This window comes from Trichosurus vulpecula, chromosome 4, assembly GCF_011100635.1.
Source record: "Trichosurus vulpecula isolate mTriVul1 chromosome 4, mTriVul1.pri, whole genome shotgun sequence".
Taxonomy (NCBI): domain Eukaryota; kingdom Metazoa; phylum Chordata; class Mammalia; order Diprotodontia; family Phalangeridae; genus Trichosurus; species Trichosurus vulpecula.
In genome coordinates this window covers 236,238,494-236,310,582 of record NC_050576.1, presented here as the reverse complement: position 1 = coordinate 236,310,582, position 72,089 = coordinate 236,238,494, and positions in this window count along the sequence as shown.

The window sequence follows — 72,089 nt, the reverse complement described above, 5'->3', positions numbered from 1 at the left end:
ATCCATTTTGCATTTTGTAGTCCTCTCTATTTCTTGTTGTGTCATGAATTCTTTGCTTTTCCATAAATCTGATAGGTAAACTATTCCTTGCTTTCCCAAATTGCTTATAGTATCAGTCTTTATTCCTAAATCATGAGCCCATTTTGACTTTATTTTGGTATATGGTATAAGATATCGGTCTATGCCCAGTTTCTGTCCTACCATTTTCCAATTTTCCCAGCAGTTTTTGTGAAATAGTGAATTCTTAGCCCAGAAGGTGGATTCTTTGGGTTTATCATAGATTGCTATAGTTGTTGACTTCTCCATCTTGTATACTTATCCTATTCCACTGATCCACGACTCTGTTTCTTAGCCAGTACCAGGTAGTTTTGATGACTGCTTCTTTATAGTACAGTTTAATATCTGGAATGGCTAGGCCATCTTCCCTAGCATTTCTTTTCATTAATTCCCCAGATATTCTAGACCTCTTGTCCTTTCAGATGAATTTTGTTATTATTTTATCCAGCTCTGTAAAATAATTTTTGGTAGTTTGATTAGTATGGCACTGGTATGGTTACTTTCAATAAGTAACCAGAATCAAATCATCATAAACATTTTACTTTCATTGTGACTTGTAACATGCCTGTCAATCTGTTCCTCTATGGGTCCAGTCTAAATTTTTATGACTTCCTGATATGTAATAGCCATCCCTGGCCTACACACACACACACACACACACACACACACACACACACACACGTTTCCTCGAGGGCCAACCATCTTCACTTTTGTTCTCATTTAGTCACTGTTTAACACATAGGGATGGGAATAAAATTTTGATTTCACTGTTCTGGGGAAATCCAAGATAGGTCAACTTTCAGTACCATTGGAGTTAGGCACTTTTTCTGCAATTTGTAGTGCTATGGAGCAAGGGCACTGGCCTCAGGTCATATGGCCTCTTCATTGTATGTCAGAGTCAGGACTTTACGTAAAGTCTGACGGACCTCAAGGCCAGCTTTCTATCACCTATACCACGGTGTTTCTCTTGACATCTTATGAGGAATTCATAAGTCCTTTTTTTTCATTCTTTCATTCCTTCCTTCCTTCTTTCCTTCATTCATCCAAGATATTCCCAGTAGTCAGTGCTCTTTCCCCCAATAATATAGCCTCATATTACTGATCTCCAGTGGAATGGAAGATCCTTGAGGGTATAAAGTTTGTGCCTAACAAAAGCCTGTTCAATTGAGCTGAATTCCATTTCTGACTCTGTTTGGCAGACATGCACAGTTGGTCATTATAATAAGAAGTCACACAATTAACTTCTCCTATGTATATGTCAATAGCGGGAGGCAGTCTTTTCTACATTAACAGCTGTGCATATACAAATATATATATACAAGTTATTCCAAAAGTCTTAGTGACATTTTAAATTACTGAAGCTAAAAATGACACTAAAACTTTTGGGATACTCTGTATTACACATACACACACAAGTATATTCATATATGTATGTATGTACACATTCATACATGCAGGTGTATTGATAATCATTTAATATCATTTGAACCTCAATAAGGGCCAGAACCTGAACTAATTAACCAGAAGCACCTTGGCCTAACAGAGATCCCTTTGTTCTCTGAATAAACTCAAATAATAACTCTTCCTGTATCAACAAGGCCTTATAGAGCTGACCAACAGCATTTTTTCTTCTGCTTATGGCCACTAAGGATGAGGACCCTAACCCAAAACACTATCTTGAATGATGGGACTTATCTTATGGCATGTTAAACACAGATATCCTGGATTGTATATTTGATTGATACTTTGTCAACTCTCATACCTTGTTGTGTTTGCAAACTTATTCAACTAAGAAACTTCCTTTCTCATGGTACAGTTAAACATATATAGAGAGACCATAAATCTGAGGGATACAGACACATAAAACATATAAACATATAAAAAGCTTGTCATTCTTTTATCAGAGAGTCAGAACTTAACGTTTTGGTTATGTGCATGCACATATCTGCTAGCTTTAAGAGAACAAACAATATTAATTTATATATCACCTAGCCTGTTTTTCTCTTTTAACCAAACTTTCAGGTAGACAGTATACAGTTTACTACATTGGGCATAGTGGGGTGTGTGTGTGTGTGTGTGTGTGTGTGTGTGTGTGTGTGTGTGTATGTGTGTGCTGTGAAATGGAATTATCTATGTCAGGTGTATACTTAAAGAATTTAACTTGGTCTCCTCTGTGGAGGATAGAGACAAGGAAGAGAGATTTGCATCAGGGAGACCACCTAGGAATTAGGAAGCTATTATAATTGTCTAAGTGAAAGGTGACAAGAGCTTGAAAAATGGTGATAGAATGTGAGTAGAAATGTGAGTAGAAACGTGAGTAGTAAAAATGTGAGTAGAAAAAATGGCATGGATTCAAGAGATTGTTTCAAGGCAGAATCAACAGGCTAAATAACTAATTGGCCATGTGGAGCAAGGGAAGGTGAGGAATGTAGAATGACTACAAGGTTGCAAACCTGGCTTATTGGAAGGATGGCTGTGCCTTCAAGGGATATCAGGAAGATTAGAAGAGGGTCAGATGGGGTACAGAAGATAATGAGTTATTCTTTGTGGTGATTGTGAGTATGGGTCATTAAGTGTGACATATTTGATAGGCAGTTGGTGAGATAGCCTTCATGCTCAGGATATTAGACTGTGCTTCAGGGGTGAGGACCCTGAGGCCTCAAGGCCACATGTGGCACTCTAGGTCCTCAAGTGTGACCCTTTGACTGAATCCAAACTTCACAGAACAAATCCCCTTAATCAAAGGATTTGTTCTCAAAATTTGGACTCAGTCAAAATGCTGCACCCAAGGACCTAGAAGGCCACATGTGGCCCAAGGCTGCGAGTTCCCCATCCCTGGCCTGGACATATAGATCTAGGTCATTTGTATAGAAATGAAAGAGGAGGTAAAGCTGTTGGAGAACCAGGATGTGGTACTATGATAGCCAGGGAGAAAAGAATATTAAGAATGATATTGTCAATAAGGTTCAATTCTTCACATGTCAAAACTCAAGAAGACTAAGAAAAGATTATTGAGTTTTGTGTTAGATAATGTCTTTGGGTAACCTTGGAAAGAGTAGTTCCATTACAATATTCTTATTCCAATGCTTAAATAATTTTATGAATAATTGTTAGAATTCAATGTTATTTATGATGAATCAAAGGAAAGGGATAAATGAAAATAAGTTATATATAAAAATTTTATCTCAAATTTAAGAAACCAAATACTGAAAATAATTATAAAGTATTCATCATTCAATCATTCAAAAATAATAATGAAAGCATGTCAGCCAATTATTAAGGAATAATACACCATTTATTCATTCAATGATAACACTGAATAAATGAAAGGATAAAAAGTACTTTTTAAAGTATTTAGATGTTTAAAATTGAAATAAAGTTTATCATATTGGCCACTGTCAAATGAAACAATTTTGCCTCTGTTCATTTGCTTACATTCTGCTTGAGTCTTAACAAGATGCTTATCACTGAGATGTCTTTTGAGTATTATTTGAAATACATGGCTACTGAAGTCACTTCTAATTATGAAAGTTCAGTAATTCAGAAATACAGCAAATCAAGCAGACCAAAAAGACACAGAAGAGATAATATAATAACAAAGTATGTGATATAGCTTTACTCTCTGTTGTTCTTCTATTCACATCCATGGTAATAACATGGTGTGCATTCTGCCATAAGTTAGCAGACACTTTGTATATGTGTGTGTGATTGATCGTCACTGATTCTATTTGTGTACAGCTGTGTGACTGACTATATGGATTATCTGCCTCACTGCTCTTTCGTCCATCAGTGGGAATAATCCAGAACATATTGTAATTACAATAAAATATCTACCTCCCAGAGCTGCTGAGAAGCTAATTAAGTAATCTCTGTAAATTACTTTTAGATTTTTAGATGAAAGGTACTTTATGAATATCAATTATCATTTTGAGATATTTGCTCCCGATTATGTTCTTTAAAAAAAATGAGTGCATATGTATTACTTTTGTAATGTGCTGATTATATCCTTAGTTGTGTTGGTTTATCTTCATGTCAAGAGATAGTAGAGCATAATTTGTTTAAGAGAAAAGCACACTTAGAAATTCTCAAACAATAAATGAATGTACAACCAATGATAAGATTGAAGATCTTCAAGCAGCAAAATAATAGGATTGTCATAATTGGAAAGAAATAAAAGGATCCTTACTGAGGAAGGTCAGATATTTGACTAGGTGGGATGTGGCTTTCACAAATAATGATTCTTTGATGGTACTAATATACATTTTTTAAATAGGAGTAACAAAATGAATTAAAATATAGGGTTTTCCCTTAAGGAAACTGACAGCTATTTGTTGCATATTTACTAATCTTTAACTCTTAGCTCAGTAGATAGAATGCTGGGTCTGGAGTCAGGAAGTCCTAAGTACAAATGGGACCTCAGACATACACGAGCTGTGTGACTCTGGGCATCCTTATTTGTGTCACTTCCCTCATCTGTAAAATGAGCTAGAGAAGAGAATGGAAAACCACTCCAGTATCTTTGCCAAGGAAACTCCAAATGGGGTCATAGAGACTCAGACATGACTGAAAAAACATTGGACAACAATCCCACACTCATACAAAATATTATTATGCATCAGCTTTCTTTTAAAGTTTGTTTTGCACTTACTAGCAATTCATAATATTTTATATAATATTAACAAAATGATTTCCCTAGAGGAAGCTAGGTGGAGCAATCAGTGGACAGAGCACTGGGCCTGTTGGAATTAAGAAGATAAGTTCAAATTCTGCCTTTGACACTATTAGCTGTATCACTTAACTTCTGTCTTCCTCAGTTTCCACAATTGTAAAATGGGTATCATAAAAGCATCTGCCTCCCAGGATTTTTATGATGATCAAATAGGATAATTGCAGAACATAGTAGGTGTTTGTATATCATTTGTTTTAACTTAACTTATTTTTTGAAAGCTACATCTCACCAAATTATGTATCTTTTTCTCCTTAATAAAACTGAAACCTAATTTCAAAACTACTCTAGAAATTAATGGGTTCTGTTATCATGAAAGAGTGAGCTGCTTCAGATAACACTTTTTAAGATAGCAGTAATTCCTTTTGTCAAATTGTGATATATGAGGGGAAAAAATACACTAATTTATTATTTAATATGACTAGCCTAACAATATACTTATTCAGCAAAATTTGTTTTTGCTTTCCTTGTAGGTGTTAAAAAACCCAATATTCCATTGTATTCATATTATAATTTTATTCCTCATAGCAATTCACAATACTGTGGGTCCTAAGTGATCAATTAGGGTTTAAACTCTGGTAATTCCCGTATTGTGACTTCAGGTCTTTACTGAGTATCTAATTCATTCAAGGCACTGTGGGCAATGCTTTGGATATGAAAGGTTCATAAAGCAAGGTCTAAGCCTTCAAGGAGTCTGAAATTTATTAAAAATAAATGCAATTTTGTTTTGCTTAGCAAGGACAATCCAATATATATTGTTTTGATTTTAGGCTCTGTTTCTACCAAACGTGTTGTACAAAGCATGACCTTTGACTATTTACATCATTTTCAAATATATGTACCTTTTTTTCCCCTTTCTTTCAATGAGGCATCATTTTTTTTGGATAGTCGCCTGTCTTTGAGGATCTGTGTAAAGTAGTTCACAAGAAACAGCAGTCAATTCTAAGTGCCAAACAAATTATCCAGTTATTCAAAGGATAGAGGAATAACTCTTAATGATTTAAATCCTAAATTCTGTCATTCAATAGCAGACTTGTATGTGTGAAATGCTATGCTAAAGCCAAGTAGCTTAGTTTCAATCAGTCAGTCAATAATCATTTATTAAGTACCTACTATGTGCTAGGCACTGTGCTAAGTAAGCCCTGGGGATAAAAAGGAAGGCAAAAGGCAGTCCCTGCCCTTGGGGAACTCACAATTCAATGGGGAAGACAATGAGCAAACACAAATGTACAAATAAGCTTTATGAAGAATATATATGAAATAATTAAAAGAGAGAAGGTAGGAAAATTGAGAGGGATTGGGAAAGGCATGCTGTAGAAGGTAGGATTTTAGGTGGGATTTAATTTAAAGAAGCCAGAAGTTGGAGACGAGGAGGGAGTGGATTTCAGGAATCAGAGACAAAGGAAGTGAGTGGAACTGAGAAATGAAATAGATTGAGAGCTAGAAGGGGCCCAACACATCATCTAGGTCAATGCTTCCATTTTATGGATGATGAAACTGAGACCCAGGGAGGTTCAGTACTTTGCACAAGATCACCAAGTGAACTCTGAAAGATTGGAAGATATGGACTTCCAACTGGTGTCCCTGGAACAGCTTGGGCTGACCAGCATCGTCTACATCTGGAGCCGACAACCTACCAGAAAGCCTTAGGATGGTCAGTCTCAAGATTCTATGAGCTTAGGAGCCCTTGAAGTACAAAAGAGAAGAGATCTATGCAGACCAGAGGGGAGCTTCATGAGGACTTCCTAGAGTAAGAAATGAAATTTTTAGTCACACATTTGCCACGTGTTCTTTCTAAGCTTGAGAACTCTCTCCCCAAGAACATTGCTATTGTCAAAGAAAGTGTGCAGCAGACTTTTGGGGGGATGTATTTGTACCAACTGTTTTTTTTTTTTTACAACAGAATAGCTAAAAATATTCCTTTTTTAAAAGAAAATTGGCTGGCTGGCTGCCTAGTATTCAATGGTATAACATTCCAGATAGGGGCTTGTGAGCAATAGAAATTACTTTAGAACACCATGAAGAGTATTCGATTGCCCTCTGGAGACTGTAAATATTATTTGGGGAGGTAGCCCCAAAGTGAATATTACAAATATATAAAATTGAGCGTTTTGAGTGTGTGTACGTATGTGTGTGTGTGTGTGTGTGTGTGTGTGTGTGTGTGTGTGTGTGTGTGTGTGTGAGAGAGAGAGAGAGAGAGAGAGAGAGACAGAGGGAGGGAAGGAGGGAGGGAGGGAGGTGGAGGGGGGGAGAGAGAGAGAGAGAGAGAGAGAGAGAGAGAGAGAGAGAGAGCGAGCTCTGTGTTGTTGAAAATTTGTCATGAGAATAATGTATAATGGTTACAGGTTTACTAAATTCATGCAGCAGAATAAAACTAATATATTTAATTTGTTAGAAAAGATATACTTAATCGATTAAATACAGTGAAGTTGTTTAAAAGCTGGAACAGTTTAAGCAGAGAGATGGTATAATTTCTTAATTGAAAATTTTAAAGTATAAGTCATATGAGGGGGTGGTTCAGGAAGTGTGAATTATCATTTGAAAGGGAACATATAAAAGAACAAAATTGATCTTGATGCAGTCAGGGCAATTTGTGAGGATATTTTAGAAATTCAAATTTGAGGATTTATGATTCATACTTTAGAATCTAGTCAGGGAGTGTGCTCTCACCTCTGCTAGAAGTATAGGCCAGGAGGAGACAAACATATATTAAGGACCTACTATTTCCCAGGGACCACGCTAAAAACTTTACAAATAATATCTCACTTGATTTTCACAACAACCTTAGAAGGTAGGTTCTATTCTTCTCTTGAAATATTTTTACATCTCTTACGTTGCTTTGCCACATTTTCTGTAATGCTCTATTCTACCCAAGTTCTAGTTACTCTGCAAGTTTGGCTTACTCTGCTGAGTTATCCCTTCTCTTTCTCTTTTTCCCAAACACACAAAGATTTAAAAGTCCTGACAGTCTCGCTTGTAACATTTTTTAATGTTTTGGAATGCTAAATTGATTAAGTGTCTTTGATTGAGTCTTACTAGGTGCAGAGCCCCAGGCCCCAACCCCTAATTACTAGGTGCTAAGCCAATGGGCATGAAGCCCCTAGGGTCCTAAAGGGAGTTGCTAAGACCAGAGCCAATAGCTGGCACCTAAGTTCTGATTTCTCAGATGACATTTGATGACATCCAAAGACTGTATAAAAAGAGAGAACAGAGTTGTCTGCTTGAGGCTCTCACTCCTAGAGGAGTGTTGGCATGGGGCTTTGGGCAGCCACTCTAAGAGCGTCCCAGCTTGTCAACCCAGATGTTGATGGTTTCTTGGTAACTATGAATTGTGATTTGGCCTGTTTATATTATGTATGTTTGTAACTTGTCTGTATTTGCTCTGAAGTTCAGGTTGCTGGCTTTTCCTCCTTGAACTAAGTGAATGATACTTGTATGTTGGCTCAGAGTAAAATTGTTAACCCCTTAACATTGCTTTTCTTAGTAAAGCAGATCAAAAGAACCTGTGCTGGCAGCATTCTTGTTGTTGGGTTTGTGTTGGTCTTTCACCCCCACAACAGCTGGTAGCCAAATTGTTGCAACATCACTTCTCCTTACAGCCTTGTTTAGTCAAAGTAACACGGCAATGGCGTGTAATGGAAATGTAAAACTCAGTATATTATATTCTATATTTTCCTAGTACACTATGGTATAATGGAAAGTACAATGCATTTATAATTAAGAGAGACACAGGTACAAATCTTGCCTCTGGGGTATTACCAACTGATTAACTTCTCTGACTGTGGTGCTCAAGAAGGACTAGCACAAAGGTGGGGTACCGGTGGCTTCCAGGCCACATGTGGCCCTGTAGGTCCTCAAGCGCAGCCCTTTGACCAAATCTAAACTTCACAGAACAAATCCCCTTAATAAAAACAATTTGTCCTGTAAAACTTGGACTCAGTCGACCTAGAAGGCCACATGTGGCCTTGAGAGCACAGGTTTCCCACCCCTGGCACTATCACTTCTGGTGGAGGGCTCACTGAGGCACTCAACTCTCCCCTTTGGCTCCAAGAAGCTGTAGCACGCACAGTGGCCATAGAAGTTTCTTGGTAGATAGGTGAAACCAGGTTGAGGGTAACTTCTGGGCTTCTAAGCAGTCAGTTAGAGAGGTATCTACCCCAAGCACATGAAGACTTCCCCTGGAAGAATGGGTGTGTGAGAACAATTTGTTTCAATGGCCATGAAGGCAGCTGAAGCTGGTGCTGGGGAACACTTAAAAAGTGGTCAGGGGGCAGCTAGGTGGCACAGTCAGTAGAGCACCGGCCCTGGAGTCAGGAGGACCTGAGTTCAAATCCGGCCTCAGACACTTGACACAAGTACTAGCTGTGTGACCTTGGGCAAGTCACTTAACCCCAACTGCCCTGCCAAAAAGAAAAAAAAAAGTGGTCAGTCATAAAAGATGACAAGGTTGTCCACTGCATCCTGCGCCATGACTAGTCTTCCTGACTTTTGTCCTGCCCCTGGACTCTGATGAGTGTGGTAGGAAAAGTGAGGCTGATGATTTTGGGCAACTCTGCCTCACTTAAATGCAATTCACATGCAAGTAGAGACATCATTCATCATGTCGCTGGTCCTCTTTGAAAATGAAGGACAAACAACAACTTCTCTGACCTGTAGTTTCTGTATGTATAAACTGGGCATAAAAATGAGAGTAAGTAATTTATAAGAGTGTTGTAAGGATTTTGCAGACCTTATAACATTGGTTAGCTATAATTATAATACAATTATCAGTTTACTAGGGTAGTGTCTGCCAACAAATAAACACAACTGTGTCACATGTGGAAAATTATCAGTGGCAAGGAGCAATGTTCACAGTGGGGGTCTCCTTCAAAACAAAATGACACTGGGTTCATCCCCAAATTCCAAACATCAGATAGGGTGCTGGCGTGAAAACCAGGTTAAACAGGTCAAATTGGAAGTGCTTTCTATGAGCCAAAATCTATTTCCATACTAAGGGTTTCAGGCTTCTGTATGACTTTAGTCTGTTTTCCTTCTTTGCCCTTTGCAACCTGATTTCATATTGCTAATCTGTTCCTTCAGATTTCTGACATGTTCCCTCTCTCTGGCTCATTTTTGGTTATTTGCTTGTTGTTTCTTTGTTATGTGTGATGTCTCTGCTGATAAGTAACTTTTTTTTTGGTCCAAAATGGTCTGTCTCATTCTTCTGGCCCATCAAAATCTAAGAAGTTACAGCTGCTAACAATCCCACTCACATCATGACATATTGCCAGCCTAAGCTTTGAAAGGCATCATGATCTAGAGATATAAATTTCCTTGCCAAATACTGGCTGAGTGACCCTGGGCAAATCACTTTACCTTTCAGTGGCCCAGATGGATCTTAAGGATTATAAAATTTCAGAAAAGGTGTCAATCTGAATTGTTAGAGGAAATGTACATAGTGAACTCCCTATATCAATAAAATAATGTGAAAAAATGTTAATGATTTGAAAATTGTTATTAATAGTTCTGCTTTTCATATCAACCATTCTCTGATATGAAAGGCTGGAAATTATTGGGGTGATGTATTTGGGGAGCTCTCATTCCTAAAATGTTACAAACACAACTGAAAGTTATAATACAAAAGTGATCTAACCAGGATTCTAGTAGAAGGGAGGCATTCTTTGACACCTCTGCCCTTTAAAGTAAATTGAAGGAAGATGCATTTTCTATAGCTTTCTGATAATGCACATTCTCCATCTATTATGCAAGGGGAGCAAGGCAGGGAGACTGGGCTCCCTGTCTAATGATAAAGAGATGTCTATGTGTAACAGAGAAGGTTAGAATACATCTTTGTTCAAATATGAGAAAAAAACACAATTAAAAGTTAGAAAGAATGTGATGCCTGGAAAACCAATGAGTCTCATCCTCACAGTGGCAGTTTCCAAAGGAGGCATGTGCTTTGAATGCACATTGATTTCCTTACCGCCTTTCCACAGCATAGAAGTCTCTTTCAGTTTAACTTGGAAAGTGAGAATGCATTTTAAATTGTCACCAGGAAAGGAAACTCAGAATCCAATAAATGGACTCTCACGGGATCCTAGATTTGGAGCAGGAAGGAAACTTGAGGAACGTCTATCTAAATCTGATGTGGTACAGGCTCTGGAAACCCTCTTGAACTTTCCCAGATTCTTCCCACCAGACCTGGCACTTGCCTGAGGCACGTACCCACCCCAGTCAAGTGCCCTTTCATTGTCTGCACCTGGCTAGACCTCCCACCCTTGATCCTATCTAGACTTCATTCTCCCTTGGCTGAGTGGTCCAGGCACCACTGGCCCTTCTTTGTTACCTCACAGTACCCTCATCCTACTGGCCATTCCCATCAAGATTCTCCCTAGGCCCCTCCTCCAGTCATCCCAGACTACTTGGCCAACCCTAGATCCCTCCCACATTCTTTCTATATATAAGCTCCATCTTGGCCTCCATTAAGGTGCTCAGATTCAATCTGGCCCACTTGTTTTAGTGCTACCAATGCTCAGATTCCTTAAGAGTCTGGCCAATATGGCAGGTTTTGAATAAATCTTGTTTTTCTTTGGCTGAAAGAAGGCTTGGGTCGAATTCATTCAGGCAGAACCCATAGCATGCTGCTATTTTGGGGTCCAAGCACCCCTAAACCTCAACAAATCTACACTTTCAGGTGAAGAAACTTATGTCAACACAAGTGTATATTTACAACCCAAACAGTAAATAACAGAGCTGATGTCTGAACCCAGGCCTATGACTCTTTTCACTTCCACATTCCTGATGCTGTTCTCTCCCAATTCTCCTCTAGAATCAGAGGACCTGGAATCAAATTCCAAAACTGACATACACTCCATTACATTTAGAAGCCGTTTAATATTCCAAGGCTTCAGTTGCTCCAAAGTTGCTTCCTTTGTAAAAGGACTGAATAGCCTCTGAGATCCCTTCAAGCTCTGGCTGCATGATACTATGATGTTACTCCTTGTCTGACATCTTGTTTAAGTTGACTTAATCATGGACGTCCCCACCTCTTTCTTTCTCTGTACTCTTTCCCTAGGTGACCTCATTTCCTCCCAAGGGTTTAGTTACCACCTCTATAATGCAAATGACTCCAAAATCCATTTATTCCATCCCAATTGTTCTTCTCAACTTTAGTCTCACATTTCCAAGAAATTATTGGACATTTCTGCTTGGACATCCCCTTAAGCACCTAAAATTCAAATGTCCCAAACTGAACTCACTATCTTCTCCCTTCAACTGCATCCTTCTCCAAATATAGAACAAATCCATTGCTGTTGAGGTCATCAACATCCTTCTAGTCATCCAAGTCTGTAAGGTCAGTCTTTTAACTCTTTCCTATCTCACTCTCCCCTTTTCCTGTTGCTCAATCCTATCATTTCTATCTCACCATTCTCTTGCATCCTCACAAGGCCAGCACCTTAGGGCCTTCATCATGTCTTACCTGGAAGACTTTAATATTTTCATAATAATCTCCTTACTTCTTGTTTCTCTCCCTCTCTGATCTGCCAGTTTGCTCAAATAATATTCCTAGAGCAAAGATGTAACTATGTCATTCCTTGCCCCAAATACTTCAGTATCTTCTTCCTGGCTCTAGAAGAAAATACACGTTCCTTAGTCTGGCATTCAAGGTCTTCTACAACCTGGCTCTAAAATTTCATATCACTGCTCTTTATTCAGTCAAACTAGGCTACCTGCTGTTGCCCAAACTTCTCCCTCTATTGACAGCCTAAGTCAATTTACAGGAGCCTCTTGTTCCCTTCACCCAATTATGCTGGAAATGCATTCCCTTCAGGGGCTCCCTCAGCTGTTCTTTCCCCAATCAAAGAACCCTACTGCTATCTGTCCAATTTCTGTTTTGTGGTCAAACCTGTATTACATTCCCCTATTAATGATGTGCCCTGTCCCTCACCCCTACTCCCCTACCCCACCCAGGAGAATGGACCCCATGTGGGCAGCAGCTGTTTCTTCTTTGCCTTTCTTTGTATTCCCAGCACCTAGTACATAGTAGGTGCTTGCTAATGGTAAAGGGCCATGAGTTCATGCCATAGGAGAAACTAGGAACGTTTTCATTGAGAAGAAAAGACAGAGTAAAGGTGTTAACCTGAGTCCACTGACTTGTGGATAGATTTCACAGAGTCTGAGACAGAAAACAAAAAAAAAATGTGTTTATTTTAACAAACCTCTAAGCATAATTTAGTAGTTCCTTCAATTATAATTAAGAGAAAAAAAAACACATTGGCTTTACCAGACTTTCAAAAAAGCCTACTATTAAAAAACAAAGCCAAACAGTTACAAACCCTTTACTTACCACATAACAGCTGTTTTTAAATATGAAGGGCTGTCACATCTAAGAGGGATTGTACTTGTTCTATTGGAACACAGGGGAAAGAACTAGGAGCAGTAAGTAGGGGTTACAAAATGTAAATTTAGGTTTGACTCATGGATAAACCTCCTCACTATGACAGCTATTTAAAAGTAAAATGGACTGGGTTGGGAGGAGTGAATTCCTCCTCAGCAGCTCTCCACATAAGCCCAGGGCTGCTAGCTACTTTTATATCATGTGTTGCAGAGGGCTGGTTTTTCAAGTAGCCCAAATCTCTCCACATTTGAGATTTTTTGAATAATTCAAAGGCAAGCAAGAATGTCTCCTCCCCCATCCCACCACCCCAACCACTGGCAGGGAGGTCAGACTAATATATCCTTCTTCTGTGTTTTTATAGAAGAAGAAACTAAGGCCCATGGAAATTAAATGACTTAAAAGTTCATAAAGTCAGTGGAGGAGTCAGGACTCAAACCCAGGTCCACTGAAGCCAAACCCAATGTTCTTTCCTTAGCCCAGAGCTGTCCTTGCCTTTACAGTGATTCAAATTTGGTGTCCATAATGTACCATTAGAGGCATCACACTCTATTCAGTAGAAGGAAAGGCTTAAAACTAGGAAGACCGGGGTTCAAGTTTCGCCTGATATATACTGACTGTGTGGCTCTGGGCAAGCCACTTTCCCTCTTCTTAGTGATCTAGGTAAGTGAAATCAAGGAGCATATATTAAGTGCCTACTATGTACTGGTAGCTATGCTAAGAAAGGACAGAAAGGTTTGGGGGAAAAAAATCCTCGTGTTCTATAGTTCACAGTCTAAAAAGCAGAAACAAGATAGGTATATATACATATATATGTGTATATATATATGTATGTATGAATGTATCTGTATCTACATGTATCTGTAGATATATCTAGAAGTTTATACAGATCTCTACATAGACCTAGCTACATCCATACCTGCAAATAGATATATTAAGATCTATATCTGTATCTATATTTTGTATGTGTGTTTGTATATATATACATATGGATACACCATATATGCACACACAGAAGAGAAGTTGAAGAGTATCCCTTTAAGTTATGGTGAACATGCAGCCCTGCCCCGGTAATTTTCTCATTAAGAAATTCCCCATTCTAAGGAAGCCACAGGTCTAGGCTCTATCCTTGTCTCTTACTCTATGCATGGGGCTGGCCTAGGCGCCATACGTGAGTTGAGATAGAAGCTTTTATTCCACTGAAACTGATACAAAGTGTTTAAGACTTGAGAGGAAATAATTCAAATCATCAAACGTTTGCAAGCAAATGGCACAAAAGATGAGGCTTCTATGTCATTAGACATCGTACATATTAGCACAATAGTTACCTCCAGAAAAAAACGGATGGTCAGTCCAACGAGGGCAGGGGCTGCTTTTGCTCCTCTTTGCAGCGGATGACACACGGTGTGGAGTTAGGAGCAGAGGATTGCGCCTGCGCATTGTTGGCCTGCTTCTTAAGGGGCTGCGCTCCTGCGAAGGTGGGCGTTGGCGGCTCCTGCGCGTGCGCAGAGGCAGCCGCCGTGGGCACTTGTTGGCGAGTTTGGCTCTAGGTAGGTGGTGGTCGGGGCAACTTTCTCGTGGGTCCGGGCGAGGCCATGCAACCCAGACCACGCAGAGGGAGGGTGAGCGCCTGCCTGGCCTCAGTCTTTGCTGTGTTTTGTTTTATGTCTAATTGGCCAAACTGAAATCTGGTGCCTTCGAAGTTCCCACGGTCGTGGTTTCAGTCAATGAAAGTGAGAAACCAGCTGATTTCTGCGGCCAAACGTGTAACGTTCTATACAGGGAGGGTCTCATGTGCTCATTTAAAAAAAAAATGCTTAAAATAAGCAGCACCACCTTAAACTGTGGCTGGGTTCACAGGTTGGCCTAGAATGTTGGAAAATACTGATTTGTGTTAAGGTTTTTGTATTTTGATCTTAATGCAAACTCTAACATAACAGAAGAAATGCATGAATGTATACCTATGATTTCCCAGGAAAGTATCTTCCAGGAAGAGGTGTATTTCAATTCTTAGAAATAAATCTTATTTAAAAAAAAAAAAGAAAAAAAAATGACGTTGGAAGATATTTCTTTAGCCATTGAAACAGTATAATGGGTTCATTTTATATTCCTCCTTTTATAGATTATATTCCTTTTTGATAACTGTGGGGAGGCAGTGTTGCTCTGGGCTAACATTGTTTTAGACCGTGTTTTGCTCCAGGGGATCCTGTTCAGTTGTGTCTGACTCTTCTGAGCCTCTTCGGGGTTTATTGTGAGATGTACTGGAGTGGTTTCTTACCATTTATTTCTCTATCATCCATGTTGCCAAATCCATTGTGGTGGAGACTGCTAGACTTGGTAGGAATGTTCATTCGATAAAGATTTATTGATCAGTTACTATGTGCCAGTCATTGTGCAAAGCATTAGGGATACAAAGAGGGCTAAAACAATAGCACTTGCCCAAAATGTGCTTACCATCCAATGGGAGAGACAACATTGCAGACATAGATACAAAGTAAGCTATGTAGAGGAAAAGCCAATAGCAAATAATTAGAAGAGGGAAAGCACTGGAATTAAGAGGGGTTGGGGAAGGCTTCCAGTAGAAATTGGGATTTAGTTGGGACTTAAAAGGAAGCCAGGGAGGTTAGTAGTTTGAACAGAGGAAGGAGAATTCCAGGCATGAAAATGAGGTGAAGATGGTCAGGAAGCCAATGGCACTGGATTCAAGAATCCATGTCAATCCATGCGATGGTAGGAGGGCCCTAGGTTGTGAAGGGCTTTGCATGCCAAACATTGTGCATTCTGAGAAGCAGTAAGAAGTCCCTGGAGTTCATTCAGTTGTGTGGTGGGGGTGGAGAAAGATAATCACATTAGTGGCTGTTTGGAGAATGATGGGGAGAGACTTGCCAGAGGCCCACACACCAGCAGGCTATTGCAGTAGTCTGGCTGTGAGGTGATGAAGGTCTGTGCCTGGGTGGGGGAAATGTCCAAGGAAGGAAGGGAATATATTGGAGAGATGTTATGGAGGTGAAATTCATAGGCCTTAGCAACAGATTGGACTTGGGGGGTGAGAGATAATGAGAAATCAAGATCGTAAGCCTGAAGGATTATGAGGATGGTATTGAGCCTTCCATTTTGTAGATGTTGAGTTTAAGATGTGTACTGGACATTCACTTCAAGATATCTGAAAGGCAGTTGGCGATGCCAGATCCAAGGTCAAAGAGAGCCTGGTACAGGAAAGTTAGATTTGAGAATCATCAGCATAGAGATATAACTAAATCCACGGGAGCTGATGAGATCACCAAATGAAGTAGTATAGATGGAGAAGAGAGCCCAGGATAGAACTCTGAGGGACACCTGCAGTTAGAGGGTATGATGTGGAGAAGGATCCAAGAAAGCTGCTGGAGCATCAGTCAGGAGAAAAAGCAGGAGAGAGGACTGTTCTGAAAACCTAAAGAGTCTCAAGGAGGAGAGGGTGACCAACAGTGTCAAAGGCTGCAGAGAAGTCAAGGAAGATGAGGGTTGAGGAAAGGGCGTTGAAATCTGCAGCCAGGAGAACTTTGGAGAGAACAGTTTTGGTGGAATACTAAGGTCTGAAGCTAGATAAAAGGCTAAGAAGGTAGTGAGAGCAAAGTGGAGAACTGGTTGTAGATGGCCACTTGCAGGAGTTTACCCAAAAAGGGCAAAATCCATAGGGACAATAATTCATTGTGTCAATGATCGACATTTGTTCTTGTTATAACCACTACGACCCTGCACTGGTTGAACCTTTGAAACAGAAACATCCAAAACATAAGTAGGGGCTCCTTATGAAAAAGACCCACCACAGCCACAAGAATCTTTCCATGCAGCTGTTCATTTTTACTATTCCCTCTGCCTTAGCTTCCAATGAAATAGGTAAGTTTACTCTTTTCCAAACACTTTATTAAGACATAGTTACTCTGATGAATTTTTTTGATTAGTAACCATCCCTTTGGAGCCTGCCTTCCCTATCAGTACCTATACCTTCTGGCTTCCAGTCTTTTCCAGGGCCTATTATTTTATATAGTATAACAGTGTTTCTTCTAAATGACCACAGTAGTCTGCCCTAGAACCAATAATGTATAGACTGTTGAAGCATAATGAAAAGATTTGGAGAAGAGAGTGAGAGAAGGGAAAGGAATGAGGAAGATCAATCTTCACAGCTTATTTTAAGCCACCAGCTTTATTATCAGGCTTTAGGCACTTGAACTTCAGCTAGTTCATCCTCTGGCCAATTTAATAACTTGACCACGGCAGTACATACCACTGTGAAGAGCTGGCCAACAAATAAATAAAATGTCCTCTATTCTCTATAGCTGGAACATGTATAGAGGACATATATTTATGTATTCATTAAATAATAAGTACCTCAAGTACCTCACACATTTCACAGACATATTTACAGATGTGTATGATAGCCTACTGGCCCTACTAGAATATAAATATATATATATATATCTATATATATATGTACATATATATATATACACACACATATGCATATATACACATATATATACACATATATATACACACATATACATATGTATACACATATATATATATATATTTTTTTTTTGGAGGGCAATTGGGGTTAAGTGACTTGCCCAAGGTCACACAGCTAGGAAGTGTATCAAGTGTCTGAGGCCGGATTTGAACTCAGGTCCTCCTGACTCCAGGGCCAGTGCTCTACTCACTGCATGACCATCACCTAGCTGCCCCTATATAGATAGATAGATAGATAGATAGATATAAATACAGTTATCCAGACTAGAATAAGAAAATAAAAAAGAGGGAAAAATCCTGGAGTCTGTGAATCTTTGCTATATGGGATCCCTGAAACATAACTTTTTCTTGAAAGATCATATTTTTTTTAAAGACTCTCTGAGGGTCCTCTCCTCCCAGACGTATTCTTTTGTGAAGGCACACTAGGCCATCTTTTGCCTCCATTCTTACCTAGCCTTTAATCACTGAATGGGTATTGCCTCAGACAAACTGAGACCTGAGAAAGGCCTTAGCTTAAAAAAAAAAGATCTCCTACTTGTCAAGACCTCACCCTCTTGGAGAACAAAGGAGGAACAACAAACAATTAAGAGCCTCTTGTTACTCCTGATGTGGACACTTTAAGCCACTGATAAAGTGAAGCCCAAAATGGACTCGTGTTATATTAATTTTCATGCCATAGTATATATTAATCTGCAGTATGATGGAAAGTGCTTGCTCTGAATTCAGAGAACCTCAGTTTAAAGTCTGTCTCTTGAGTGACCTTATTCTAGTCAAACCTCTCTGGGCCTGTTTCTTCATCTTTAAAGTGAGGAGGTTAAAAGAGATAGCCTTTCAAAATTCCAACTCTAAATATCTGAACAAACATTAAATACCAACTCTGTACATAGGACCCCCTATGCTTGAGAGGAAAGATAAAAACACTGCCTCTGACTTTCCGTCTGAGAGTTTTATAAGCTAATGAGGGAGTGGGTAGACAAGAGACACCTGTATAGCTATGCACAGTAAATAGATGGACAATACTGAATGATAAATGTATTAAGGATGTAACAGCTGTGAGGTCTATAGAGAAAGATTATAAGCAAAGGAGTCAGTGAATGTTTATAAGAGGAGATATTTGATTTAGTCATTAAAAGATAGGTAGATAAGCAAATTAAGAGAACATGGAATAGTTTCTCTGTCGGATTTACGGATAAAGGAAGAATTTAGGACCAAAGAAGATATAAAGAACATTATAAAATTTAAAGTAGATAATTTTGGGGGCAGCTAGGTGGTGCAGTGAGTAGAGCACTGGCCCTGGAGTCAGGAGGACCTGAGTTCAAATCTGGCCTCAGACACTTGACACATGTACTAGCTGCGTGACCTCGGGCAAGTCACTTAACCCTGATTGCCCTGCCAAAAACAAAAAACAAAACACACAAAAAAGTAGATAATCTTGATTACATAAAATTTAAAAGTTTTGCACAAACAAAACCTATACAGCCTAAATTATAGAGGAAGAAGAAAATGGGAAAAAAATTTTCAACGACTAGTTCTGATAAAGGTCTCATTTCTCAAATATGTAAAAAACTGAGTCAAATTTATAAAAATACAAGTCATTCCCCACTTAATAAATGGTTAAATGATATGAACAGGCAGTTTTCAAAGAAATCAAAGCTATAGTCATATAAAAAATGTTCTAAATCACTGTTGATCAGAGAAATGCAAATTAAAATAACTGAAGCACCACCTCACCTAGCAGAGTGGTAATGTGACAAAAAAAGGAAAAATCTTGGCTCTTGGAGGTGATGTGGGAAAATTGGAACACTAACTCACTCACTGTTGGTGGAGTTGTGGTCTGATCCAACCATCCTGGAGAGCAATTTGGAACTATGCCCAAGGGATTAAAAAACTGCATACCCTTTGATCCAGCAATAGCACTACTAGGTCCCAAAGACATACAAAGAAAAGGAAAACAACCTATTTGTACAAAAATAGTTATAGCAGCTTTTTTTGTGGTGGCTAAGAATTGGAAATAAAGAGGATACTCCTCCATTGGGAAATGGCTAAACAAGCTGAGGCATATGATTTTACTGGAATATTATTGTGCTATAAGAAATGACGAGCAGGATGATTTCAGAAAAACTTGGAAAGACTTGCATGAATTGATGCATAGTGAGGTGAACAGTACCAGGAGAACATTGTACACAGTAACAGCAATATTGTTCAATGAAGAACTGTGAATAACAGCTATTCTCAGCAATGCAATGATCCAAAACAATTTCAAAGGACTAATGATGAAGCATGCTATCCACCTCCAGAGAAAGAAGTGATATTCATTGAATACAGACTGAAGCACACCAATTTTCACTTTCTTTTATTTAACCCTTGTACAAAATGACTAATATGGAAATGTTTTATGTAATTGCACAAGTACATCCAATATGTGATTGCCTACTATCTTAGGGAGAGGGTAGGGGAGGGAGGAAAGGAGGGATAGAATTTGAAACTCAAAACTTTAAGTAAAAATTTTAAAAAAATTAAAAAGAAAAACCAAAAAATTGGTAGCTATTCAACAGGTAACATTTACAATGAGCTCATTCCACAGATAGGGATGAAAACATAGTGAATTTGAAAGTTAATCTGGTTTTTCTAGAGCTTAGAATGAAGGGGAGAAGGTCATAAAGTTAGAAATGTGATATTCCTGGTTGTGGAAGATGTGAAATGCTAGATGAAGTCATTTCAGAATGCTATGAGTCAATGGAGAGCCAATAAAACTTCAAAAATGGAGCGATGTGTCCAGATGTATGCATAAGGAAGGTTGATATGAAAGATTGATAGGAGGAAGAATTTATGGAGGGGGCAAAATCAGTAAGAAAATTCTGGGTGGTACTGAGGTTCTCATTTGGTATGGTGGTTGGGCTTGCAAAGGTAAAAACAATATAAGTAGGTTGCTGATTGCACATGAGAAAGTGAGTTAGAGTTAAAAGTCAAAGATAATTCCAGGGTTAAAAAACACGGGATACCAAGTGGATAGTGGTGACACCAGAGTTTGAAAGTGAGAAGATTTGGACATGTTCATTTTGAAATGGGAAGGTAAGGAAGAATTATCCTATAGGCAACTGAGCTGAAGGTGTGAGGCACCTAGGGGAAAGAAAGGAGACAGAATTGTATTAGGCAAGTCAATCCACAATCCCCACTTTGAACACCATTTTCCCCTCAGAATCTGATGGCAACAGCCCAGGACCCTGAGCCCAAGATCCTTGGGAAAAACAGAATCCTCCCAATCACCGTGCTTGCCTTCATCCCAGCCCCTGTAGCCATTTTTGAGGGGAAAAATTATGGAGAGGTGACCCACCTCCATCATCACCAGCAGCAATTGCTTACCAACTGTCATCAATAGTCAGATCAGTGTAGGATACCTAGATGTGGCAGCGTCCCCAAGACCAGGAGTCCTGCTTCCACATAAATGCTTACAGACATCATTTAGGGATATAACTCCTGTGAAAAAGGGGCCAGCCATCTCCACCAACTATCACTCACCTGCCATCCACTAGATCAAAGAGTCAGTCTAGCTGAAACAAGGCACCCTGATGGAAAGTTAGGAGACTAATTTTTTTAATGTGATGAGGAAGAATCCTTAGAAGGAAGAATTTGATAATATTAGGTACTGAGTGAACTGTTAAGAGAGGTTGTGAACTTTCTAATTTAGGTGATCTTTTAAATTTTGATAGGATACCATATGTCTTACCTAGCACAGGTTCACAATTTTATGATCCTATTTAATAATTTAATAAAATTTTCTCTCTGAAACAGCTGATCAGAAATTTGAGCATTGCTTCTTTCCTAGGTACAATATTACAGTTTGAATAAAAAGGAAGAAAAAAATAATATTTGGAAATACTTGTACTTACTTTGAGGTACTTCAGTTTTCTTGAAATTTGAAATATTTGAGTATTTCGATTACTCTTATAGGACTGCAAGACTAAAAGGAACAAGTCAAATGGTATCTAAAACCTGAGTTCTCAGTGATTTAGATTTCCACATGATACCTGACAATTTTCTTCAACTTTGTCCTTCATCTTCCTTACTGTTGCTGCCAAATGCTTCAAAAAACAGAAACAGACTGGGAAATAGAAATAAGAGGCTTAAAAATCCTGGTTGCTGATGAGCAAAAAGGATGGCTAGGTTGGCCGAGAGATAGCTAAGCAGACCTTTCATGAAGAAGACTAGGAGGTTATATATTCAGATCATGGTTAAAAGTTGTTTTGTTTGTTTGTTTTTAGCAAAAATGGCATTGATTTTCTTTTCTTCGTTGTTCATAATGCCTTCTTGTTTCAAGAACACAACTTGGGCTAGAAGACCAACAGACTAAAAGCATAGGAAAATATATATTCACCTTTTCAGTTAAAGAATTGGTCACTGATCATCCATAATATTTATGTTATGTTGCATTGATTATGTTATATATTATCGCATCATCTTATGTTTATTATATTACATTGCATCACTGCCTTTCACCATTTTGTGTATAATGGTTATATTTTATTTATGCATGTCAATATTTGTGTATCTACATTCATGACATGTATTCACCCTTTCTCATAGCACCCACTGCCCCTTTCTCTCCTATTCTGCCACTGTCGCTAGAGAGTGAAGGTATTGGGTTCCAGCCTAGTATTATATGTTTTTTACAGCATTCAGTGATCCATAAGTACAACACCCAGTGTCCAGCCTGGCATATACCAGATGAGCTGTCAGAGTAGGCCTCTGTCAGGGCAATACCATATTATTACTAGATTGCAGCACCTCAATATTGACATTAAATATTTAATTAAACTAAACTATCGTGTAATTAATTTAATTAGCCTTTAAACCCTATTCATCTCTTAAATTTTGTTGAGTAAATTGTTAGCTGATTGTATCAGTAACTTATTGGTGGACATGAGTATGTTTGATAATATTATATGTAGGAAAACATTAAGGACCATTCCAAATTAATACTGTCTGCTCTGGCTCAGAATAAGCAAATCCCTGCCCTAGCCAAGAGATGACTAATTCTACTGTCTTTCATTGCCTTATTACTCATCAGAACAGAGTTTTTGACTGCATCACAACTGTCTAATTATTTCATTGTTTTTCTTTCTATTATAAAACCTCAGTATTCAATTCACTTCAAGTAAAATTTTATATATACAGGAAGCATAATCAGAGAAGCCTTTGGCCATTCCTTGTGACTCCTTAGCCTAGAATTACTAAAAGGAAGCATCAGAAAAAGCCAGGTGAGATACCATGGTAGTAATTCAGTGTAGATTTTAGGAGTCTATTTAGTGAATGTTTTGACTTATGTTTAGTGGGTGCCAGGGATGCCATGACAGGAGCCTGTGTTATACTTGGAGGTGTGGTGGGAATGGGGGCCAGGATGAAAACAAAGATAATTTAAAGAAATTGAGGGGAGAGATGCCTAGTGCTGCTGGAGGTTATCCTTAAAAGCAGATAAGGATTCAGATGACCTAGTTAAGTTCATTTCAGGACTGAGGGAAGAAGTGCAAGTTGGAATAGCAAATTTAGGTGGATATCTAGAAGTCTGGTTTTTCAGGAAATTGAAATGTGATATAAAGTTACCAGAAAAGTTACCAGAGCTGGGAGTTACTTTAGGGGCTCTGTAGTCCAAACCCCTCATTTTACAAATGAGGAAGCTGAGGCACAAGGAGGTTAGTTAAATGACTCATGCAAGATCATGCAGGTAGTATGTGTCAGATGTGGTATTTGAACCTTGATCCTCTGAGTTGGAGATAGATTACTGAGTGCCTGGAATCCCAGATAAAGGCAGATCTATAAGGTTATTGAGTAGGGAATAACAGTTTTATAGTGACTTTGAGATTAACTTAGTACTGAGTTTTCCGACAGGATATGCAGGTGGAGATGTGGAACGGGGAGTGACCTTGGAGTCTTGTAGTTCCAGAGAGATATCTGAGATAGATATATAGATCTGGGAACATAGAAATGATAACTGAACTAATGAGAGCTGGTGAGATCATCAAAGGACATAATAGAGAGAAAGCCTAACCAGACCTTGTATCAGTGAGGCAATAAACACAACATCAACAATAATCGTGAATATGCCTATGTAGTTCTGTATTGCAAAGTATGAGAGACTCCATAAAGAAAGTAGAAGCATAACATTTATTCACACACCTGAAAACCATATTCCATGACCAAATGTTCAGCTCCCACAGCCAGTCAGCCCACTTTATCATAACAGCAAGGAACTTAAAACACCATATTACAGCCTGTAACCTTGGCATCTCAAAACCTCTCTGACCCCTTGCTGGGGTCTTCCCAAAAACAAACTCACAGTGCAGCTAAGTCAGCCTGTTCAGTTCTAACAATCACAAGGGTGGCCATTAGCAGCCATAACTGCTCTCTCTCTCAGCATTTCCTATGACATAACATCCTTTTCCTATCAGGAAGCTCCTCCTACCACATGTACATTAGGCTTCCTGTGATGTAAGCAGGTCACATGACCTATTAATGGGTAGGAAAGATCTTGAAATCTAATTGCTACTACAGACCTACAACACATTCTCTCAAACTAAAAAAGTTTGAAGTACAATGTGGAGACAATGGTATCTCTGGTGCATGGACCAGTCTTTCTAAATTCAGTCAGGTTCATCACTAGAAAGTTGACCAAGTGGTACTTTTGGTGGGGAGAGAGAAAGTACAACAATTGGTGAAGACAATGTAAGTCAGAAGATCTTGAGTTGGTGGGGTGAGTTGTCCATAGCAATGAAATCATATCTTATGATGAATGGATTGAAGAATCGTATGATATGTTGGTAATATTTGAATCACTCTAAAATATGTTGGCATTTCAGATGGTTTTAAAAGCTTCCCCTAACCTACCCCAGATATATCAGTTTAAGCAGATCTTATAAGATCCCATAGATAAATGTGCCCAGCTGGAACAAGCCAGCTTCCCCATGTGAGCTATAACAAATAGATACATTTAGAACAACATACTTATTGCAACAGTGCCTTATTGTGTATTAAGAAGAATAATCAAATCACAGAATCTGAAAAGAGAAAGTGACACTAGTGGCCATCTTGTTCAACCTCCACAAACAAAATGTCCTCTAGCCACTTTCTAGCTAATCAGTATCCTATATAAACTCAAACTGAGCTTGCAATCCACTAAAACGCCCAAATCTTTCACCCTTTTCCCCCCAGAACAACTCCAGTCTATAGACACATCTCCATTGTTATATGGGTGAAGTTGATTTTTTCATTCCCAAGCAAATAATTTTACATGTGTCCCCATTGAAATGCATCTTAATCTATTCAGCCCAAATGATCTAGCATGTCAAGATCCTTTGGAAACCAGGCTTTTATTAGTCACTGTGTTTGTTATCCCTCCTAGGTATGTGTCTACTACAAATTTTATGACTATACAATCTGTACCTTTATCCAAGTGATTGATAATGGTGTTAAAGATGACAGGGATGAGCATGGATCGTGGAATATGCTATTTGACGCCCCCTGCCATGTTGATAATGAATCGTTGCCATCTACTTATTGAGTCTGGCATTCCAACCAGCTCTGAATCTAACCAAGAATATTTTTTTCTTATCTATATCTTCCATCTTCTCCAAAAGAACAATATGAGACACTTAACTAAAAGCTTCACTGAAATCTAGCTCAACTAAATTTAGAGCATTCTTCTCATCTACTAGTTTAGAAGCATGTCAGTAAAGGAAATGAAGATAGTCTGGCATGACCTGTACTTGAAAAAAACAGCTTGACTCTTTGTAATTACTGCCTCTCTTTCCAAATGTTTTACAATCCTTAATGATATGCTCTAGAATCCTAGATGGAATTGAAGTCAAGCTCCCTGGGTATTGTTTGTTTGTTTTGTTTTTCAGATCTTTTTTTTTTCTCCCAGCCCACTTTTTTTTTAATTGCACATTTACTTTCCTTTTTCTTTCCCCATCACATGGTATCTCTCCCATGCTTTATGATCTTTCAAATAGCCCTGTGAATCACTCAGCAGTCTTATCATCTGGTACTTTCTGTACCTTAGAATATAATTTATCCAAGATGGCGGCTGGTAAGCACGGACTAGAGTGAGCTCCGTACCCGAGTCCCTCCAAAAACCTATAAAAATGGCTCTGAACCAATTCTAGAACGGCAGAACCCACAGAACAGCAGAGGGAAGCAGGGCTCCAGCCCAGGACAGCCTGGATGGTCTCTGGGTGAGGTCTATTCCACACGGAGCTGGGAGCTGGGAGCTGGGAACAGAGTGGAGCAGAGCCCAGGCTGAGCAGCGTGGACCATCCAGACCAGAAGCCAGGCGGAGGGGGCCCTAGCGCCCTGAATATGTGAGCTGCGGCAGTTACCAGACCCCTCGACCCACAAACACCAAAGACTGCGGAGAAGGTTAGTGGGAAAAGCTGCGGGAGTGGAAGGAGTTCTCCGTTCCGCTTCCAGCCCCTGGGGCAGCGGAGGTGGGGCAGCTACAACTGTTGTTACTTCCGGCTCCAGGCCCACCTGGTGGGAGGAATTAAGTGGCGGATCAGAGCAGGAGGGCAACAGCCTGCTAAAGATCTAAGCCCAGTCTGGACTGGGGGTCCTTGGGGAAGGAGGAGTGCGGCTCTGACAGAGCTGGCACCTCCCCCCCAAACGTAGAACATAGAACTCGTAAGTCTACAAGTAGTCATACCCCACTGAAAAACTCAAGGGTCAAGTTAGTTGGTTGGGAATATGGCCAGGCAGCGAAAACGCTCCCAGATTCAGTCTCAGACTTTGGATTCTTTCTTTGGTGACAAAGAAGACCAAAACATACAGCCTAAAGAAGACAACAAAGTCATAGAGCCTACAACAAAAGCCTCCAAGAAAAACATGAACTGGCCCCAGGCCATAGAAGAACTCAAAAAGGATTTGGAAAAGCAAGTTAGAGAAGTAGAGGAAAAATTGGGAAGAGAAATGAGAAGGATGCGAGAAAACCATGAAAAACAAGTCAATGACTTGCTAAAGGAGACCCAAAAAAATACTGAAAAATACACTGAAGAAAACAACACCTTAAAAAGCAGACTAACTCAAATGGCAAAAGAGCTCCAAAAAGCCAATGAGGAGAAGAATGCCTTGAAAGGCAGAATTAGCCAAATGGAAAAGGAGGTCCAAAAGAAAACTCAAGAAAATACTACTCTAAAAACTAGATTGGAGCAAGTGGAAGCTAGTGACTTTATGAGAAATCAGGATATTATAAAACAGAACCAGAGGAATGAAAAAATGGAAGACAATGTGAAATATCTCCTTGGAGAAACCATTGACCTGGAAAATAGATTCAGGAGAGATAATTTAAAAATTATTGGACTACCTGAAAGCCATGATCAAAAAAAGAGCCTAGATACCATCTTTCAGGACATTATGAAGGAGAACTGCCCTGATATTCTAGAGCCACAGGGCAAAATAGAAATTGAAAGAATCCATTGATCGCCTCCTCAAATAGATCCCAAAAAGAAATCGCCTAGGAATATTGTTGCCAAATTCCAGAGCTCCCAGATCAAGGAGAAAATACTGCAAGCAGCCAGAAAGAAACAATTTGAGTATTGTGGAAACCCAATCAGAATAACCCAAGATCTGGCAGCTTCTACATTAAGAGATCGAAGGGCTTGGAATGCGATATTCCGGAGGTCAATGGAGCTAGGATTAAAACCTAGAATCACCTACCCAGCAAAACTGAGTATCATGTTCCAAGGCAAAATATGGAGTTTCAATAAAATAGAGGACTTTCAAGCTTTCTCAGTGAAAAGACCAGAACTGAATAGAAAATTTGACTTTCAAACACAAGAATCAAGAGAAGCATGAAAAGGTAATCAAGAAACGGAAATTGCAAGGGACTTACTAAAGTTGAACTGTTGTGTTTACATTCCTACATGGAAAGATGATGAGTATGATTCATGAGAGCTCAGTATTGGGGTAGTTGAAGGGAATATGTATGTATATATATATATGTATATATATAGATATATATATAAGTGAATGTGTATGTATGTATATGTCTATGTGTATATGTATGTATGTGTATGTATGTGTATATATATATGTATATATGTGTTTATATATATATGTAAAAGAGAGAGAGCAGACACAGGGTGAGTTGAAAATGAAGGGAAGATATCTAAAAGAAATAAAATGAAATTAAGGGATGAGAGAGTAACATACTGAGAGAGGGAGATAGGGAGAGATAGAATGGGGTGGATGATCTCGCATAAAGGTGGCAAGAGGAAGCAGTTCTATGGGAGAAGGGAAGAGGGCAGGTGAGGGGGGAATGAGTGAACCTTGCTCTCATCAGATGTGGCCTGAGGGGGAATACCATACATACTCAGTTGGGTATCTTACCCCACAGGAAAGAAGAGGGAGGAAGATAAAAAAAAATAAATAAAAGGCAGGGGGATGATGGAGGGGAGGGCAGATGGGGGTGGAGGTAATCAAAACAAACACTTTGGAAAGGGGACAGGGTCAAGGGAGAAAATTCAACAAAGCGGGATGGGTTGGGAAGGAGCAAAATGTAGTTAGCCTTTCACAACATGAGTATTGTGGAAGGGTTATACATAATAGTACATGTGTGGCCTAGGTTGAATTGCTCAACTTCTTAGGGAGGGTGGGTGGGAAGGGAAGAGGGAAGAGAATTTGGAACTCCAAGTTTTAAAATCAGATGTTCAAAAACAAAAAAAGTTTTTATATGCAACTAAAAAATAAGATACACAGGCAATGGGGTGTAGAAATTTATCTTGCCCTACAAGAAAGGAAGGGAAAAGGGGATGAGAGGGGAGGGGGGTGATAGAGGGGAGGGCTGACTGGGGAACAGGGCAACCAGAATATAAGCCATCTTGGAGTGGGGGGGAGGGTAGAAATGGGGAGAAAATTTGTAATTCAAAATGTTGTGAAAATCAATGCTGAAAACCAAATATGTTAAATAAATAAATTGCATTTAAAAAAAAAGAATATAATTTATCTGGACAAAGTGACTTGAATTCATCAAACGCTTTCAATTGAACTCTCAAAAATGGAATTACTATGAGTTTGAATGAACTTTCAGACTATGTAGAAACATTTTCGTAACTATTTACAGGGTTTTCCTCACAAATTTTTGTGTTGTTGTTGTTCATTTGGGTCCAAATCTCCATGACCCCATTTGGGGTTTTCTTGGCAGAGATACTGGAATGATTTGCCCTTTCCTTCTCCAGCTTACTTTACAAATAAGAAAACTAAGGCAAACAGAGGTAAGTGACTTCCCCAGGATCATGTAGCTGGTAAGTGTCTGAGGCCAGATTTGAACTCAGGAAGATGAGTCTTAGATTCCAGGCCTGGCACTCTGATCTATTGAACTATCTTCTTTTCAACGTCATAAACAATGAATTTATGAATCTTTCCTTTCTGCCTCTACCAAAAAAAAAAGGCAAAACTAAGCTACTCTTCCTCAAAGATCACTATTTTGCATTTACTGCCTCTCATCAGAATATCAACATATAAGAAATGTATAAGAAATTTGGTAATATTTCATGTTTTAGTTTGAAGTTTCATTTAAAAAAAATTCAGCGTTCAAGTATGCCTAGAAACATAAAGTCCAGTTATGCCAACGCAATGCATAGAGTAAGGGGGAGGGTATGGGCAGCTAGGTGGTGCAGTGGATAGAGCGCTAGTCCTGGGGTCAGGAAGGCCTGATTGCAAATCCTGCCTCAGACACTAGCTGCATTACTCTGGGCAAGTCGCTTAACCCTGTTTGCCTCAGTTTCCTCACTTGTAAAATGAGCTGGAGAAGGAAATGGCAAACTGCTCCAGAATCTTTGCCAAGCATCATAAAGAGAATGAAAAAGCTGAGAAATGACTAAACAGCAAAGAGAAGTATGTGGTCTTTTTTGAGAGGATGAATTGTTGAGATATAAGTAACTATCAGGGTAGAAAATAGCCACATAACATAGGGGGACATATTCTACTATTGTCAAAATTCTCATGGTTTTAAAGCAATAATAATGATTCTAATGTTGATTTCATTATAGTGGGTACTTAATTCATGAATCTGGGACACAGCCACTCTGTCCCTGACCAGCCACTTTCCAGGAGTCCTTGCGGCCAAAAAGTGCTATTGCTCTGTGATCTTTGTGATGAAGAACGTTGTCCAACTCAGGCTGGACCTCTGACAAGAGACACATTTGCTCTATGACTGGGCCTCCTGTAGTGTTCATATAGTGCTTTGAGGTTTGCTGAGTACTTCACTTATGTACTACCTCATTGCTTCCTCTTAGTGATTCTCTTAAGTACCTCAAAGAAAATTAAACATAAAATCTATCTTCTTTGAACAAATTCCATTATAAGGAACTCTGGGAGGAGCTCACTTTTACCATATTTGAATTTGCATTACACTGATCACACTGCAAGAAAGAAAAAAAATCCAGTCTTCAAGTCAGAGACGAAATAAATGCCACGGTGCAAGGGCCCTGTAGCTGCTTCCAGCTGTTCTGTCTGTTTCAGTCAGGGAGGTAGCAGCTGCTGCCACTAGTCCTAATGAGGACATCGGCCTGTCTTCCTGCTCTGTGGCAGAATATACAAGAAGGGCAAGCAGAGACCTTTGGCCTGGTGTTCCTCGTGACTGTGTCTCCTGTGTTGCTATTGCTACTAGGGAACATCAGAAAGACCCTGCTAAGATCTTATGGTGATCACTCAGTGTAGCTCTGGGGAGTCTAGTTATTGCCCATTTTGACTTTTCTTGAGTTTCTGTGTCTACATTCTTCTGCTTTGTATTTGCTTTTATAGAAATGTATATGATCTTAATCAGACAATACACCTAAGGACTGGGTGAGAGCCTTGAATCTTGAGGTCACTAACACCTCCACCCTCAAGCTCCTTCCTTTTTTCTTACCCTCTTGTGTGAGATATCTGGTGAGTTGGGCTGTTGAAGGGACATTTGACCCAGATTGGAGACAAGATTCTCTATCTGGAATCACCCCTGAAGCAAAATTCTGTGGGTTATATTGAGGTCAGTGGAGAGCAGCTGACTATGCCTGGTCATTTTATCTTACTGGTCTGTGAGGCCTCTCCATCCCCACCCAGATACATAAAAACAAAAAGACACTTGCAGTAAAACCCTGGAGAAAGTACCCATTTACAACTCAGAGCAAAGGTGACTTGGCTGTTGGAGGAGTCTGGTCCTGTTCTGATCTGGATTGAATCCAAATAAAAGCTCCTTTATCACCACTTTCTCTCTGCTTGGCTCTGCTATCCTGGGAACTAGGTTATTTGCCGGGAAAGGAATCTCTAGCCACCCTTCCCAGTCACCACAACTTGATAATTTAGGGCCATAGGCTTGTACATTTAAAGCCTTAAGGGACCATAGTGGTCACTTCGTCCCACTCCACCCTACCTCCCTCCTTTTATAGCTGGAGGCAGGCAAAGAGGGTCACCTAGACTCTAAGCTGGGATTTGAGCCCAGGTACTTTGACTCATAGTCAACTAATAGTATGAGTGAGATTAATTAAAACCCCAAAAGTTCAAAGATACAGAAACAAATGTGACAAAGAATTTGAGGAGCATAATATGAACACAAGCCATTAAAATACAAAGGCAATTAGTATTCAGAATCAAATCTGTGACCTTCCCATTTGGGTATTTTTGCTCTTAGCTTGAAGGACAGGTTCCCTTAGTGTTCTTCAAAGTCTCATTTACCCAGGGGTGCTCAAAGTGAGATCCCTGGAAACACTAGAAAAGAATGGTTTCTAATATATTGGTACTCAATGGAAACAAAACTCCAGAGAATGTAGAACAGAAGGTACTGGGTGCTTAAAAATTTTAAACACTGGGCAGAAATACACTCAATCCTTGACTAATAGGAGGTAGCTCTGATGTGGGTTAGGGTTCTGGGAAGCCTGAAATGTTGGAGTAAAGGGCAGTGTCTGCCTAGAATGAATTTACTCACTTCTGGTCAAATGGAAAGGTTTATTGTAAAGCCAATAGGGGCAGGCTGGGTTCCTACTGGGCCAGAAACTTAATTGGGGCTGATGCTTATATACAAAAAGGACAGTGAAAGGATTTGTGGAATCTGCAACTTAATGGGGGTGACCCCTATGCTTATATGCAAAAAGAACAGTGAAAAGATCTAGATGAGATTAAGGAGTGCTGAGTAGTCCAGGTGGAGCCAGGTGCTAGCTGTGAAAGGACTATGCACTAGACTAATTGGGTGATCTAGATGGGATTAAGGAGTGGTGGGTTTATGCAGGAGTCAGGGGTGGGCCTAGAGAACAGTGAAAGGAATGTCAGGTAAGCTAATTTGCTTACTTAATCAGGTGATCAAGCTGGGCTGGGCTGCTGAAAAGTATGGGAAAATTCAGGGACTGAGTTGCTTTCAAAGACATTGTCTTTTCCTTTTAGGGGTCCACATCTCACCACCCCATCATTCTGTTGACCTTGTTACATCACTGAAAAGTTTAAGCTAAAAGTAAGATATTGGAAGTTTTATGAACAACTGACTTTATTCACCTGACTCCCCAGAGGAGCCTTGCTATTGCTCTAACTGGAGGCATGGATTGATTTTATTGAGCTGAAGAGGAGGTCAGGGTTGTCAGTCACTCATACAGTCACATGTAGACCTCTCATTTCCCACTTTTTCGTTTTGTGTGTGTGTGTGTGTGTGTGTGTGTGTGTGTGTGGTAAATTTAAAGCATGAAGGGGCCCTAGTGGTCATTTAGTCCACCACCAGCCTATCTCGCTTGTGTGGGATGAAAGACCCTCACCAATTAAAAAGTTAATTTATAATAAGGAGCCATCTCAGGGTGGGAACAGAAATAAATTTTATTCACTTCTCTAGAATAGGGCATCCTCTGCCAGAACAGATCTAGCAAGGGAGGTGCCTTACAAAAGGCAAAGCACCAACAATTATACCTAACACAAGAGAATTCCTGCCCATCTCTGATCCTTCTCACCATTGGCTGGGAGGCGGGCTTACAATCTGAGCAGGAAAGCTAGACAAAGAACTAGGAAATCGAGGCACAGAAACTCCAATTCCCATTCTCTTAGTTAATGATTACAACTGAGGTAACATCTATAAATCTAAAGAAGGAGAATAGGATAAGGGAAGGGGGAGACCCTCTCCATTCTTTTACAGTACTTTTACAGTAAAGGAAAGCAGGTCACAGTGACCCTATTCTTACTGAGCAAATCTTTAAACCAGAACCAGAAGAAAGAACAAAAAGTTTCAGGGTAAACTTTCCTGGAGGCTGAGCCATCAGACCCTCACGGCCTCAGAATTTTTGCACTTCCCTATTTCCCTATTTCTCAATTTTTAAACATTTCTTAGTATAGATATAGATATATATTTATACATATCTTCCCTGTGAAGTCTTCACATTTTATTTAGCTCACACATCCCTCATTTTACAACTGAGGATTCATGCACAGAAAGTCCCACAGAAATGACGGGTCTATTACCCTTCCCCTGTTCGGTTTGATTTTCTATGTAGTCCTTCCCTCTGGAGGAGTGACTTTCCTTTTAAAAACCAAAGAAAAGGGCAGATTCAGCCTTAAGGACAACCCAGATGGTTAGCTAGCCATATCTACTGCTTATGACTCATTTATCTAGAAAATCCCTAATTAAAATATCCTTTTTGTCCTAGAAAGTTGTAATATAAATGAATGATAATCTCACAACTCTGGAAGCCAGGAAGAGATAGTATCCTTGGGGGTGTGGAGGGGGGAGACACTCAGTTCTCTACATTTTATGATCTTTCTTTTCTCTCTTCCTAGGGGTTCCTCAAGCACCTCCTCTCAGTGCTGCATTGAACAATGACAGTCACACATTAGCAATGTAGGTGGTTAATGACTTTATCACATTTGGCCATATGTTTAAACACAAAAAGGTAAACATATAATTTTACAAAGCAAGGGTAAACCTCCTAATCTAATCTGGAGCTAAATTTTAGGCTCAATCTTCTTGGTAAAGACACGGGAAAAGGAAAGAAGGGAATGAAGAGTTACAATCTTGGGACTATAATAGGTGATGGCCAATATCAGCAGTCCTGGATGAGTTCCAACAGCCTCATGTTGCTGCCATCTTGGATTTCAAATTCACTTCTGTTGATCAATGGCTGTAATCCCTTGGCAGCTTTCATGTTGGCCACATAGTTCTCCATGGCTTTCCCTTTCTGATTGATGCTCAGTTTTTCCTCTAAATGTAACATAATCCCTTTGAATGGGAGAAACTTATGTGTTGATCTCACTTTTGTAACATCTCTCATATATACCACTCTTCTTGTACAATGCTATCAGGATGTTGCAGGGCTAGAGTATTGTATTAACATTCTTGTTAGTCTCCTTGTCTTACACACACACACACACACACACACACACACACACACACACACTCTCTCACTCATTCTCCCTCTCTCTCCATTAAAAATCAGTTACATAGCACTTTGTTAATTCTAATGCACTTATCAAATAATATTGTATACCATTACTATCCATATTATTGTCATATTCTACTACTATTCATTCATACTATACTACAGGCTCCTGGAAGGTACTTTGTTGGTTGGTTTTTTTTTTTCCCCCTAAACTTTCTGTCTCCCACGGCACCCACAATGGTGCTGTGCATAAGGCAGGAACTTTTCACGTTTTTTATTGGTTGTACGGAATGTTTATATATTGGCACCATCAATATAAATAAGAAAGTTAGGAAGAAGAGCAATCAATCACTCAATCAATAAACATTTATTAGGCATCTATTATGTGCCACACTATGCTAAATGTTGGGACTATAAAAAAAGAGGCAAAGGCAGTACCTGCCCTCAAACAGTTTATGATCCAAAAGGGGAGATGACATGCAAATAAATATATATGAAGCAATTTATGCAGAAGATAAATAGAGAATAATTAGAGGGAAGGCACTGGAATTAAGAGAGGTTGGGGAAAAGCTTTCTGTGAAAGGTGAGATTTTAGTTGGTACTTAAAGGAATCCAGTCAGGTCAGTAGTCAGAACAGAAGAGGGAGAGGGTTTCAGTGATGGGGGACAGCCAGAGAAAATGACAGAGCTGAGAGATGGAGTGTCTGGTTTTTGGAACAGCCAGGAGGCCGGTGTCACTAGATCAAAGAGTATGTGTCCAAGAGCAAGGTGTAAGAAGACCAGAAAGGTAAGAGGGGGCCAGATTAGGAAGGACTTTGAATGCCAAACAAAGCATTTTGTATTTGCTCCTGCAGGCAAAAAGAAGACACCAGTTTCCAGGTGTGTGTGTGTATGTGTGTGTGTGTGTGTGTGTGTGTGTGTGTGTGTGTGTGTGTGTGTGACATAATTGGACCTGTGCTTTAGGAAAATCACTTTAATGTCTGAGTGGAGGATAGACTGGAATGGAGAGAGACTTGAGGCAGGCAGATCCACCAGCAGACCATTAGGATAGTCCAGAGGTGAGGGGATGAGGTGGTGCACCAAAGTGGTGATAGTTTCGGGGGAGAGAAGGGATGTATTTGAGAGATGTTGCCAACATTAAATGGACAGGCCTAGGCAACAGCTTGGATATGGGGGTGAGTAATATTGAGGGATGCAGGATAAGTCCTAGAGCAGTTTTGGGGAAGCAGGACAGGTGTTCAGTTGGGGACATACTGAGGTTGGAGATGTCAGTTAGTCTTTCTGGTCCAGTTGGCAGCTGTAAATAAAGGAAAGGATCACAGTTCAGGAGAGAGATAAAGGATGCAGATAGAGATTTGCATAGGCGTTATCAGTGAAACCAATGGAGTGTATGAAATTGCCAAAATGGAAACTGTCTAGAATACAGAAGAGGGCCCACAATAGAGGACTGGGTTTTCATCGGGGCTTTGCCATTAATCAGCTACTTAGGAAAATCTGTTAACCTCATTTCTCTCCTGAGAGGTTAGGCTTGTGACCTGGAAGTGGTCTTCTGGCTCTAACATTCTGAGATTCTAGGAATAAGCTTTACGAGCCAAAAAATATTTTCCTATACATCATGATGACTTGATCGACATAAGATTATTTCTTTGGGCTAGTTAGTTTTAGGATAATGGGATAAATGCAAAACCATAAGAATGAATAGTACAATGTGGGTCTGAAATGATGAAAAAACAAACACTTATTCTCATATGTGGTCTGCTCAAGATCCTGAAACTCCAGAAAAACTCATCTGCGATAGTCATTTTAAATGCTATTCTCTGTTAATCAATACCACCAGCTCTCCATTGTCCAAGGATCATTCAGATTATCTTCCTTTTAACTACCCACCTTTTAGTAATATTCTTGGTCAAAAAAGTACAATGTCCTAAAAGAGGAGCCAGTGGGAGAAGCATCAGGCCTGAACCTTCCACTATGGCCAATTGAGCTCTCTCTCGCGCGCGCTCTCTCTCTCTCTCACGCGCGCGCTCTCTCTCTCTCTCTCCCCGACTCTCTCCTTCTCTCATTGTTTCCCTGATTTTTCTCTTCCACAGGAATATTAGGTTTAAGACAGCTGCCATTTGTATGATGCCTTTTGTCTCCCTCATAATGCCTAGTACGGTGCCAGTCATTAAATGACTGTGTAATTAAATAATGAACCTCTGAAGAGCAAATGGTACCTTCACTTGGAATGTTTTTTCCAATGTGAATATATTTAAAAAGATGGAGAATACCCAGTAAGATGCAGAATTTGGCCATTGGAAAAGACTTTATGTATTGCTTATATAGCTTAGTTTTCTGCCTTATAGAGTCTGAGGGGCTTTCACTTCCTCATCTGAAAACCTGCCTATTCTTCAAGACTGAGTTCAGTTACATCTGACTTTCTTCATAATGCCTTCCTTCATTAGTTCCTATGGATCTTTCCCTTTTCTGAATTATTTAATTCAGCTAGCATCTGGGAAGCCCTTGCCATTTTGCATTCACTAGGAGAGCAAAGGGGAATAAAAAATGAGACAGGCCCTGCCCTCATGGAGCTTAACTTCTACAAGAAGGACATAACATGGGTAGGAGGGGGCCAGATAGAGAAGGACTTTGAATGCCAAACAAAGCATTTTGTACATGCTCCTGCAGGCAAAAAGAAGACACCAGTTTGTGTGTGTGTGTGTGTGTGTGTGTGTGTGTAACATAATTGGACCTGTGCTTTAGGAAAATCACTTTAATGCTTGAATGGAGGATAAATTGGAATGGGGAGAGATTTGAGGCAGGCAGATCTACCAGCAGGCCATTGGGATAGTCCAGAGGTAAGGGGATGGGGGGCTGTACTAAAGTGGTGATGGTATCAGAGCGTAAATATAGTATTTTGTATATTAAAAGAAATATAAATAAAGGATACTAACTTTTTTTCTAATTTTTAGAAATCACTTAAAAAGAAAAAAAAATTCTTTCATAAGGTAGAATGTGACCTGAGCTTTGAAAGGAGATAGGGCCTCTACGACGGAATGTGAACACTGAGGATTTTTCAGCCGTGTGGGACAGTCTGCACAAAGGCATACAAGTGGGAGATTGACTGTGTGTGAAACAACAAGGAGGCCAGTTGACTGAAACATATTGCATCCAAAGTCAATGGTGACACATCATTCAGTACTTAATTCTGTCCTGTCTTCTATTGCTCTCAGTGTCCTACTTCTCACCTTCCTTGTGCTTTCCCAAGTAGTTCTGAAATTTCCTTAGTGGGGAATAACCACATATATATTTCATGTGTCTTCTGCATTGTAAATACCAGTGGTTGGCTTGTTGGTCTTTAATAGATCTTTTTCAGTCTTTGTATGATCATCAAAAATTATTTTCCAGGCAAAGAAATACCCCTGCATAGCACCAGATGCAGGGAAACAAAAAATTAGTAGCTTTAATTGTGCCTTATTTAAATACGTTGATTTCAAACAAAGGAAATCTGTCAGGTTGGTGTACCTCATTGGGAGGAGTATTGTTCTTGCTAGGTACTGAAACCAATTTTGATGTAATTGTTTTTCCCTTGTAAAGTGTATTTATTTAATCTGACACCATTAAATGAAATTCTTAATGCCACCTTTTTGAATAAATGGATCTTTTTTTTTTTTTTTTGGTCAGCTTCAGTGTCTTTGAATGTATTCATGAACTACTTATTTCCTGGCATCTTAAAACTGGTAATAAAAGGGAGCACAGAAACTTTGTAGTCCATCCAATAATTGCCTGTGCAAGGGATTTTCAGGAGTATATTTCTTCTGACCACCTTCCTTGTTTTTGAGCCATACATTCTCGTTGCCTTTGCTCAAGTGGTTTTCTGCAGACCCTTCTTCCTTCCCCATCTACCGTGTTCTTAAATAACCTTGGAAGCCTAATTTCTTTGATCTGAAAGGAGCCTTTAAGGAAGAAAAATGGCATCGTGGAAAGAAAACTGGCTCTAAAATTAGCAGTGCTGCCTTCAGATCTCACATTTGATGTGGGGCCCTGGTGACCTTGGGCAAGTAAGTTAGCATCCCTTGGTTTGTGTTTCGTCATCTACAAATCTTCAGCGATTTATGCTATTACTTATTGTTACTTCCTTTGCATCTGTCTCCATGAAAATTTCCTTGATCACTCTAGTCATGTCTTTCTTCTTTCAGACTTCGCACAGAAAGCACTCTATACCTCTCATGAACCTACATGTTACTTTGTATTATAGTTATTTCAAGCATCATTTCATGGGACATACGGTCATCTCATATCGCAGTGATCATACTAAATATTTACCAAAAAAAAGATCCCCATAAAAAGTTATAGTATATGCACCGATGTTACAAACGATTAGGAGATGGAGAAATAAGACCCTCCAAAACAAACCAACATATAATTTAATATTCTGTGAGTTCAATGGAGAAATGAGCATAAGAGGATACAGAGAAAATATGCTGAAAAGTATTTGGAAATTAAAAAAAAAAAGAGACCAAAGGCCTGTCAACTATCAGGGAGCCTCATGCCTATCATGAATACTTTCTTTTCAAGTGGGTTGTGATGCTAAACATGTAGTGAATTGAAATTCAAAAAACTGACAGGAGTGACTAGTTAGCTATGTAAGAGTCATTTTTGAATCAATTGTTTAAACAAAGTCAGATCACTGACATGTTAAAGCAAAAACTTAAAATCAATACCAAATTAGAGGAAAGAATAGGAATAGTATGCAAATGAAACAACTCCAACCATACCTATTTAAAACAAGCTGGGTAGTGGGGCGGAGCCAAGATGGTGGCTGGAAAGCAGGGACTTGCTTAAGCTCTCCCCCAGTTCCTTCCAAACACCTACAAAAATGGCTTTGAACAAATTCCACATATGCAGAACCCATGAAAGAGCAGAGGGAAGCAGGGCTCCAGCCCAGGACAGCCTGGATGGTCGCTGAGAAGGCTCTATTGCACGGAGCTGGGAGCATAGTGGAGCAGAGCTCCGCGTCAGCCACACCAGGACCAACCAGACCAGGAGCCAGGCAGAATAGGCCATAGGGCCCTGAATCATTGTCTGTGGCAGTTACCAGACATCTCAACCTACAAACGCCAAAGACAACAGAGAGGGTTATTGGGAAAAGCTTCTAGGACAGAGTGAAAGGAGTTCGAGGTTCGGCCACCACCCTGGGGAGGGAGCACAGAGGTGGTGCAGCTCTGAGGCTGCTTCCAGAGCTACACCTGCAGTTGCTTCAAGCCCCAGGCTCACCTGGTGGGAGGAATTAAGCTGCAGATTAGAGCAGGAGTGCCAAGCCTGCTTTGCCCTGCCTGGATCTGGGCTGCAATTCTGGTTGGCAGTTCTTGGGGGAGAAGGAACAGTGGTGTGGCAGAGCTTGCTGTGTAGAAGTGGCTCTGAAAATTGCAGTGTAGCCCCTCAAGATTGGGACGAAGTACTCTCTACAAGCAATCGTATCCTGACAAAAAGCTCAAGGGTCAAGTAGTTGGCTGGGAACATGGCCAGGCAGTGAAAACAGACTCAGATTCAGTCTCAGATTTTGGAATCTTTTTTTGGAGATGAAGAAATCAAAACACAAAGCCAGAAGAAGTCAACAAGGTCAAAGAGCCTATATCAAAAGCCTCCAAGAAAAACATGAACTGGTCTCAGGCCATGGAAGACCTCAAAAAGGATTTGGAAAAGCAAGTAAGAAAAGTAGAGGAAAAATTGGGAAGAGAAATGAGAGTGATGTGAGAACACCATGAAAAACAAGACAATGACTTGCTAAAAGACACCTGAAGAGATACTGAAGAAAATAACACCTTAAAAAATAGACTAACTCAAATGACAAAAGAGCTCCAAAAAGCCAATGAGAAGAATGCCTTGGCAGAATTAACCAAATGGAAAAGGGAGCCCAAAAGACCACTGAAGAAAATACTAACTTAAAAATTAGATTGGAGCAAGTGGAAGCTAGTGACTTTATGAGAACCCAAGATATTATAAAACAGAACCAAAGGAATGAAAAAACAGAAGAAAATGTGAAATATCTCATTGGAAAAACCATTGACCTAGAAAACAGATCCCGGAGAGATAATTTAAAAATTAGTGGACTACCTGAAAGCTGTGATCAAAAAAAGAGCCTAGATATCATCTTTCAAGAAATTATCAAAGAAAACTGCCCTGATATTCTATAGCCAGAGGGTAAAATAGAAATTGAAAGAATCTACTGATGACCTCCTGAAAAAGGTCCCTAAAAGAAAACTCCTAGGAATATTGTTGCCAAATTCTAGAGCTCCCAGATCAAGGAGAAAATACTGCAAGGAGCCAGAAAGAAACAATTTGAGCATTGTGGAAACACAATAAGGATAGCACAAAATCTAGCAGCTTCTACATTAAGGGATCAAAGGGCTTGGAATATAATATTCCAGAGGTCAATGGAGCTAGGATTAAAACCAAGAATCACCTGCTCAGCAAAATTGAGTGTCATGCTCCAAGGCAAAATATAGTCTTTCAATAAAATAAAGGACTTTTAAGCTTTCTCAGTGAAAAGACCAGAGCTGAATAGAAAATTTGACTTTCAAACACAAGATTCAGGAGAAGCATGAAAAGGTAAACAAGAAAGAGAAATCACAAGGGATTTACTAAAGCTGAACTGTTTTGTTTTCAATCCTGCATGGAAAGATGATGTGTGTAATTCATGAGACCTCTGTATTAGGATAGCTGAAGGGAATATACTCCATATATATATATATATATATATATATATATATATATATATATATATACACATATATATAACATATATATAGACAGAGGGCGCACAGGGTGAGTTGAATATGAAGGGTTGATATCTAAGAAAATAAAATGAAGGGATGAGAGAGGAATATATTGAGAGAGGGAGAAAGGGAGAGATACAATTGGGTCAGTTATCTCACATAAAAGTGGCAAGAAAACGCAGTTCTGTTGGAAGGGGGAATGAGTGAATATTGCTCTTATTGGATTTGACTTGAGGAGAGAATAACATACACACTCAATTGAGTATCTTACCCCACAGGAAAGAAGGAGGAAGGGGTAAAAAAGGGGGGATAATAGAAGGAAGGGCAGATAGGGCGAAGAGGTAATCAAAAGAAAACACTTTTGAAAAGGGACAGGGTCAAGGGAGAAAATTGAATAAAGGAGGACAGGATAGGAGGGAGCAAAATATAGTCTTTCAAAACATGAATATTGTGGAAGGGTTTTGCATAATGATACACATGTGACCTATGTTGAATTGCTTGCCTCTTTAGAGAGGGTGGGTGGGGACAGAAGAGGGGAGAGAATTTGGAACTCAAAGTTTTAAAAGCAGATGTTCAAAAAAAATGTTTTTGCATGCAACTGTGAAATAAGATATACAGGCAATTGGGAATAGAACTCTATCTTGCCCTACAAGACAGAAAGGGAAAATGGGACGGGGGGACATGGGATGACAGAAGGGACGGTTGACTGGGGAATGGGGAGATCAGAATATATGCCATCTTGGAGTGGTGGGGGAGGGCGGAAATGGGGAGAAAATTTGTAATTCAAAATTTTGTGGAAATCAATGCTGAAAACTAAAAATATTAAATAAATAATAAAATATTAAGGAAAAAAAACACAACCTGATTATACCAAAAAATGAGAGATGAATAAAAGAACAGTCATTAAAATGTTCCTGAAAGAAGTTCTCCATTGTAACCAAGTGCAATAACAAGGATACCAGTAGCCTAGAAACTCCTTTTGTAAGCAAACCCCTGAGCTCCTTAGTGCAGTAGGCTAGTAAAAGGCAATACTAGTTTAGAATTAAAATTGTTTGTAAAATCTCAAAGAGGAAGTTGGAAAACATTTAGAAGAATAATTACCTTTTTACAAGGTAGCAATAAATGGTGGTTAAAAACAAGTCTGCAGAGAGCTTGATGAGAGAACCAACTCATCTAGATAGCATTGAGGTTGTTTAAGGATTGTTCACAAGAACAAACTCCAATATCTGAAATTGTTTTAGAAAGAAATTTACTAGATCGTTTTGTAGAAATGAGGTTCCCTTTCTTCCAGGGTCTGGAAAGTTTACATCATATATGTTGATTAAGAACACAAGAATAAAAGGTACACAATTATGCAATCTTACAGTTTATAAACAAAGTAGTTTGAGATGGATATCAGTAAATGGAAACATTCAATAAAATTTGGTTGGAAACCAAAACACAACCTTGGGTGGATCCCAAATAAGTGGACGCTAAACAAGACCCAGGTCTTGTAGACCCAAAACATAAATATTTGGGGTGGATCCAGAACTGGAGGAATCTAAAATTCTTCCTAGCCATCTTCAACATTCCTACAGAGTTACTGACCTAGGTGTCAGGATGGCATTCTAGGTACAGATAATCTCTAATCACACAAAGTTAAATTTAAGCTGCAAAATAATATTTTCCAAACATTATAATGAAGCATTTTTCATAGGATGAAAATGGATGGAGGACAACAAAGAGAAGAGAAATGGGTAAAAATGCTTAAGGATACTTATAATCTTCTCCAACTACAACAGATACAGCAAATTTGGACTCTGACATCATAGAATCTGATGTTCTACATGAGGAATAGAAATGACTTTATAGAAAGCACAGATGAAATGAACAGTCAGATTCTCCTCTCACTGTCTTCTAAACTCCTTGAAATCTGGCTCTTATTACATCATTCAATTGAAACTGCACTCTCCAAAGCTACCAGTGAATGCAAAAGGGATTCTTTCTTTATACAAGCTACAAAGAGGTATATTCTATCTGCTTCCTGAGATTGCACAGGTGTTGCTGTTTCTAGATTGATGTGCTGTTGGTATAAATCATCAGAACATTGTGGAGACTCTTCAATGAGATTCATAATCATTCATAATATTTCTGAGTATTCACACAACCCCTCCCCACCCAGTGAATGCCTATTTTTCACAATGATATGCAGTTAGATGACCACTCATAGAATTATCTAGACCATTGATACATCTAGGACAGACATGGCGGAGGAATAATGGGATAGGTTCAAATTTGCATTACCTTCTCTCTGTGACCTTCTCTTTATCCTGTATATCACTTTGTAGATAGTGTTTTGTATGTTGTCTCATTGTCACATTGTATGTTCCTTGAGGGCAGGACCTGTGTTTTGCCTCTTTTTTCTATCCCCAGTGCTTAGCACAGTGCCTGCCATACAGTAGGTGCTTAATAAATGTTTATTGATTGATTGGAAATTGAACAGGGAAAGGAAAAAAAAAAACCTTTAATAAGAGCCTATGTTTCAGGGACTGTGCTATGTGCTTTATAAATATTATCTCATTTGATCCTCACAATAAACCTGTGAAGTTATTGCTATTATCACTTTGATTTTTTTTGCAACTAATTAAAAAGTAGCAGCGTACATGACTTGCCCAGAGTCACATAACTAGGAAGTATCTGAGGCTGGATTTGAACTTGGGTCTTCTGTCTCCAGGTTCAAAATTCTAGCCAATGAACCACCTCACTACTTATATAGAAAAAGGAATATGGTAAAAATGACTAAAACTCACACCTAATCAAAACCTCTCTTTTTCTTTTTTTATGGGGTTATTGGGGGGCATCAATTGTTTAAATTTGAGTAAGTAGTTTAGGCCTTCTATGACTAGAAAAAGGATAGAAGACTGGTTTGCTTTGGGGGCAGTTCTTTATATGAGCCCATGCTTCTCCCAGAAAAAAAGTCTAACCTTTTAATAAAAGTATGATTCTGGTGAGGTGATGTGTCTGACTGAGTGCAATCTCTGAACATTCTAAGTCGAGGGTCACTCATCCAAAGAATAGTGATGAGGCACATGGCAGACAGCAGTCATTTACCTACAAAATATTCCACAGGGAAGTGGTAAAAGAAAAATAATATAAGATGTCTAATTAGAAAAGGAGAGAGGTACCAGTTATGAAAAGAGAGAGGAAAAGGCTATGGACAGCTGGGCTGAGAGTTCCATTGTTATGCACAGGGTATGAAAGGCTCTGGAGAAAGATTTTTAGGCCAATGTTGAATATTTATATGAAGACTTGGAAAAGATGCATTTAGGATGCTTGGGCAATGGGAGTTTTATCACTGGAAGGAATACCCTATGGATGAGATCACAGTTCTACTGAAATAATCAAAGCCTTGCTTTTGTGTATTCCATATATCCTACTGACTAGACTGTGTGCTTCATGGGGGCAAGGCCTCTATCTTTCCTTAGTGTTTTCTCTTTTTCTTTTCAGAATCTAACAGAGTGGTTTACATACTCTAGGCACCTTATCAATGTTTATTGAATTTGATGTTATGAATTTCAAAGTTAAATGTAGATGCAGTATCCCTTGTTTCTTCCTGATGGTGTGAATAAGCAAAAGTTATGTAACACTCCTGAGTCTAACTTTTTCTATCTCATTAGTGAAGTGGATCCATTCCTTCTAAGTACTGTCACAAATGATTCATTTCTCTGGGCCTTATCCAGATGAAAGCAAACACAGAGAATCCAATGATCAAACTAAGCTATTCAAGTCTTTGGTAGAAACTAAGTCCCTTCTCTGTGTCAGTCATATTAGACATACAGCCCAAATAATATATATGAGAATGTTGCAGACTAATCTTTCCTAACCTGAAGTCAATGTTTCCTGAGTTGAATTCGTTATGCATTATGGGTTGATTTGAATTGTACAACTGGTCTACAATAATAGACATGGCAAATAAAATGACAAAGTCAAAATATAGAATTCATTTTGGCGGTAAAGGATTATTAACAGTTCATTAAGGTTATGACATAGATAAAATATAGAGAACTTGATATATATCATCATTCCAGGAGAAGAGTCCAAAGCATAGAAGGCCTAAACTACTTATTCAAATTTAAACAATAATTGATGCCCCACAACCCACCACCCCATAACAAAAGAAAAAGAGAGGTTTTGATTAGGTGTGAGTTTTAGTCATTTTTACCATATTCCTTTTTCAATTATATCCACATCTTTTGCATTCTTCATATTTTTTCTGTTCATAAGATATAACACATTTTTGCTTGTAAATAACTTCGGCTTAATTGATTTTTAAATTGACTATTATAGCAAGATTGAACATAGATCAATGACATATTGCTTGAGGGCCACATTCCATAAAAATGTATGTACTTTTCAACAGTGTTGTTTAGTGGGCTGTGAATTACAAAGCCCAATGGAATTCCACTGACTTTAATCATTTGGTGGTTATGTATAAAGACAGTGCTAATAAACATTCCTAGGTTATTTTTCATTTACGTGGGTAAGTGAAACATGCATTTTCATTTCTATATATAATGTTTATTTTGCATTTACCATAGGTAAATAGAGTAACTATATCCCAATCTAAATATTGGATTTGGTGCAAATCACAAAAGCAAATTGATGGATAAACTGGAAGGAAAGAAGATAACTATAGGTCTTATAAAAAGTGATTGCAACCATTTCTCCAGAGTTGATGCTATGTTTTTCTTTAATATCTGAAGGAAAAAATAATAACTGAAATAATATATTTCATGTAATATTTTATTATATTGCAATTTTATTATATTATATTATATTATATTATATATTATATATTATATATATTATATTATATTATATATTATATTATATTATATATTATATATATATTATATATTATATATATTATATATATATTATATATAATATTATATATTATATATATTATATATAATATAATATAATATATATTATATATAATATAATATATATATTATATATATTATATATAATATATATATTATATTATATTATATTATAATGCAATAAAATACTTTGTTAATCTTTATATTAATCCCTTGACTCTGCCACCTTACTACTTCTATGACCTCAAGCAAGTCACTCAACTTTTCCGGCTTCAGTCGTTCAATAATAAAATCAGAGGGTAGAACTAGATAATATGTAACTCCTATAATTCCTACCATGAATACCAATAGGAAAATAGCTCCCCACAATGTAAGCTTCTGAGAACAGGAATTGTTTTATATTTTTATTCCTGTACCATCAGCACCTAGCATAGGGACTTGGTATAATAGGTTTTCAATAAAAGCTAATGAAATTACTTGGAAGTGAGATTTCAAAATATTTTTTTTTACTTTCAATCTATTCACATACTACTCACCTTTTCCCCCAGACTTTTGGTTGATAATAAAGAACTCCTGCACAAGACATACATAGAATGTCATCTCTTCCAAATACTAGAACAAATATTTAATTAAATTTAATATCAGCAGCTTAGTCCAAGCATTCATCATCATTCAACACTACTGAGTGCTGCCTGATCTAGATAAAAATGCAATTAGGAAATATTTAACAACATAACAATGCAATAGAACAAAGGTAAAACTAAGTTAAAGTGTGACCTGCAGGGTATCCTAAGTTTCGATTACAGACCCCCATTTCTATTAGAATTTCACACCACCACAACTTAGGTTAAAGCTAATGAATACCCAGAAAAGAAAGTTTTCACCACCAAAGTTTATGACAATTACAAATGATTCAAAATCAGCAACTTACCTGATTTTGTCAGTGTACATGACATGAGATAAATTACCATCTGATTTTCTACTATACTTTAAAGAACATAGAACATTTTCATCTAATTTAGAGCTGAAAATTTGTATTGTTTTTTCCCATTAGAATGTTTCTTCAAAGTAAGTCTTCCATGCATTCATTTATGTATTCAATCATTCATTCAGTTAGTTTGCTTAATTGGAACCTAGAACATAATACTTTTCATATAATACCATTTTCCATCAGTCCATTAAGTGATGATTACTTCGAAATTATATCCATGTGCTTTGTTTCTGCATTACAAATAATTACAAATTACTCCTACTTTGTGAGAGGTCTCTTGTAAAAAATATAGAAGAATTAAGTAGTATGATCTTTTCTGAAGGTATATGTTGCTTTCACCCCTGTAGCAATCCCCATTTCCCTATTAAAAAGTTATAATAACCAAAATTAATTTTCTCTCCCTTCAACTTCCCTACCCCATTGGGGGAATAAAAAGATAGATAGATAGCTGTTAAGGGATTATTTTTCTTGGCTATGGATATTTGTTACAAAAAATTTGTTTTATTTTGTTTTTACAAGAAACTTTACAAGATTTAAATATACAAGAAGTATAATTTTGCAAGAAATTTATCTTAATTTTCTTTTACTTTCCTTTTTATATGTATGTATACATGCATTAAGGGATTTTTTTCCTTGACTCTGTATATGTGGTATAAGAAATGTTTTACCTATACATATATATATATATATATATATATATATATATATATATATATATATATATATATTCTATCTCTTTATAATGGATAGCATATTTCATTATGGACAGTCATTTTATTGATTGTAGTTCTTCCAGCTTGCAAAGTTTGTTTGATTTTATATAGTTATCATCTAAATTGTTCTGGTTGTGCTTATTTCATTCTTCACCATTTTAATAATATTAATATTATAGTATAAATCATTCTTCTGGTTCAGTTCACTTTACCCTGCCCATCGGTTCAGTCCAATATGAGTTTGAAGGCACTACCACAGTATATTAGGAAGGCAGAATTTATGATTTCAAAGAGAATCTCATATGTGCCTGAAAGGTTCGGAACCACAGGATATAGGGAATTCTCTAGGCAGAAGGCAGGAGAACTAAAGCATGTATTTACACTCCACAATAACAAACCCACAAACCAGCATCCCCATTTTGATATTTTCATCAAAAGCTTCCAGGCCCAATAAGTCCGCCTCACAAGGTTAACCAGGAGGCCCCAGAGAAGCGAGATAGTATAAGACAAAATCGTATACATGCTTCCCCTCTACGGTAAGAAGATTACCCACTGGCCTCCAGTCCTGGCTCAGCACTCCTTGCTCCACGTGGGTCAGCTCTGCTACCGGCAGCTCAGCTTCAGCTGTAGGCATCTCTGGCTCCAACCGGAAAAGGAAAAGTGGTCTTCAAGCTGTCCTCTCCTGTCTTATAGAGTTTTTGACATCATCAAGCGCCGCCTGAATGACCAGGGCCCATTGATTCTTGACTTGGCCCCTCCCACTAGAGTAGACCAGGTTAACACACCTCCCCTCAGCTAGCCCCATGACTCATCACACAGGAAGTTCTCTAATTCCTGGCATGGTCGCTGGGCTTACTGCCCCGGAAGAGCAAGCCCCAGTGTCCAGGGAAGCTCAATGAGGTAAGCTGAGTCATTCAAAGAAAACAAAGGCCATTCTGGTTACACACAGATCAGGCATAAGTGATCCATTAGAACATTTAGAGGGGAAACAGTTCTGGATTTGTTCAGCTCATGTTTCCTTTGTGTTTCTACAATTCTGCTTTGCTTATGGAGCACAGCACCTTCTTTGATACAGGCATGCCATTCTGGAGGGTCCTGTGCCAGTGTTTCCCACATCTCATAGTCAATATTAAAGTTTTTCACAGAGTACCTTTTACCACTTTTTCTGACCACCATGTGAGCAATTGAATCCTCTTCATATTATCATTTCTTATGCCTCATCTCTCCATCATTTTAACAAGACTAGGTGATATGCCATGCATAAATCTAGTCAAGATATATCTAGAGTACTAGCACTACCCTCTCCCTCATCTACCTCCATGGTAGCTGTCAAAAAAGGCAATATCATTACTATCATGGTTGATTCTTCTTTTATTTTTGAGGATTGAAATTTTACGTTTTGTTTTTTTCTTATATTTTCCCCCATTTATTAATTCATTTATTTTTAGTTTTCAACATTCACTTCCATAAGTTTTAAATTTTCTCTCCCTCCATCCCCAAGGTGGCATGCATTCTGATAAGGGCTCTAAACATACATTCCTATTAAACACATTTTCACATTAGTCATGTTGCATAGAAGAATTATAATGAATGGGAGAAACCATATCATGGTTGATTCTTAATGCAACTAACCTTGCTGGTTCTTGGTGATCTCCATTCATTTTTAAGATGTTTACTAACCATTCCTTTAAAAATCCATTCTAGAATTGTCCCAGGAATCAAAGGCAAGGTCTTTCATTTATATTTTATAGACTTTATCTTCTTTAGTGAAAATCAGGACAATATGCCCTTCCCTAATCCTATAGTAGCTCTCCATCCTCTATAGAAAGACTTGGTTCAGTTCCATACTAGTTATATTATGTTAGATATGTGATCTAAATTAAAGTGCCCTGGTTAGCTCTCTTGTGCTAAGGTACAGTGAAGGTGCTGACTTGCTTTGGTAAAGTAAATTTCCTTAACTGGAAATCGTATCCACAAATGAAACTACTTCTCTACTGTTGTCTCTCTCTAATGAAACATAACACTGACTACCCTGGCTCCCACTGCTTGAAGGTCAGGCATGTTATGTATTGCCCCTCTGCGGTGCTCTTAGGGAGACTTAGTAATGTCCCAGGGATGGGCAACCTGTGGCTTTGAGGTCACATGTGGCCCTCTAAGTCCTCAAGTGCAGCCTTTTGAATGAATCCAATTTCACAGGACAAATCCTCTCAATAAAAGGATTTGTTCTATAAAACTTGGACTCAATCAAAAGGCTGCATGCAAGGACCCAGAAGGCCACATATAGCCTTGAGGCCGCAGGTCTCTAACAAATGGGCCTAGCCTTCACCAGCGGTATCCTCTTAATTGTTGGGGTTGGTCTCTTGCACTGCAGTTCCATTTAGCCACTAACAGATGAACTTTTCCAAAGTAATATTTGCTTCAGAGGTATATATTAAAAAATATAACAATAGCTTATTCATTCAACACATGGTCTCTAATTACTCCAACCCTCATCATACCACCTCGGTCTTGGCGGGGGGGGAAGGGAATCAGATTCTCAGCTTAGCACAGTTCCTGTAGAGCACAGTTCCAAATCCAGAACCCCACTTTGGCTCAGGTTTTGGGCATTCCCACTTCTCTAGTAACAGCCCATATGGAACACTGACCCCAGGCTTATCATGGATCAAGCTTCTAGGTCCAGTGAGAATGGCTACCAGCACCTGAAACTGAAAACGATGAGACAAAATTGAAACAAATATCCCCAGACCTATTTCTTGGAACCTGGGTGAAGATGGTGGGGGAAGATATCCCATCTGCGGTTCAGGTCATGTCACGTGCCCTGTGAACCCTATGTAGTCACGACCCTCTGGTTGCAGGAGGAAAGAGGCTGAGACTGTTCCAGTCTCCCAGTTTTACCAGTGCAGTGTGTTCTGACAACACATAATTCAAAGGAGGCTTCTGCCACCCCCGTGGGAGGGGAATGCACAGAAGCAGAAGGCTTCCACATCAGGTGATTTGGGCTTGCTCCAAGGCCCCAAAGCCCCATCACTGAAGCAGTTTGTTTTAATGCTATAATTATTGTATCCTCTGTAAACTCTTAACTCCATAAGAATGAACTAGATGTATATATTAAACTGGTAACTAGTGGGTCTTTTGTCTGCTATATTACTCTATTTGACAAAGTATTCAGTCAAATACTTGCTAAAGATAGCTTTTAGATTCTTTTCTCTTAGTTACAACTTTTTTTAAGCACAGTCCAAACTTTACATGAAGGTGCTATACATGTATTGGTAGATGTTTCTCCACTCATTTTCTATTTTTGGAGTCAATAAATTCGTTGGATTTGTTTTAACTGCGTCTCATATTTTCTCATTTTTATTATTTCTTCTAGCTTAGTATTTATATTGGACATTGTTCTAAGAAGTTATTGGTATTATTCTATACAGTAGATAGAGTAAGGAATGGCTTCTATGTAGAGAACGATTTATTTTCTGTCAATTAAAACACAGTCAGTTTCCATTGTGATGTTATTTTCTGGTTGCCATATTTAGTGCCTCCTAATTTGTTTCTCAGAGAAAATATTACTGATTTATGGGATGTGATTTCCCTGTAAGCTGTAGGTCATTGACTATATTCCTTCTTTATTCCTGAAGCATGTTTCTAAAATATGGGAAACACTTTTCCTCAATGTCCACCTTTGCATTGAAATTGCCAAGTATAAAAGTTGATTTAGCTAAAACTGGTGCGTATTTATGATCTTTGCTACTGGGCGGCTGGTGGAGGACAAGCTCAGAAGTTTTTACTTATAGTAGGGCTAAAGCTGATGGTGTATCTATACTAAATATGGCACCAATATGATGAGCCATAAGCCATGGCAATCCGCAGGGATGTCTAAGGAGAGATGAATTGGCCTAGGATCCTAGGTTGGACATGGAGCAGGTCAAAGTTTCTCAGCCATTCAGTTGTGAGATCGGGTCTATATGTGGCCTCTGACCTTCTAGCCTGTGCAAAATAGAGAGACCTAGTGTTAAAAAAAGAAAGAAAAAGTTGATTTAATTTGGGAAGATCTTTTCAAATTCTAAACAGATTTTATCTATCTCTATATCCTTTGCAATAGATGTTGGTATATAAGCTACAGTTGTCTTCATGATAGTCTTTTTCTAAATACTTACACTGAGGACCACATTATGAGCTGCCTAAATTTCCCATGAAATGATGTTTCTTCTTGCCTTTGGGCATAAGCTAAACCCAACTTTTTCAGCATCTTTAGTTGCCCCTCCAAGGAGGCAACTATTTAGTTATGGCTTATAGGGACAGTGATGATACTTATAGAATTTGTTCCCCAGTAGGATGCCTCCTGACTCTGGACACTGGACTACAGAGATCATGTTTCAAGCATCAACAGGCAAATTAATGTTTATGGGTTATCTACAATCTGAACAGTGCTTAGCTCTCTCTCTCTGCCCTCTTCTACCACTCTGCTTTCATCACTGCAGGGATGTAGCAGGTGACCGCACATGATTAAGGGTCATTTTAAAACTTTACATGCTTCTTGGGAGGAAAATGCTTTTCAATCCTTAAAGCACTAGATATATTATGAGTTATTATTGTTTGAATTCATAAGTGTTGAATTTCACTCCAGGGGGTAAAGCTTAGTCAATACTTTACTTTGTGGCAGGAAGCAGATCAAAGTTATCGTGTGTTGTTCCTAGTGGATTCAAATGTAGAGAGGCAGTTCTCATACCTAGCCAAAATGTCTACTTGGAAACTATGTCATAAAGTAAATCATTGTAAACCAGATTTTGTCCTTCCATAGTAAAAATGTTATAATTAAGAGCATGCTCCTGATGAATGATTTGGCAACATATCCAAGGCATAAAAACAAGCAAGACCAGACAACATATCATAAAAGCAAGGCTATGTCAATTCTCAACCTTATGAATCATCTAAACTAGTAAAAATGTACCAAGTTCTTTAAAATGGCTATATAAATAGAGTTACCACATTGATTTGATATTGTCCCCCAGTGTTTTAAAAAGTCCTCATGTTACACTTGACACCACTTCTCTGCTTTATAACTTTGATCGATACCTAATTGCACATCATAAAACCCCTTGTTAAAAATTTAATCCACAATAATTTTGTTTGCTTTCATTGAATTAAGAATATTTTTAAGATGATTTGGATGGCTTAGTGTTCTTTAAAAAAGTCATCCAAGGAAGTTGGAACCAAAACCTTTTTTTTTTTTGTTTTTGGACAAATTTTCTTGTTAGTGAAGAGGCAGGTAAAAAGTATATCATTGTCCTCAGAATTATAGCAGATAATTAAAATCAGTTTGGCAGTAGGAGTGATGATAATCTTAGCTATGTTTCTTCCACTGAGACCTGGTGAGACTACAATATTGTCTTGGTTCTAAAAAGCAAACAAACAAACAAAAAAAAAACCCAACAGTTTAGTTACTTTCTATTGGTGTGAATATTTGCATGTGTATCACATGGAAGGAAAGAAGGAAGGAAGGGAAAGAGAGAGGGAAGAAAAAAGAGGAGAGGATGAAAGAAGGAAAGACACATTTATTAGGCACTCACTCTGTTTTAGGCACTGTGCTGAGTGCTGAACGTAGAGGAAAAGAAAGGCAGTCCAACCTTTAAGAAGCTTACATTCTAATGGAGGAATATAGCATGCCAGAGGGAGCTGACAAGTATTGGAGCAGGGTGGAAGTCCAAGGGCCCCTTCCCAGGCCCATGACTGAAGCAGAGGGAGTCAGGGAGGGAGCCAGGAGGAGCAGGAAGGAAGCTTACCCTGGACCACTTCCACAACCGGACTCCAGGAGGAACCCACCAATGGGAAAAGGGAAGCAGTTCTTGAAAAGAGCTTACTTGGGAGCTTTGGTTTCCTCATCTGTAAAGGGAAATGGTTGGATTAGTTGATTTTAAAAGTTCCTTTAAATTCTCAATTTCTTCAATCTCATAAAAAAGAGATGATGTCATATTTCTCATACTCCAGCTCTCTCTTACTACCTCAGGTTATTCAAAATTGTGCTCAGTCAGTATCAGATCAAGTAAAGGCCACTAGGGGGCAATAAATAAAGTCTCTGACATTTTGCAGACAGTTACCAATGCATTTTCCAATTTTGAGGGAAAAGTGTAAACAGTAACAACCGAAATTCATTGTATCTGCAGGGGCAAGGATAGTGTCCTCACCCTTTTTAGGTACAGTTTTCTCCTTCCTGCTTGATAGAAACAAAATGTCAGTAGTAAAATATTAAATTCTGCTTCCAGCTATATTTAAATGCCATTTTTGAGATCATGTAATTATGATGATATTTAGAAAAAATTGAAACATATATATCCTTTCATAGCACATAGCAATCCTCTATTCTTGTCTCAGGAGTTTGGTAACTAATATATTCTTTGCAATGTAGAATTGTTTTTGTCTAACACTGTCCATTACAAACAGCTTGTGTAATTTGTGTTTTTAATTTGGCACACGCCATCTATATTGTAATGAGAGATGCTTGGGAAAGGCATAAAATCATAATTTATTGGTTTATCTTTCTATTTAGGCAAGGCTTCCAAATTGACTGACATCCTGTCAGTATATTCAGAGCTAGGAAGCTAAACTTTAAAAGAAAGTCTTTTTGTGGGCTTTCTGAAATCCATGCTGCCTCATTGACATCGACTTTTATATTTTGTTTAAGAAGGATACCTTTAATCCATTTAAATGTATGAAATCCACTTTTGAAATATTTAAAGAATTTACCTAATTCTTGATATGAGTGTGTCATAAGCCACTTTGATAGAAGATGATGCCAACCACAACCGCAAAAGTTCAAAATCATTTTGCCATCATAACAGGGTGCAGTACAAGGAAAAGTTACTTCACAAGTGGTGAAAACTGTAGCAAGAGTAAGTTCTGTAAATAAAGGCCACTCATTTTTCTACCCATCTCTAATATGGAAGATCTTGTGGTGAAGATCAGTCATTCACAATATTTAGAGAATGAGCAGAAAAGCAAACAGGTCAGAAATCAGCAAACAAGTTCTCAGGGCTCTGGTGATCATGATTACATGGTGTAAAAGTGTTTCAACAATCCGGCTAGCAGCTTCTGTGGGGGCGTAAGATCTACCCACAGCCAGCACCTGGAAAACTGCCAACAGCGCAGGTTCTTTTGATCTGCTTAACTAAGGAAAGCAAGGTGAAGGGGTTGACAAGTTTACTTTAATCCAGCATACAGACAGCATTCACTTAGTTCAGGGGAAAAAGCCAGCACCCTGAACTTCAGAATAAAATACAAACAAATTACAAACATCAACAGACAGACCTTGTCTGATTCAAATCCCAATACATAGTTACCAACAAAGTCTCAGCATCCGGGTTTACAAGCTGGAGGGCTCCTTAGTTACAGCTGCCTAGAGTCTCCTCATCAACACCATCTCAAGAGCCCTGCACAAATGGCTCTGTCCTCCCTTCCTATAGGGCTTCAGACATCATCAAACGTCATCTGAATGATTGGTTCTTGAGTTGGCCCCTTCCCTTAGGACCCTGGGAGGTTCACATCCACATAGATTAGGTTAACATCTAATAGGGCATGGCTCTGGACTTAACATCTCCCCTTAGCCAGCCTCACCTTGGGCCCCACCCCAGTCACCAATCCACACCCACATAGGTTCCACACCTAATAGGGGTTTGGGCCTGAGGCTTAGCACCTAGTAAGGCTCAATGAAATACACTGAATTACTCAAAACGAAAGCCAAACTCTTCAAGGGCACTTGTTGAACTAAGTGCTAAGGAGCCCATTTTGCTTACCAACACAAAAAGGTAAATAAATGATCAAGGAAGTATAATTTTATACATTAGCAGAATAAAGCTGAAGATGCAAAGGGGAAAAGAAACTTTATTGGCCTTGCTTATTGATAAGAGCTTTGGATTGGGAGTCCAAAGATCTGAGTTTCTTTATGTAATAAAAATGTACTCTAAGGTCCATTCTAGCTCCAACTCTGTGATTCTGTTTTATGTACACACACATCCATGTGTCTCTGCTTATGTTGACACATGTGTATATGTTTATAAATGTACAAATATACACATATATTATATATCGTAATATATACTATGTACCTTACTACATACATGTCTATACAGGGTTTAAGGAATGAGGTTCACATGTATGTAGAGTAATGTTCTGGTAATATATCATGGTTTCGTATATATTCATACATAGTGTCTGACTATATGCAATATACATGTGTATACATGCACACACACACACACACACACACACACACACCATTTCAGTGAGTGTGCCTAGAACTGCCATTCCTGGTTCCTATGCACCATGTGAAAAATTTGGTGGACTTGCATGTGGACACATGAGGCTTATCATCAATGACTTTGTACTTTGAAATTAGAGGCAGGCGGATGGCTTTAGGGAGGTCTGAGGTAACAATATATAAATATCATAGTCAACAGGTGACATTCAGTCTAATTGGGAAGCAAAGAATCAGGCAAGTGATCATCATTAAGGGAGATTAGGAGTAGGTGGTAGGATCCTATCCATGGATATTCGGATTAAAGGATTGGACTTTAGTTTCTAGGAAAACTCATGGGACAATATCAGTTCTCCTCCCCGCCACCCTCCACAAGTCCTTTAAAAAATTAGAGTACTGTCAAAGAACTAATACAAGGATTTGAATCACAAAGGAACATGACAGGGACTTAGCTATTATAATTTGGGTGCATCAGATGGTTGGTCATAAAGAGTAAGGGCAGATACTGGTTACAGGAACCTGTATACATGAGCAGAGAGGAATCAATCTGAAGTCTTAACTGATACTTTTCTGTCTATAAAATAGATTGTTTTAATAGCCTAAGGAAGGTCATAGTTAAGTGGTCCTGGCTATGGGAAATTGATTAAGGGACAGTGATGAAAAACACTGGGTTTACTTCACTAACTTAAAAAACTGCAATGTCAGTGGAATAACAACAGATCACAACCTGTCTATAATTTAATTATAGAGTTCTCAGGGCCTAAGGGACAGGATAAGTGATGTATCCAGGGTAACACAATGAGTAAATATCAAAAAAGAAATTTAAACATAGATCTTTCTGATTCCAGTCTCAGCATTTTATCCACTAGGCCACATCTTTCTGGGACTGTAGATCTAAAAAAGGATGCACCGAGATAGGTTAGTGTGGTTCTTATGGCTCAACTATTCACAGCTCCATTGGAATAATTTCCAAAGGCTGATCTATTCACCCCCTCTTTCTAGAGTTCCTCCCTTTATCACTTCTAAATAGATGAAAAGGAAGCATGCATCTACACAAATGATACCATGATTTAGTGAAAGGACAACTGGCTGCTGCTGCTGATGTCAATGTGTGATGTATGCAAAATTGGATTAGGAGGGCTTGGAATATGATGTTTTGGAAGGCAAAGAAGCTAGGATTACAACTAAAAATCAACTATGCAGCAAAACCGAGCATAAGCTTTCAGGGAAAGAGATGGACATTCAGTGAAATAGGGGACTTTCAAAATTTTTTAATGAAAAGACCAGAGCTAAACAGAAAATTTGATCTTCAAATATAAGACTTAAGAGAAACATAAAAAGGTAAACAGGAAAGAAAAAAATGTTATTCAATATGGTTAAACTGTTTACATCCCTACACAGGAAGATGATACTCGTAACTCTTGAGAACTGTATTTGTATTAGGGCAGTTAGAAAGAGTATACATATACATGGAGTATGGGAATAAGTTGACTTTGATATGATGATATTTTAAAAAAGGGTAAAAAAAGGATTGTACTAGATGAAGAGGAAAGGGATAAACTACATCACATGAAGAGGCTCAAAAGACTTATTACAATTAAGGAGAAAAAAGAGAGAAGGGCTGAGCATTGTTTGAACTTCACTCTTAATCTGATTTTGCTCAAAGAGGGAATAACATACACAATCAGTTGAGTATAGAATTTTATCTTACCCTATAGGGCAGTAGGAGGAAAAATGGGAAAGAAAAGGGAGGAGGGCCGATAGGAGGGAAGGCAGGTTGAGGGAAGCAGTGGTCAGAAGCAAAACATTGGTGAGGAGGATTGAAAGGAGAGAGAAAAGTATAAACGGCAGAGCAGTGGAAATAGGATGGAGGGAAGTACACAGTAATCATAACTGTGAAAGTAAATGGGATGAACTCTCCCATAAAATGGAAGTGAATAGCAGAGTGCATTAAAAACCAGAATCCTGCAATCTTACAATAAAATTATAGGAAACATATTTGACATGGAGAGATACACACAGAGTAAAGGTAAAAGGCTGGAGCAGACTATATTATGCTTCAGCTGAAGTAAAAACAAACAAAAGAAAACAGGGGTAGCCATCTTGATTTCAGACAAAGCAAAAGTGAAAATAGATCTATTAAAAGAGATAAGGAAGGAAACTACATCTTGCTAAAAGGTAAAATGAAGTAATAATAATACTACACATATATGCACTGAGTGGTATATCATCTAGATATTTAGAGGAGAAGTTAAGTGACTTACAGGAAGAAAAAGACAGCAAAACTATACTAGTGGGAAATCTCAGCTTTCCCCTCTCAGAAGTAAATAACTCTAACCACGAAATAAGCAAGAAGCTAGGAAGGTGAATAGAATTTTAGAAAAGTTAGATATGATAAACCTCTGGAGAAAATTAAATGGGCATAGAAAGGAATATACCCTTTTTGTAGTGGTACATGGCACCTACACAAAAAAATGACCATGTTTTGGGGCATAAAAACCTCACAATCCAGCTCAGAAAGGCAGAAAGATTAAATATATCCTTTTCAGATCATGATGCAATAAAAATTATGTGTAATGAAAGACCATGGAAAGATATGGTAAAAACTAATTGGAAACTAAATAATCTTAAAGAATTAGTGGGTCAAAAAACAAATCATGGAAGCAATAATTTCATCAAAGAGAATGACAATTAAATTTACCAAAATGTATGGGATGCAGTCAAAGCAGTCCTTAGGGAAAATTTTATATTTCTAAATGCTTATATGAATCAAATAGAGAAAGAGGAGATCAGCAGATTGGGTATGTAGTTAAAAAAGCTAGAAAAAGAACAAATTAAAAATTGCTAATGAAATAACAAATTAGAAATTCTGAAAACCAAAGGAGAGATCAATAAAATTGAAATTAAGAAAACTATTGAACTAATATATAAAACTAAGAGCTGGTTTTATGGGAAAAGAATAGATAAACCTTTGGTTAACTTGATTTTTTAAAAAAAAGAAAGTAAAAACCTAATTACCAGTATCAAAAATGAAAAGAATGAATTCACCACCAATGAAAAGGAAATTAAAACAATAACTAGGAGCTATTTTGCCCAACTGTATGCCAATAAATCTGACAATCTAAGTAAAATGGATGAATATTTATAAAAATATAAATTGCCCTTTTTAACAGGAGAGGAAATAAAATATTTAACCCAATCTTAGAAAAAAAATTAACAAATTGAACAAACCATCAATGAACTCCCTAAGCAAAAAATCCCTAGGGCCAGATGGATTTACAAGTGAATTCTACCATACATTTAAAGAACTATTAATTCCAATATTATATAAACCAATTTGGAAAAGGAGGCAAAGAAGGAGAAAGAAGGAGTCCTACCAAATTCTTTTTTTATATCCTTATGTGACTACTAGAATAATACAATTACCTTCCCATGTGTCTCCTTGTATCAGTGCTAGGTTTGGTATTAGAGCTCCCTGCTCGAAGACCTTCAGAGTATTCCATTTGCTAATCATTGTTCTGATTACAGCATATAAGATCTTCCACAATTACCCCCAACAATCTTACCAGTATCGTCTCACAAGATTCCTTGTTCAAATACCCTTTACAAGTCTAAACTGGATTCTCCGTCATTCTCAGGACATGCACTATGTTTTCTCATCTCATTTCTCAATCATGCTGCGATTCACAGTGTTCTCTATTTTGTCTTTCTAACTCTTAATTTGTGCTATAAAAAGAGCATCAGGGTCTAGTGCAAATATTGCCTTAATGTCACTTCTCTCACTGTGACATGACTCCTTCCACCAAACTTGCAAAGCATTTTACTTATATAATTGTATTTGTGTACTTGTTACATTCTATTTTGTATTGTTATTGTTAATAAACATCTTACGTCACTAGCTAGGCTGTCAAAATCATAAGGGATTATATCTTATTGATTCATTCCTTTGTTTATTTATCTAGTTATTTATTCATTTATGTTTATCAATTTACTTATTTATTCACTTTATGCTTCACTTCCTTACTTATTGAATAATCATAGTGTATGTTGTCTTATGCAAAAGGCAGAGACCTAGCCCTCAAAAAGATTGCTTTTTTAAACCATAAGAAAGACATACATACATCATGATTTTTTAAGCTAATAATTTGATCTACATTTTTCTCCCTTATTTCATCATTTGGCCCCAGTTGTACCATCCATATTCTTGTCTCTATTTTAATTTTAATTTTCATTTACAATTCTCTCGCTTCCTTCACCCCTTTTACTACCCATCAGAAGATGCAAAAACTAATACAATACACATTATACATATGAAATCATGCAAAACAGATTTCTGCATTAACTATGTTCCCCAAAAAGCAATAAAAATAATAAAGGAAAAATATGCTTCAATCTTTACTCTGAATCCATCAATTTTCTGTCTAGATGTGGATAGCATTTTACATAATGAGTCCTTTGGAACTGTGGTGGATCAGCACTGATCAGAGTTAAGTCTTTCATAGTTGATTATCTTTACAATATTGCTGTTACTGAGTAGATTGTTCTGGTTCTTCTCACTTCACTTTCCATCAGTTCATATAAGTCGTTCCAGGTTTTTCTGAAATCATTCCCTTCATTGTTTCTTAAAGTACAATTGTATTCCTTCACATTCATATGCCATAAGTTGTTCAGCCATTCTCCAATTGATGGATGTCCCCTTAGTTTCCAATATTTGGGTACCACTAAAAGAACCACCATAAATATTTTTGTAGGGTCCTTTTCGTTTCTTTCTTTCTTTTTTTTTTAATCTCCTTGGTAAGTGGACCTGGTAACAGCATTTAAGGTGGGGGGAAGATTATGCACAGTTTTATAGCCTTTTGGACATAGTTCCAAATTGTTTTCCATGGTAGTTGGACTAGTTCACAGTTCCATGACTAGTTCATTAATGTACCTATTTTCCCACATCCTTTCTAGCATATGGCACTTTTTTCTGTCATCTCAACCAATCTGATGAGTGAAAGGTGGCACTTCAGAGTTGTTTTAATTTGCACCTCTCTAATTATAAGTGATTTAAAGCATTTTTTAAATATGGCTATTTACAGCTTTAATTTATTCTGAAAACTGCCTGTTCATATCCTTTGATCTTTTAGAAAATGGGGAATGACTGCTATTTTTATAAATTTGGTTCAGTTCTCTATATATTCAAGAAGTGACATGTTCATCAGAGAAACGTGCTGAAAAATTTCCCACCAGCTTCTTGCTTTTTTTGAGGTTTTGTCTACATCGGCCTATTGGTGAAGAAAAAGTAATTTTATGTAATCAAAATTATACATTTTACCTCCTGTGGACCTCACTACTTTTTATTTGGTCATGAACTCTTCCCTTATTTATAAATTTGACAGGTAATTTCTTCTATTCACAAATTTATTTATGATATTACCCTTTATGTCTTCATCATGTGCCTATTTTTTAGTGTTGAATCAATGGTGTGAGATGTTATTCTATGCCCAGTTTAACCAGACTACTTTACAGTTTTCTCTGAAATTTTTGTTCAAAAGTAAGTTCATGAACCAATAGCTGAGATCTTTGAGTCTTTCGAATATTAAGCTGCTATGCTCATTTGCTTTTATATATTGTATACCTCATCTATTCCATTGATCAATCATTTTATATCTTATCCATTACCAAATTGTATTGATGTTTGCCATTTTATTTTAGTTTCAGATCTGGTACTGCTAGACTCTCTTTCTTCATCCCATCCCCTGCCTCCCTGGTTCTCTTGAAAGACTTGATCTTTTGTTCCTCCAGATGAATTTCATTATTATTTTTTCTAGCTCCCTAAAATAATCCTTTGGTAATCTGATTGCTATGATACTGATTAAGTAAATTAACCTAAGTAGTATTGTCATTTTTTATTATATTGGCTCAGCCTACCCATGAGGTCTTATTTATTTTTGTACCTTCACCAAAACCTGAGATATACTTAGCAAATCAGAGTATGGGAAGAAAAGTAGTCCAGGCCATGTCTGAAGAGTTCCATCTAACAGTTCACATTCCTGTGTCTCTTTAAGATTTACAAAACATTTTTAATTAGATTTTTTTTTTATTTTTGCCTTATAACACTTAGTTTTACATGTTCTTGTGTTTCAGATTTTCTTCCCTTCCCTCCCCTCTCCCCTACCCCTCAAGATGGCATGCAGTTCAAAATAGATTCTACATAAACCTTCACATTAAACTTATTTACATAATAGTCAAGTTGCAAAGAAGAAATTATGACCAGTGCAATGAATCATGAGAAAAAAGAAACAAGACCAAAAAAAATAGAGGAAAAAAAAGGATAACAAATAGTTTGCCTCAATCTGCATTTAGACTCCACAGTTCTTTCTCTGGATGTAGCTAGCTTTTTCTGTCATGAACCCTTTGGAGCTGTCTTTGAGCCTTGTATTGCTGAGGAGAGCCAAGTCTATCAAGGTTAGTCATCACAGAGTCAATGTGTCTGTGGTTGTGTATAATGTTATATAAAGAAGAAATAACTGATATATCAGTTATTTCACACTGACACCCACAGTCTATGTGTATCCCTTTCAATTGTCATAATAACTGTACTATTCTCAAGACTGACATATATGTGATATATATATATATATATATGTAATATATATATATATATATATCATATATAAAACAATATAATCCTATATAAGGATGTAAAGAATTTGCCCTTATTGAATAACAAGGTTTGTGGGGTTTTTTTGCCCTGTTTACCTTTTTATGTATCTCTTGAATTTTGTATTTGAAGATCAAATTTTCCAATGTGTCCTGGCCTTTTCATCAGGAAGGTCTGGAATTCCCTTATTTCATTGAATGTCCATCTCCTTGCCTGAAAAATTATGCTCAGTTTTACTGGGTAGTTGATCCTTGGTTGTAGTCCAAGGTCCTTTGTCCTTCGGAATATCATATTCCGATTTCTCCTGTCATTTAATGTAGATGCTGAGAGATCCTGTGTGATCCTGACTGTAATTCCACAATATTTGAATTGTTTGTTTTTGGCTGCTTGCAGTATTTTCTCCTTGACTTTTTAATTCTGAAATTTGGCTATAATATTTCTTGGTGTTTTCAATTTGGGATCTCTTTCAGGGGGTGATTGGTGGATCCTTTCAATGACTATTTTACCCTCTGGTTCTAGGAACCTCTGGGTAGTTATCTTTGATAATTTCTTTGAAGAGACTGTCCAGGCTCTTTTTTTCATTGTGGCTTTCCGGTATACCAATAATTCTTAAATTATCTTTCTTGGATCTGTTTTCCAGATCAGTTGTTTTTCCGATCAGATATTTTACATTTTCTTCTATTTTTTCATTCTTTACATTTTGTTTGACTACTTCTTGATGCCTTATAGAGTCATTAGCTTCCACTTGTTCTATTCTAATTTTTAATGAGTTGCTGTCTTCATTTTGCTTTTGAGTCTCCTTTTCCATTTGGTTGATTTTACCTTTCAGGGTTTCATTTTCTCTGTTTAGATTCTGAATCTCCTTAGCCATTTCGCTGATCTTATTTTTTAAATATTTGATTTCATCAGTGGTTTTTCTTCCATTTATTCCATTTTTTTTTTGTTTTGCCTCCCTCATTTGGTTTTTAAAATCCTCCTTTAGCTCTTCCAGTAATGCTTTTTGGGCTTGAGACCAGTTCACATTCCCTTTTGAGGTATCAGATGTGGGTATAGTGTTGATGTTGCCCTCTTCTGAATTGATATTTTGATCTTCCCTGTCTCCATAAAAATAATCAATGGTCCTCATTTTTTTGTGTTCTTCATGTTGGTTAGCTTTTCCCTGGCTTTACAATGAATTTCTGCTTTTGGGGCTCAGGGATCTCTGTCCCAGACTTCTTGTTCTGCAAATTGTGAGCCTAGTTACTGGCTTTGTGTATTATGGCCTTCAGTTTCCTGAGGTGTGGAAGAGGGGTTGTGTGGTTTCCAGAAGTCTCCTCTTCCCCTGAGGCTGCTCTCCATCACCAGTGGTCTCATCTGTTGTTTGTGCTGGTGTCTGCCACTTCCCCTGGCTCTGCAAAGGCACATCTGTGTTCCTGGAGTTGACCCTTGCTAGCTCCACCCTTCTGGGACTCAGAAATTCCCACTGTTTAGCTACTGAAGCCCCACTTCTGTCTCCTCTATTCCAGTGTTTTTTCTCAAGGAATTCTCCAGGTCCGGGAGGGGGGGAGGGAGGGATGAGAGCTGTTTACCTGGCATTATGTCTCCTGGAAATTCAAGAAGGCATGTTTCAAACCTTTGGGCTGCAAGCCTCAGGAGTCGATGTCTCGTGGCCACAGGCACTGAGCTGCTGCCTGTCGTCATTTCAACAGATTCTCGTCCTGTGTTGGTAGGCCTGGGGATCTCCGCCACTTTCCGGTGCCCAGCTTTCTCCCAGCCTGGATTGCTAGCTGGTTTCCGCAGCTGATTCTGCTTTGGTGCTGTTGGTGTAGATCCGCACACCAGGTATTCTCCCAGCCTACAAATCTGCCCCGTCGACCTTTCAGACTGTCCTGGCTTGGAAATTTGCCCTACTCAGCCTACTAGCGGCTTCTAACTCTCTCAAATCTGCTCAGATGCACTTTTTTAGAGGTATCTGACAAAACTTTTGAGAGAGCTCCAGTAAGACACTGTTTTCACTACAAAGCACTTTTCATACAGTATTTGATGACAATTTCCTGACAAAAAACCCTATAGAGTGGCCTTTGACCCTGTTGATCACCCTCTAATTGATTCTCTTTTCTTTGTAGGTTTTCTGAAAACCACTCTCTTGGTTCTCCTCCCACCTCTCTGACTTCTCCTTCTCAGTTTCCTTCAATTGATCCTTGTCAGCATCAAGCCCTTTAACCACAGGTATGTCACACCATTCTGTCCTGGGCCCTTTTTCTTCTTTTGTACTAGTAGACTTGGTGATCTTGTCAGCTCCGTGGATTTAATTATTATCTTTATGCTGATGATCTCAAATTTACCTATCCTGCTCTGACTTCTTTGAAGAACTCAACTCTGGTATCTCCAACTGCCTATTGAACATCTCAAACTAGGTGTCTGGTAGGCATCTGGAACTCAACATGTCCAAAACAGAACCCCTTATCATTCTCCCTAAGCCTTCCTCCACTCACCTCTCAACTCCTTTATTACTATAGAGGGTAACACAGTCCTCCTCATCCTCCCTCAACCTAGATGTCATTCTGGTTTCCTTGCTATCTCCCACCTCTCTAATATCACTCTCTTGCCATAGCCTGTTAATTTCACTTTTGCAACATCTCTCAAATATGCCCCCCTTTCTCCTCTGACAATGTCACTACCCCATTGTAGGACCTTATCACCTCACTCTTGAATTATTGAAAAAGCATAGTGATGGGTCCACTTTCCTCAAGTGTTTCCCCAATACATTTCATCCTCCACTCAGCCACTAAAGTGATTTTCTTAAGGCACGGGTCCAACCACGTCACCCCTCTATTCCATAAACTCCAGTGGCTCCCTTTCTCCTCAAGGTCAAATGCAATGCCCTCTTTCTGGCATTTAAGCCCTTTATACCCTAATCCCCTTCTATTTTTTCTAGTATTCTTATACTTTACTCTCTACCATGTATTCTTTGATCCAGTGACATCGACTTTCATGCTGTTACATGAACAAAATACTCCATCGCTCAGCTCAGGGCATTTTCTCTGGCTGCTGTCCATGCTTGGAATGTTTTCCCTCCTCATCTCTGCTGGCTGGCTTTCCTGGATTCCCTTATATTCAACTAAAATCACACCTTCTGTATGGAGCCTTTCCCTTCAGTACCTTCCCTGTTTTACAAATTTCTTTCTTTTTTTTTAATTCTGCATATAGCTGTTTTCATATGTGTGTATGCTTGTTGTCTCCTCCATTAGATTGTGAGCTCCTTCAGGTCAAGGACTATCTTTGCCTCTTTTTGTATCTCTGGCACTTAGCCCAGTGCCTAACACTAAGTAGTCACCTAATAAATATTTAGTGTCTAACTGAGGTTATTATTGTAGCATTTTACAGGTGAGGAAATAGAGGCTTAGAGAGGTCATTGTCATAATTCTAGTGTCAAAGGCTGGATTTGAGACAAAGTATGTCTCCTAGGCATCTAGATGGCGCAGTATGTAGAACAGGACCGCACAATGTTGGGCAAAAAAACATTGTGGAGGATGTAACTATGGCTCAGGTCAGCCTCAGGCCCCAAGGCTCTTCTCAGACAAAGGTAATAGGGTTCACTGACCCTATAAGAAGAAGTGAGTAGGAGGCCAAATACCCTTGGGAAACCCTGTACAACATATTACCAACAGGCCACTTTGGCAGGCTGCTAGGGGCCTATCGGTCGTATGTTATGCAGGCCTGGCATAGAGTGCCAGACTTGGAGTCAGGAAGATCTATCTGGCCTGAGAAACTTACTAACCGTGTGACCCTGGGCAAGTCACTTCACCCTGTTTACCTCAGTTTCCTTATCTATAAAATGAACTGGAGAAGGAAATGTCAGACCATTCCAGTATCTTTGCCAAGAATACCTCAAATGGGGTCACAAAGATTTGGACATGGTTGAACAACAATAATGTCTTAACTTCACGTCCAACACTCTATCCCCTGCATGGGGCTGTTTCCCATTCCAGAATTTCTGATGTATTATCATCCAGACTTTTCTTAAGTACCTCTAATCGTGGAGGAACTCACTATTTCCTTACCAACCCAGTTCACTTTGGGTTAGCTCTAATTATTTTGTTCTGACAACAGGCTTAAATAAACAAGCCTTCTGTGAAATTTGTGCCCATTTCTCTGATTTCTGCCCTCTGAGGCTAAATAGAAAAGGCTTGTGTTCCCCGTGACAGCATTTAAAATATTTCAAGACAAATATCATGTTCCATCCCCTTGTCTCTTCTCTTCTCCAGCCTAAATAGATCTACTTCTTTCAGGCAATACTAAAATTATATGAACCTGAGGGCCTTCTCCATTCTGCCTGTCCTCTTCTGGATGCCCTCTGGCTTATGGACCAGTAGTTTGATAAACATTCAGAAATGCTTCTTAAATTATTGAACCTCACGTAATTTCTTTCTTATACTCTTCCTGGCAACCAAAAAAGCAAAATATCCTATAGTTAAATGCTCTGTTCTATCATGTATCATGCCTCATCAGCATTATTTAAACTGCATTAAGTTCAATTGTAACCATAATTTGTGCATCAGCAAAACTGTTTTAAAAAAATAAGGAAAATCTACCACTCTGGGAAAAAAAAAAAACAAAAAACAAACTGTACACTGTTGATATTGCAAAAAGGTTAATTTTTAATGTTTTTGCTTGAAAATTCAAACTAATTCATTCAGGCATCCTTGAGTTAAATCAAGTGTAAAATAATTACAAGTTTCTCCAAGTTCCTATTGGAGTTTTGCTGAGAAATTACTCTAGAAGTGCAAAAGGTCTAAAAATTGTCGACTTGGCATGTGTTTATTCCTCTCCGAGGGACTATTTAAATTTAGGAGGAAAATAGGCAATGTTGATTCAAACATTGATTTTCACACATACATGCTAAAGGAAAATCAGTTTCAAGTGCTTTGTAATTCCTAAATGAGTATAATTGGGATTCCTAATTTCCTTTTCCTAGGTTTAACCTTGACATATTTCAGTTATTAAAATGTTTCTACAAAAATATCATAAATACGTAATAGAGACAATGCGAGTGCTATTTATATACCAAGTTTATTTTGATGTGATTTCTTATAACAATATATTTTTTGCAATTCTTTTCAGTTTATTAGAATGACTAACTTTAGTTTGTGCTTTGAGGAAAAATAAAATGAAAGAAACAGTATACGATTGAATGGTGAGGTTCATAGTGGGTAAAGTGCTGGATGTGAAGTAATCAAGGTATGGCTTCAAATATTGTCTCAGAACCTTACTAGCTAGTTAACCTAGGGCAAGAAATTTCATTTCTTTCTGCCTCAGCTTCCTCATATGTAAAATGGAGTGGAAATTAATGACCTCCAAGGTCCCTTCCTGATTTAATTCTATAATCTCTGTAGGAACATGCAATTATTTTTTCTTATTTTTTTTTCTCTTTTCAGTTTCTTTAAAGATCATTCAGATGTTAACAATTTGCATCTCTTTCTGTATGGCACATTTTACTTTTCTAAACACTTGCTCAAATATTATCAATTTATTTTCTTAAAGACACTGAACTTCCTAGAACCCAAGAGGCCCTGACTTTTCACTCTTCCCCTTTATGAAGTGAAAGCTGTTTCCCAGGTCACTTGGATACCATTGACCTAAAATCTGCTTTATTCTTTGTTTTCCTATATTTATGGTTCTCATTGTCTATCTATAATAGCCTAATCAAACCCTTGTCAATGCTTCCCATTGCCTAGGGTAGACCTTTTCCTTCCTAGATGACCTCAACATAAGATGCATATTTCCCTCTCTAGTCTTATCCTGATATGATATAAACTCCTTCAGATTAGGGGCCATTTTATTTTTGTCATCATATTCCCAATGCCTATAATAGTGCCTACTAGTTGTCTAATAAATACTTACTGATAGATTAGCAATTAACATATTTAAATTGGATGCAAAGCAGAATCAATAATAGCTAGGGTGTTGGATCTCAAAAAAGTGAGGAAGATCAAGATTCCAGTCATGTCTTTTGTGAGTAGCTGTGTGACCATGGGCAAGTTATTTAACTTTGTTGGTCCTTGGACATGACAATAAATTACAGATAACTTGTGATCTTCAATGGAGGAAATTCTCATACTGACAAAAGCACAGATTTTTGGTATATTGACATTGACATTATTTGTACATTGCATTCTATCAGAATTATATGATAATAGGAGCTTATATATGGGAGCTTTGCTATAACACGATTTATTAGATTTTAGAATTAGGCATTACATATATTATATATACATATATATATATATATATATATATATATATATATATTTATCTTTGTCTTGGATCTGCTCTGAGAATATTTTTTTTTCCTCAGAAGCACAACAATTCTTTCATTTTTAAGGCATCATAGTGTAGTTGAAAGAGGGCTGCAGAGGGCGGAGCCAAGATGGCGGCTGGTAAGCACGGACTAGAGTGAGCTCCGTACCCGAGTCCCTCCAAAAACCTATAAAAAATGGCTCTGAACCAATTCTAGAACGGCAGAACCCACAGAACAGCAGAGGGAAGCAGGGCTCCAGCCCAGGACAGCCTGGATCGTCTCTGGGTGAGGTCTATTCCACACAGAGCTGGGAGCTGGGAACGGAGTGGCGCAGAGCCCAGCCTGAGCGGCGTGGATGATCCAGACCAGAAGCCGGGCGGAGGGGGCCCTAGCGCCCTGAATATGTGAGCTGCGGCAGTTACCAGCCCCCTCGACCCACAAACACCAAAGACTGTGGAGAAGGTTAGTGGGAAAAGCTGCGGGAGTGGAAGGAGTTCACTGTTCGGCTTCCAGCCCCGGGGGCAGCGGAGGTGGGGCAGCTACAGCTGTTGTTACTTCCGGCTCCAGGCCCACCTGGTGGGAGGAATTAAGTGGCGGATCAGAGCAGGAGGGCAACAGCCTGCTAAAGATCTAAGCCCAGTCTGGACTGGGGGTCCTTGGGGAAGGAGGAGTGCGGCTCTGACAGAGCTGGCACCTCCCCCCCAAACATAGAACATAGAACTCGTTAGTCTACAAGCAGTCATACCCCACTGAAAAACTCAAGGGTCAAGTTAGTTGGTTGGGAATATGGCCAGGCAGCGAAAACGCACCCAGATTCAGTCTCAGACTTTGGATTCTTTCTTTGGTGACAAAGACCAAAACATACAGCCTAAAGAAGACAACCAAGTCATAGAGCCTACAACCAAAGCCTCCAAGAAAAACATGAACTGGCCCCAGGCCATAGAAGAACTCAAAAAGGATTTGGAAAAGCAAGTTAGAGAAGTAGAGGAAAAATTGGGAAGAGAAATGAGAAGGATGCGAGAAAACCATGAAAAACAAGTCAATGACTTGCTAAAGGAGACCCAAAAAAAATACTGAAAAATACACTGAAGAAAACAACACCTTAAAAAACAGACTAACTCAAATGGCAAAAGAGCTCCAAAAAGCCAATGAGGAGAAGAATGCCTTGAAAAGCAGAATTAGCCAAATGGAAAAGGAAGTCCAAAAGACCACTGAAGAAAATACTACTTTAAAAATTAGATTGGAGCAAGTGGAAGCTAGTGACTTTATGAGAAATCAGGATATTATAAAACAGAACCAAAGGAATGAAAAAATGGAAGACAATGTGAATGTGTATGTATGTATATATCTATGTGTATATGTATGTATGTGTATGTATGTGTATATATATATATGTGTTTATATATATATATATATGTATATATACAAATATATATATGTAAAAGAGAGAGAGCAGACACAGGGTGAGTTGAAGATGAAGGGAAGGTATCTAAAAGAAATAAAATGAAATTAAGGGATGAGAGAGTAACATACTGAGAGAGGGAGACAGGGAGAGACAGAATGGGGTGGATTATCTCGCATAAAGGTGGCAAGAGGAAGCAGTTCTATGGGAGGAGGGGAGAGGGCAGGTGAGGGGGGAATGAGTGAACCTTGCTCTCATCAGATGTGGCCTGAGGGGGAATACCATACATACTCAGTTGGGTATCTTACCCCACAGGAAAGAAGAGGGAGGAAGATAAAAAAATAAAATAAAAGGCGGGGGGATGATGGAGTGGAGGGCAGATGGGGGTGGAGGTAATCAAAACAAACACTTTGGAAAGGGGACAGGGTCAAGGGAGAAAATTCAATAAAGCGGGATGGGTTGGGAAGGAGCAAAATGTAGTTAGCCTTTCACAACATGAGTATTGTGGAAGGGTTATACATAATAATACATGTGTGGCCTAGGCTGAATTGCTCAACTTCTTAGGGAGGGTGGGTGGGAAGGGAAGAGGGAAGGGAATTTGGAACTCAAAGTTTTAAAATCAGATGTTCAAAAACAAAGAAAGTTTTTGCATGCAACTAAAAAATAAGATACACAGGCAATGGGGCGTAGAAATTTATCTTGCCCTACAAGAAAGGAAGGGAAAAGGGAATGAGAGGGGAGGGGGGTGATAGAGGGGAGGGCTGACTGGGGAACAGGGCAACCAGAATATAAGCCATCTTGGAGTGGGGGGGGGAGGGCAGAAATGGGGAGAAAATTTGTAATTCAAACTGTTGTGAAAATCAATGCTGAAAACCAAATATGTTAAATAAATAAATTGCATTTAAAAAAAAAAACAAAAAAAAATATAAATCATTAAATTAATATTATGGAATTAATGCTGGGCTTATGGGAGCTTGGGCTCTGTACCCCCTTTCCTTCCTAAAGGGGCTTCTCTGCTCTGGACTCAGGAATGAAGTTTACCTGAATTTATTCTTGGGGACCTTGGCCTCTAATCAAAGAGAGACTAGGCTTGATTTTATCATACTCTTCAGGTCATTAAAACTCCATCCCAGTGGCCCAGGGAAAAATTATTAAAATTTAGTATTACTCACATCTATAGTTTGTCTGCTTGTTTCAGAAGGGATTGAGTAAAAAATTACTCAATGTACAATATGTATCAGGTATAGGGCAGTGTTTCCTATAAACAAATTGAATGATAAAACACACAAAAAAGTTCACTAGCATACGTTGATATTAAGACTAAGACACAATAACTTAATTTGTAAGCATTTATAGTTTGACTGTCTTAGGAGGATAACTAAATCACATAATCAGCAAAAGAAACACAAAGAAGAAATAGCAGCTAACTGTACAGATGGTAATTTAATTAGTTGGGCCCATTTTCCATGTGGGAATATCAGCTGGATTGGGAGAAACTTTCAACCCAATTTAATAGGACGTCTTGAGATGGCATGTACTATTTGCCACATATGAGAATCTACCCAAAGGGACTGAGGCAGAAACTAACTCTTCTTTGAACTGATGGAGCAGAGTGTATCCCCTGCTGTCACATGGATGAGCGATAACAAAGTGACCATTCAGGGTTTTCTATGTCATACCAACACACACCAAACCTTTGGAGCACTGTGTCATCACAGTGCTGGAAGCAGGGTTATAAGAGTAGCATATGGTTGACCAGAATGAAGAAGAGAAGCTCTGAACATGCTCCAAAGGGATGGCACTATCTGTCTATCTATCCATCTATCTGTCTGTCTGTTATCTATTTCCCTACCTGTGTCTGCCTATCTGTCTGTATGTTTAACTACCTATGTATCCACATGTGTATATATAATTCTATCCTACTTAGAGTGAAATTTGACAAAATAAGCTTTTCACTATAAGTAAGACATTATTACATTTTTTCTCCCTTTAGTGTTATTTGAAATGAGCAAATGAATTCTTCTAATCAGTCTTCAAGGTAACGCATTTGAAAGAGACATTAAACCAGACGTTTTAATCCAATCTCTCACATTATAGATGAGAAAACCGATACCTGGAATGCAATAGTGACTTGCCAGATATCATACAGCTAAC